The sequence below is a fragment of the Chenopodium quinoa genome, unplaced genomic scaffold (assembly GCF_001683475.1).
Source record: "Chenopodium quinoa cultivar QQ74 unplaced genomic scaffold, ASM168347v1, whole genome shotgun sequence".
NCBI classification, from domain to species: Eukaryota; Viridiplantae; Streptophyta; class Magnoliopsida; order Caryophyllales; family Amaranthaceae; genus Chenopodium; species Chenopodium quinoa.
The window spans coordinates 1,172,572-1,244,660 of record NW_018745311.1 but is presented as its reverse complement, the minus strand read 5'-3'; the positions used below and the strand labels follow the sequence as shown (position 1 = coordinate 1,244,660).

The 72,089-nt window shown below is 39.1% G+C and overlaps 1 protein-coding gene across 1 annotated transcript; it reads right to left on the bottom strand.

The window, feature by feature from the left end:
- Window positions 1-24,945: 24,945 nt before the first annotated feature.
- On the bottom strand, window positions 24,946-35,735 carry LOC110712320 (methionine S-methyltransferase-like). The gene is made up of 12 exons (XM_021890772.1): window positions 35,300-35,735; window positions 33,510-33,703; window positions 33,118-33,324; window positions 32,894-32,989; window positions 31,346-31,534; window positions 31,082-31,270; window positions 30,768-31,004; window positions 30,319-30,453; window positions 29,238-29,555; window positions 28,883-29,062; window positions 26,890-27,861; window positions 24,946-25,396 (listed from the first exon to the last, which is right to left on the bottom strand). Exons 1-12 carry the CDS (start codon window positions 35,526-35,528, stop codon window positions 25,103-25,105), a joined length of 3,240 nt encoding a protein of 1,079 aa, XP_021746464.1. The 5' UTR covers window positions 35,529-35,735; the 3' UTR covers window positions 24,946-25,102.
- Window positions 35,736-72,089: the final 36,354 nt, after the last annotated feature.

Below are 72,089 nucleotides of genomic sequence, written 5' to 3'. Positions count from 1 at the left end.
GATTTTATTTTCGTGCCTCATAATATTTATCCAAATTTCATATGGGTGGATAGATAGTGAAATTATCTTTCCAATGATTTATAATATTAAATCCGAGCTTTAACGAAAAAGATATGAATGAGATATGAAATTCTATCTAAAACTGACACCCTTTCACTATTTTTGCCATATATTTTTATATACAAAATATTTTTATCTGATTTTAATTAGGATGGAAATTAGACTTCAATAGTTTTCCAACGACATATTATACGCCTTATTGGACTTCTGGATCAAAAGATATGATAAAAACAAAAACGCGTGAAATTGATTATTAGCGCCTTACGACAAGCATTAGCGCCTGACGCTAACCTTCAGCGCCTGGCGCTAATGACCAGCGTCTGGCGCTACTCGTGTTTTATTCTTGTCGAAACTCTTATTCGTTTTTTTATCCATCATACTGATTTTCTCTATAAAAGCCTCTTAAAATTCTGTTTTCAATCATCAATTCTCTAATTCTCTCTCTCATCAACTCTCATCAAGAATTTCTTGATTCTCTCTCTCTTTCTAAGCCTAGCCTTTTACAAACACAATTCCTCATACATTAGCACTAGACATACTTAGCCAAGTTCGAAGTTGCCATCGCCCTAGACGAGAAAGGTTTTAATTTCTGAGGGTTTGGTCCCAAATCTTTATTTCAATTATTTAATTTAATTCTTTGATTTTATATTTTAATTGAAGTTACTAACGTGTGTATTTTTTTTATTAGAAAGAGATATGAGGCATCCAAGTAAATTCTTTAACTAATTTATAGATATTATGATATAGAAATCATGTCTAGGTTGTTATTATGATTCCTAGCGTCATGTTAGGGCGTTTTGATTTTCCTAGTATCATGTTTAGGGTAATAACTATAATTTTAATATCAAATATGACAATTGTGATTCTTGCGATGCTTCCTATTTTCTTTCCTAATATTCATGATAGTATCATGTTAGGGCTATATATTTGATCTTTGATATTTAGTGACATGCTAGGGTTTGTTATTAATCTTATTAATATCATGCCTAGGATCTTGCTATTATTATGCTTTAACATGATTATGATTATGATTTTTAATATTATGATTATCATAATTGTTATAATAATTGTTATGATAATTATTATGTTGCTTGATATATATTTTTTGTTATTGCTTGATCACACCTTTTATGCATGTTTAAAGGGAATTTATACTTATAATCACGCTTAATAAGATAATTAATAATCTTGTTTAAGGTTAATATTATTATAATTCAAGTGATCGCCAATAATTAATTTATTTTTGCATTAATATTCAACCAACATAGATAAACATGTTTAGGGTAAACTTATTGAGTGTATGTTAGTCAGAAAGCGCACATGAATACGATCAGAATAAAGTAGAGGCCTATTATTAGGGCAGGTTCAATCTCTTTTAGGTTGGATTTTTACCTTCATCCCCGAACTACCAGTCATGGTTCCAGACCTATCGGAGTTAACGATCTCTTGGATCGTTAAGGGGTGTAACCTTCACCTCGTGAAGGGTTTACAAGTTCCTAAAACTTGTTGGCGACTCTTTTGCTCTATCTTCTTTCCCTTTAGACGCCACCGTACTTTAGTGTATGATCAGAGTGGGGTTCAAGCTAGGGGTAATGCTTGAAATATTCCCTACACGTTGCTGAGGAGCTGGGACGACAAAAATCTCTAAGAAGTGCTGAATAGCAACTCTTTCTCCTAGGTACACCGCCGCCTCATACGTTTCCTTTAAGTAGCAACGCTCAGCCGTGTACTGCGCAACCAGCGAATAATAACCAAGCCTCCCCATGGCCGGTATAGCACGTCAGGCTCCTACAAAGAATACCTATTAGATAAAGCACTACCAAAAGCAATACAAATATGTCAATTATTGAAAAGAACATACCGAGAGGATCAGCTCTCGAACGTGGGCTGTAGTTGCCTGGTTACTGTAGCGACCTCCCAAACAGGCGCCAACGGGGACTCGCGTGGACACGGCCTTGCCGGCGGAAGCGAAGGAAAGTACTCGTAGAACCAAATCTACAGAGGTAACTTTTAAGAGATTAAGTATACCTCTACGATTCGCCAGAAGTTAGACAAAGCGATTTCTCCTGTGTAAAACCGTTGTCGAAAAGAGTCTCGCAATCCTCACAAAAAGTTAGCATAGGCCAAGCTGGCCCAATCATAAGTCCCGATCAGCTGAAGATCGCAGACAGCAGGAATGTAGTAAAGCAGCACCCTACTACCCTTGTCAGGGGAAAACGTCCCTGACAGCAAAATAAGTACAAAGATGCGCACCCGCTGCTCTCGGGGTGTTCGCATCATCCTCAAAATCCATCGCCAGAGTCGACCGGCGAATGCACCTGGAGCTAAATCGTGATGGCTCCACCTCAGCACGGGCCCGAACAACAATCGGACCCCAAGGAAAGTGGAAAGTGTTGGTGGTGTCCCAAAAGAACTCCACTAAAGCGCAAACCACGTGGTGGCTCGCGTCAAATGAGTACATGGCCTGCGTGGCCCGAAACAGGGCAGTCAGCCCACAAGACTCCCAAAGAAGTCGCAGCCCCTCATCGCCGCTTAAATACTTTCCGTACAGCTTGCCCAGGGTGTCATTGCCTGAACCGTGGCAACGCGTCCTACCGTTACTAATCCCACGACGCACCCTATCTTAAATGTGGTGCTCGGGGGCAAAGAACAGTGTCCGCTCGTCCCACTCAGGGAAGGGACCGAGAGAGGTGGACGGGTCGGCGTCCTCCTGAACGAGCTCGTGTTCTCGTCGCGTGTCTCGAGATAGGGAACCGGAACCTCATTGTCTACCCATACTACATTGTGCAAAATTGACAAAAATTAAGGTTCTATAGTACCTAAGGTTCGCCTAGCCGCATGATACTATGTTCTCAAAAAAAAAAAAAAACAGAGTACGTAGTATTAAAATAGAGCACATTTTCAATTCAAGCATATATGACATTTTTCATGCAACCAAACAATGTCTTGCAATATTATGATAATTATTGTGACAAATTGAACAATAATTGCTTGCAAAAACATCAAGAACGAGCCGCATTGTTTTCCCGACCTAAAGAGGTTCAACAATGGTGAACTGTTCGTTTCTTCACCAAATTGAGTCAAACAAGTCTCAAAATACTCCCAAGGCAATATATAAACATAATCAAGCAATTTCGTGGCATAAAATTTGATAAACAAAGAAAATTGAGCAATGTAAGTTTCGAATTTTCAAGAAATTCGTGAATGAACATGTTCGAAATTCGTCAAAATTCGAGTGAGTTTGGAAAAAACTTACATAGATCAGCAAATTAGATGAACAAATCTTTGATTTGCAACAAATTTGAGTGAATTTGGTTGAGAAACGAGCAAGCGAGAACTAGCAATTCGAAGTTTCGCGGCGAACTCAAAGGATAATAAGAGCAATAACAGCAAAATGCATGAGGAAGAAAGGGGATTTATACGAAATTCCTGACTCTAGCGTGTTGGGGTTTGGTGAGTCCAACTCACCGCGGAAACAAACCCAAAACCAAGTCCGCACTCGCAATAAATAAAACCATAAACATAAATAAATTAATCACAAGATTAAGACAAGATAATTACCTTTGGAGCGTGCTTCGCCCAAACAGAAGGGGCTCTTACATCGAAAGCTAGCCTCGAAAATACGACGGCCTCCAACGATAGTCCACCCACAACTTGACCACCGAAAACGGTCCAATGCCTTGGAGTTAGAAAGGCCCGACCAAAACCCGAGTGATTAGTGAATTCAAAGGTTTTCACAATGGTGATGCCTTTTCCAACTCTCACTCAAGCAATTTTCCCAATACCCCAACTTGGGTATTTATAGGAAAAATAAGAGAGTGAAAAGCTCTCCCATCAATGTGGGAGAATTTGATTTTTCCATTTTATTTTAAAGATAAAATAAAATTAATGGTCAAACTAATAATAAATCAACAAGTGGCCATTTGGAGGTTAGGTGAGGACCATTTGGAGGAGGGGGGGACCAAACTTGCTCCCCACTCTCTCCCTCACCTTGCGCCACTTGGAAACTCCCACTTGGGCACCAAGGCACCCAAGTGGGCTTCCAATTTTGCGGCTGCCCTTCTCTCGGCCCAGCCATCCCCGCAACACAAATGCGGGCTACTGCTCGCATTCTCTCGGCCAGCACCCATGCACTTGCGTGCGAGCTGCTTCTGCCGAGAGCTGCTGCTAGCATGCCGCGCACCTAGTGCGGGCTTCTAGCTGCAGCATGCTAGCATGCCACACACTAGGTGCGGGCTGCTAGCTCGGCTTTACCCCCTAGCACTCGGTGTTGCGATGTTAGGGGCATTTTGGTCTTTGTTAGTTTATTATTATTTTCATGTCTCGTCTTTTACCATTTTTCGACTCAACTTCCGACGTTCGGTTTTGACGCTTTAATCTCGAATTCCCGACGTCTAAATATTAATTACTTGGTTGAATTATTAATTAATTCATAATTAATTCGTCGCTTCGGTTCGTTAGTTGCTTGGGTGTGACCTGAAGGGTTCAGTTAAGATTAAGCTGTAATATTAATTATGCATTAATATTATTGATCGGAAGCGGCCTCCACCCAGGCATTCCGATCACTTGACCTTACTGAATATGTTAGCTTTCTAATAATTCTGAACCCACTAACAGAATAGTACACTTGTTCGAAGGACACCATTCCTTTCACAGCGTCGCACGACAGCTCTGTCCCCAAACGACAGAGTGCAGCGTCTAGCGACAGAGAAAAACCGTGGTGCCAGAGACTTTGCAACGGCGACAGAGCGCGAAGCCTCTCAGAATGATTATTTCGACCTCGTGCAACAATTTTGGGTTCCTTGGTACGCCAATTAGCCCTATTAGCAATTTGACATGATTTAGTAATCGGCTCGGTTACAATCGCATTAAGTGATTGACCTGATAAATGATCGTCTCACTTAGCTTAAAGCGCCTAAACATTGGCTCACCGCAAAGGCACCGACATAATGGTTCATAAACAAGCAGAAGGCACCAACATACTGGTTCAAAATTCAAAAAGCATCGACATACTGGTTCACAAGCAGCAAAAGCACCGACGCACTGGCATAGCGGAAGCAAAGTTCAAGCGATCTTTAAAGAATCGACAGGCGTTGGTCTTCGGTGATACTCTTCAGAGTATTATCACAACAAATGAGGATGGCTTCAGGCGAAGAAATCTTCGATCATGTTCCCTGGCTTGCGGAAGATGGTCACAAAGCGGTAGAGGATAGTTTTAGGCAAAGCAATCTTCGATAGTATTCTCTAGCTTGCTGAAGACTATCACATCAGAAATTGGAGGCAGTTAAAGGCGTAGCAGTCTTCAAGCGGTATCCCCTAGCTTAAGGAAGATCGTCAAAGAAGCAAGATGGTGTTCCCTACCTTGTGGAAGGTTGCCACAACAGCAAATGCAACACAACAAATCGGTTACTCAAGAGACGTGAGCTCGACGGTGCAAGATACGCGTTACTTTAACTCTCTTATCTATTTTAACTAACACTAGTTTGCAGGTATTAGCGTTACAAGAGTGATTTACGATCGCAGAACATTCTGAATCATTCTCCGTCCCAATCGATACTTTGACTTTTGTTTTCGAAACTTGTGTTTCTCCAAACTCAGTCAAAGTGGGGGCTTCTGTAGACATCCATTTGTGTCTCCCCAAAATCAAACCCGTCGATGAGTACCATTCACGTCGAATCATAATCGAATGAAGTGAAAGTGTGGAAATTCTGGTGTTGCGGTTAGTTTTTAATTCTTTTCTTTCTCTCCGTTTTTAAAAACCTATTTTATGAAAATAGCCGATCCAGTTCAGTTTGGTCCGTGGAAATTGTCCCATAATAGTTCAGTTGGATTGGGTTCGAAAAGAGTTTTCCAACGATATATTATAGGCCCAATTCCGATGAATAATGAGAAAGTTATGGCCAAATTACTAAACTAGGCCCGGTTTGATTTTTATATGCGGCCCAATGATCTAGAGGAGGGCCTATTATGATTCAATATTCCTAATGCAATTAGGATTGATTATAGTCTTCTAGGAGATTTTTTTGAATCCTAATGTGATTTGCATTAATAATTGAGTTTTACGAGTTTTATTTAGAGTAAAAGAAGTGTTATTAAGGAAATTATAGTTTTACCCTTTGTGCGCCTAAATTTTATCAAAATATGAAAACACTTGGAAAAACTTTCTACATCGCCGCACTACAGGCTGTCGCCTGGCGACAGGCCTGGCGTCGTGGCGACATGTCTGTCGCTTGGCGACAGGGACGTGTTTGGCGACAGCTTCGTGTTTTATTCTTTTCGAAACTCTGATTCTTTTTTATCATATCCAGCTGATTTTCGTTATAAATAGCCTTGTAAAACCTTTGTTTTCAATCACCAACTCTCATCAAAAAATTCTTGATACTCTCTTTCTCTCTTTTCTAAAGTAGCCTTTTACATACAAAATTCCGCATTCACAAGATCTAGACACACCTAGCCAAGTTCGAAGTTGCCTTCGCCCTAGACGTGAAAGGTTATATTTCTGAGGGTTTGGTCCCAAAACTAGTCTAAACTTTCTTAATCAATTATTTAATTTGATTGTCTTGATTTATTATTTTCCTTGAAGTTACTAACGCGTGTATTTTGTTATTTGAAAGAGATACAAGGCATCCAAGTAAGTACTTTAATTTCTTTAATTGATATTATGATACAAAAATCATGCTTAAGTTGTTATTTGGCTTCCTAGTATCATGTTTAGGGTAACAACTAAATTCCTAATATCAAGTATGATTGTTGTGATGCTTATTATTGTCTTTCTTAATAGCATGTTAGTATCATGTTAGGGCTATAGCTTTGATCTTTGATGTTTAGTGACATGCTAGGGTTTGTTATTAATCTTGTTAGTATCATGCCTAGGATCTTGCTATTAATATTATGCTTTAACATGATTATGATTATGATTATTATGATCTTTTGTCGTGCTATCTCGTGCTTTCTTCTCAAATCTTAGTGACAACCTCCATAATCTTAGCGAATGCCATCGAAGACCGCCTATCTCCTGCTATCTTCTCAAATCTTAGTGACAACCTCCACAATCTTAGCGAATGCTGTCGAAGATAACTTATCTTGAAGTCATCCTCAGTTGTTGCGATAATATTCCAAAGGAAACTACCGAAGACCAATGCTTGCTGATCCTTAATGCTGCTTGAATTTTGCTGTTGTAGATACTTGCTGAAATTGTTGTTGTGCCAGTACGACGACGCTTTTTGCTTTTTGTGAACCATTACGTCGGTGCCTGCGATGAGCCAATGCTTTGGCTCTTTAAGCTAAGTGAGACGATCTTTTGTCAGGCCAATCACTTATTGCAATTGTAATCAAGCCGACTACTTAATCATGTCAAATTGCTTATAGGGGCTAACTGGCATACAAGGAACCCGGAAATTTCTGCACTAGGTCCGCATAATCTAATATGGGGGCCACACATTGTGTCGCCGCACCAGCGCTCGCTGGATCTATATGGCGCCATGCTTTTCATCTGTCGCCAGGCGACAGATGTTGTCGCCAAGCGACAGCCTTGTCGTCAAGCGCTGGAGTCGGGTCTTCCCTATTTTACCTTGTTGCTGCTGTTCGTTGCTCGGTTTCGCTTCGAATTTTGAACTTGGTCGTTTCCTTTCAACAAAATCCGCTCAAATCTTTTGTAAATTAAAGCTCTTCATCTCTAATTTACTGATCCAAGTAATTTTTCTTAAACTCCTCTTATCTTGGAGGAATCTCATGTGGTCATATTCGCAATTTTTTGAAAAAATCCGAGAATGTTCTTACTTGTTTGCTCTTTGGAATGTACCTACACTTATATTTTGGACTATAGGACTTTGCTCATCCTTCTTTAGGGTTGACCTAAGACTTAGTGTTGCTTGACTCATTGACTTGACATGACTCAAGGTATAAACTTGACTTAATGATGACTCACTTTGTGTGACTTGTGTGTGCATAGTGTTGACTCAATGTGATAACACGACATGACTCAATGTGTACATGACTCGAAATGAAGAAAAACAAAAAATTTCCGTCATTTTTGTGGAGGGTACCGACTTTCTCCCGAAAAAGAAAGACGCGAAAAAGAATCAAAGTGTTTGAGGGTGCATGTTAAATGAGCTTAATCTGTTAATGTTGTCTCTCATAGTACAAGGATTATAACATCTTATACTATCATAGTTGACTTGATAATGAAAGTATTTAGGTAACTTAGACGCGGTGGCTAAGTACTTCATACTTTGTAATGCAATGATGATTGATGTCGATATGACAAAGCATGTTTCAGCGTTGTGTTAAGATTTCATGACAAAGGGTTCCTAAGAGAAGTATATTTGGTCATGTATCTGTGATGTGTGTGATGGTGACACTAAAGTTAGGTCGCAAGGGCTAAGTTTATGGAAAAATATATTAAAAAGAGTCAAATAGTGGTGACTCTTAGGCTGGGTAGGCTGATGATGTAGGGATCAAGCCCCCAAGTCTAGCTCTAAATGAAAAAGGATGAGCATTGGAGATCCTTTGATATGATCATAGGATGAGCATTGGAGATCCTTTTATTACGGCCGCACCTCGATGTGAGGTTGCCTACGTATCCGTTAGGAATCAGGCCGAACATAGCTCTAGCCAAACCACGCACAAGTGTTTGTATACCTCAAAAAGGTCTTTTTAAGGGTTGTAATGTGGTTAGGCTAAAGGTTGAATAAGAAAGGGATAAAAGCTCAAGACTCTAGATAAGCCCCCAAGGTATGCAACCTTGCTTTTGAATCTTTATATTTTTATGCTTGAGGCTTTCTACTCTTTTTTAGCTTTATCTAATTTTTTTTCTTTTTTCTTTTTTCTTTTTTTTTTGTTTTGCAATTGCATTTTTTTTATTTTGAACCCTTTTTTGATTAGTGTGGGCAATCCCGATCATGCGGTCTATCACTCACTTGGCATTCATGTTTCTCAGGCACGGTGCCGAGCACTCGATAAGAAACGCAATCTGAGACGTGTTCTTATCAAATATATTTTCATATCAAAGACATTGGAACACTTGACCTTTTGTACACTTTTATTATTTTTTTATTGTGTTTTTTTATTTTGGTCTTTTGAAATCACTCAAGCTTTTTAAAATTGCATAAGTTGCGCACTGTCTCATCCCAAGGTTAGGTAGATGTGGGTTGAAGAAAGAAAGGTCTATCGTTAGATGAGGCTCAAAGTGATTTATCAAGAAAGGATTGCATATTTGAAGGGTGAAAGGTAATATGATGTGGCTACAAGGGGTGCCTCAAATCATTGGTATACCTTGTGCTTAGTTTGACATTTTTTTTAATGCGATGTAATGAAATGATCATATGCAAGAAAATAAATGCTCATTTTTATTAAAGGAAAAGAAATAATGATTCTACAAAATAAATCTAAGGAGAATAAAAAGGGGCCTATGCTCGACTTATTGGGGAAGGGATAAATAAGAGAAATAGAAAAGAAGAGGTCACTAAATCTTGTCGTTGAAGCTCGCCTTGTGTTGTTTGCTTTATCATCACTCGCTCTTCTTGCAGCTGGAGGTATGGGAAATTTGTTATTATCGATTAAATGTTGGATAGCCTCTTTTAGCTTCCAACAGCTCTCAGTAGTATGACCCCTACCTTGATGGTACTTGCAATGTGCAATTGGATTCCAACTAGGAAACTCTTTTCAGGTGCGGGATCTTGAATAGGTTCAATGGGAGTAATGAGTCCCTTAATATGGAGTTGATCGAAGGCAGCATCGTAACTTATCCCAATGGGGGTGAAGTCTTTCCTTAGTTGCTTGTTAGATCCTTGGTTATCCATGTCTAAAACTTCACTGAGATCAAAGGTACTAACATTATTACTAGAGTGGGCGTTTTCGTAAGAAAAAGGATTGTCGTTCTTCTTTCCTTTCTAGCCACTGTGGCTATTATTGTTAGTAGCTTTTTTCTTTGCGAGGTCATCTTTGATCTCGATGCCTATGTCATATATGGCCTTGAAAGTATTCAAGTTGTGTTTATATTTTAAGTGCTTTGAATACTTTTCTTGTAAATTTTTTATGAACATCCTTACGGATTCTTTTTTAGTAGGGACTTCGACCATGTTAGCGGAAGCTCCCTCCACTTGTTGAAGAAGGAGGTGAACCGTTCGTTTTCTTTTTGTTTTAGCATCTCAAGTTGTCTATAGTCGGTTTCAATTTGAATATTACACTTATATCTATCAATGAAAGCTTTTTTTATTCCATCCCAGGTAGAGGTCTTCTCTTTATCAAGGGAGAAGAACCAATGTTGATAAATGGTTTCAAGAGATAGCGAGAATAAAGAGTGAAAAATATTCTTATCAATCCCTTTAATGTTCATTACAGTTTCAAAGGACCTTAAATGAAAGTAAGGATTGCCAGTTGGCTTAAACTTAGAGATGTCATTGGCATAAAAAATCCGGGTTGACTTAAAGGAACTATGACGCGATTTTAGACATATTTATTAGCTTAAATTAATTAATTAAGCAAAGTCCTTTAGTCATTAGTTAGTTTATTTAGGCATATTTATAATTACAAGTCAAACCAAAGGGTTAGTTTAATCACATGTAAGTATGCACAAGAAAATAATGCACAAGTAGTCATATAGTCACAATATGATGCAATGAGTTTGCAACCTAACCATGGCTCTAGTTCTCTAAAGTTCGGGATATGGGTTAGTCAAAGAGGGTCCATGGTTATGATTCCGGATGCACTGCGCGGTAGTCTTACCTTTGGAAGGGTTGGCGCATGTGGATGGGACCCCACGAGTTAAACTCGCTTCCATGGTTTGGTGAATTCAACATTCTCGGATGTACCCTTTGTTGCTCAGAGCGTTCAATCAGGTAGATGGAGTAAGAATTCCCAGAGGGTTATGTCCATATGTAGAACACATATGGGTTTCAGAATAGTGGGAAAAACTCAATCAGGAAGTAGAATCGAGCCAATAGTGCTAGAACTGGTCGAAATTAGAACTCATATTTCTAGCTCGGCATTGGAAGAACGCAGTGCCAGCCAATAGGGACTGTCGTCGGGATATAGCCCTGTCACCTGGCGATAGAATTGTCACTCGGCGACAGAGCCATATCTTCGGTGACAGGCTCTGTTTTCTAGACGCCAGTTCCTACATGCCTCAGCAGCTTTCTGTATTCTTAAATTTTCAAGTTTTTCGCAGCATTATTTTGATTCTAGTTGTGAAAGATATTTCTCAAATTTCCTACGTGTGAAAATCCTATGTTTTTTACTCATTACGGATGGTCTTTCCAATTATAACCTTTTATGCATATGACAATAATGTTAATCAAAATTACGCAATTGAAATACTTATTGCTTTTCGAGTCTCATCCACTCATTCTAAATAATTGCCAAAATAAATTTTAGGAATTGAAATAGAAATCCTCCCTAGTGGAGTCGCCAAAAACTATATGGAATATTTCAAGCATTATCCCAAACATGAACCCACTGTGATCATACACTTAAGCATGGTGGCGTCCAAAGGGAAAGAAGCTAGAGCAAAAGAGTCGCCAACAAGTTTTAGGAACTTGTAAACAGTTCACAGGATGAAGGTTACACCCCTTAACGATCCATGAGATTGTTAACTCCAATAGGTCTGGAACCAAGACTGGAAGTTCGGGGATGAAGATATAAATCCAATCTAAAAGAGAAAGAACCTGCCCCAATAATAGGCCTCTACTTTATTCTTCTCATATTCATGTGCGCTTTATGACTAGCATGCAATCAATAGGTTTACCCTAAACCTGTTTAATCTATGTTAATTGAATATTAATGCACAAACAAATCTATTATTGGCGATCACTTGAATTATAATCAAATTAACTCTAAAGAAGATTATTAATCATCTTATTAAGCGTGATTACAAGTACCAATTCCCTTTAAACATGCATAAAAGGCGTGATCAAGCAATAACAATAATAACTAATCAAGCAACATAATAATAATCATAACTATAATAATAATCATAATTCATGAAAATAATCATAATAATTAAAATAATCATGTTAAAGCATAATAATAATAGCAAGATCCTAGGCATGGTACCAACAAGATTAATAACAAACCCTAGCATGTCACTAAGCAATAAAAATCAAATCTTTAACCCTAACATGATACTAACATGAATATTAGGAAAGAAAATAGGAAGCATCATAGGAATCATAATTGATATAAGCAAATCACCCTAAACATAATACTAGGAATCAAAATAACAATCTAAACATGATTTCTATATCATAGTATCAATAAAACAATCAAAGTACTTAATTGGATGTCTCGTACCTCTTTCTAATAAAAAAAATACATACGTTAGTAACTTCAAGGAAAATAATAAAAAAATTAAATTAAATAATTGAAAGAAAGATTTGGGACCAAACCCTCCGAAATACCAAACCTTTCACGTCTAGTGCGATGGCAACTTCGAATTATGCTAGGTGTGTCTAGATCTTGTGAATGCAGAATTTTGTTTGTGAAAAGTTGGTTTAGAAAGAGAGAGAGAGTATCAAGAATTTCTTGATGAGAGTTGGTGAGAATTCGATGGGAATTGATCAGAATTTATGATGAAGGTCTAAGGACACTATTTATAACGAAAACAGTCCGAAATATGATAAAAAAGAATCAGAGTTTGAAGAGGAATAAAACACGCCTCTGTCGCCTTGCGACAAGGCCTGTCGCCGGGCGACATCCTGTAGTGCAGCGCTGCAGGCAGTTTTTTCACACATTTTCATATTTTTGATAAAATAAAGCGTACGAGGTATAAAACTGTAATTTCATTTAAAACACTTCTTTTATTCTAAATAAAACTCATAAAACTCAATTATCAATGCTAATCACATTAGGATTCAAAAGAACCTTCTAGAAGATTTTAGAAAACTATAATCAATCCTAATTTCATTAGGAATGATAAATCATAATAGGCCCTCTTCTAGATCATTGGATCGCATATAAAGATCAAACCGGACCCAGTTTAGTAATTTGGCCATAACTTCCTCTTTATTCATCGGAATTGGGCTTATAAGATATCGTTGGAAAGCTCTTTTCGAACACGATACAACTACACTATTATTGGAGCCTTTCCATGGACCAAAATATACTGGATTGACTATTTTCATAAAATAGGTTTTCAAAACAGAGAGAAGAGAGTTAAAAACTAACTGCAACACTAAACCTTCCACACTTTCACTTCATTCGATTATGATTCGACGTGAAAGGTATTCATCACTGGGTTTGGTTTTGGGGAGACAAATTTGGGTGTCTACATATATATTCTTGTATATGTAGTTACTAGTATTTTTGTTAAATGTTAATTGAAATTACTTGTATGTAAAGTTACTTGTATGTGTTTTTTGTGTTACATGTATATTTATTAGCTTTAATTGGAGTTATTTATATATAGGTTTACTTGTGTATATTTTTTTATTATTAAATTTGTTAACTTGAGTTACTTGTTTGGGTTATTTCTTATGGTATTACTTGTATATTTTGTATTTGAGTTACTTGTATATTGAGTTACATGTATGTTTATTGTTACTTGTATAATAATTAGTGTTCATTGGATTTACTTTTATATGGAGTTACTTGTATATTTATTAATTTATAAATTTCTTAAATTGAGTTACTTGTTTTGGTATTACTTGTATATTATGTTTTTTAATTTTTGTACTACTTTTTTGGGTATTACTTGTAAGTATTGGTACTTGTATATTTTAAAGAGTTTTTGTTTTAAAATTTGAGTATGATTTATTTGTAGGATGTGGAAAAGAATTATATGCTAATGCAGAGGGATATGAAATTAATGTCATATCAATTTGAGCATTACGTTGAATCAATGAAGCTGCAATGGAACACTGTTGAAGTTCGTTCTAAATTTCCTAAAAAGGATAAATCTCCTGTTCTGTCTCAGTTAAATCTGATATATAATGATCAGTCATTCTGGGATCAAATCGACAAGATTGTGCAATAGAATGTTGAAATGAAGAAAGTCGTTGATGAAATGCCATTATTTAACCTGTTTTCTTGCACTGATCCAGAATCAAATGCAAGTTTGTTATCTAGTGAAGAATTTCAGAACATTTTTAAAAATGATGCTGCTCAACAAATTCCTGTCGAGGAGGTTCCTATATTTGATGATTCATTAGGGGATGATCGTGCAAGATCAGTTGTTGAAGATGTTTTGCAATCTATTAGTCTTAATGAGATTACTGGTAATGATGAGCCTACTGATGATGCACAAGGTTAGAATGGAGAAGAAAGAATTTCTGCTGCTTCTGAAGTTCAGAATGAAATCAAAGGAACATTTGTTGATTCTAATGTGCAAGCTAATGTAAATTTGAAGGTTCCTGAATCATCATCTTATGTTGCTTCTGATGTTCCTAAGGTTAATCCTTTGGCTATGGTTCTTTACGGTCCTATTGTTGACAGTCAGGACATTCAGTCATCTAGCCAAGATAAACTTGAATTTGCAACAAGTCAAGATATTTTTCAAAGTCTTGAAACTCTGGCTACACTTTCAACTCAAAATGAAGTTCTTTTGTCAAGCCAGGAGTTTAATCAAAGTGAAATAGTGGGGTCAAGCCATGAATTTAATCCTTCTACTCAGGAGAATATGAAGGATATTTCTGAAGATGTTATCCATCTTTCAACTCAAGAGAACACTCAAGATATAACTGAAATTGCTGGTGCTGGTGATGATGCCCTTCCTCTTTCAACTAAAAAATGGCTTGATGAAATTAGAGAAATACAGAGGAAAGATAATCCTGTTACTTCAAAGAGAGTGTTATCTGATAAATCTACTACTACTTCTGGTGAGGGAGTTGAAGGATCTGATAAGAAAAAGAAGGCTCCTCAAAGAAAGAATCCTCGGAAAAAGGCTTCCACTCAAGCAAAAGGGAAAAAGAGAGAAAGAAAAGAAATTTTGACATCTTTTGTGGCAGGTTGCACTCCTAAAGAGTCAATGAAAATTCTTAGGGAAAAATTTGATGAAGTTGGGATGGCAGATGGTGAGGAGATTAAAACTTCTAATGATACTATTGTACAATCTGCTGAATTAATTAGCTGCGATATTGACTGTGGTGCACATGGTGCTTATAAATTACAGTTAATATCAAAATTTATGAGGCTTAACTGCAAGAGAGTATCAACAATGAGGAGTTTACGGCTGATGGTTGCAGATTACTATTTTATTCAAAATTATTCTGGAGTGTCGATGTCGTAAGTTATTTTTTTTTCTTTTCTTTTTATGTTGTGTTAGTTAAAAATTTTAAATTGTGCACTGTGTGTTACTTATGTTATTAGTGTTACTTGTATAGGGTTACTTATTTTATCAGTGTTACTTGTATAGGGTTACTTGTATTACTTATATTAAGTTACTTTTATTAGGATTAGTTGGGTTATTTGGATTTGGTTAGTTTTGGTTACTTGTATTGTTGGACTGTTGGTTACTAGTTACTTATATAGGGTTACTTATATAGTATTATTTGTATTGTTGCATACTAGTTACTTGTATAGGGTTAGGGTTGCTTTTATAGGGTTACTTGAATAGGATTATTAGTATTGGTGGTTACTTGTATAGGGTTACTTGTATTGTTGGATACTAGTTACTTGTGTAGGGTTAGGATTGCTTGTATAGGGTTACTTCTATAGGGTTACTTCTAAATTAAACTCAGTTAGTTATATCTGTTACTTGTAAATTTTGATTATTTGTGTTACTTTTAAATTTTTATATCTTACTTGTAAGTTATACAATTTTGCTTAAATTATATTTATTTATTTTTATGTGTTACTTGTAAATTTTGATTAGATGTTGTTTTATGGTCTATGGTACTTACTTTTATTCATATTTAAACAGGGAGTTTCTAGTATATTTCAATGAGCTCTACAGTTTACCTAGAGAAGAATTTTTTACATTGTTCCAAAAGGAATTGATTTCAAGTCGAATTTTGGATTGTTTTTTTATCTTGTTGAATTATGTTGAGGTTAAACAAGATAATCAACTACCAAGATTCTTTTTCGGTGGTGAACATATGGTAATTTTTTAATACTTTTTTTTTATAATTTTAAATTTTTTATAGTGTATGTTTTATATCATGTGTTTATATTTACTTTATGTATACAGTTGCCTCTTTTGCGTTGTATATCTAATGGAGAAGGTTGCATATATGAAAATGAAGTTTTTGGAGCATGGGATATGTGGACTGAATCAGTTCAATGTTGTGAATTACTAGATGCAATGTTGGTATGTTTTCGTTTTACTCTTTGGTTACTTGTATTCTGTTATTTGATTTATTTTGTACAAGATGCTTTAGTTGAAATTAAATTATTTTGTGCAGATATTCATACCAATCTATCACGGAGAATCATTATTCTGTTGTAGTGATAAATTTCTACACTAAAACTGTTGACTACTTGGATAATAGAACCTATTCCATGCATGTTGAAATTGAAGAAAAACCCAATTCAAAGAAAGGGAAAGTTGCAACCAAAAGGGGTACTAAAAACTTCAAAATTTCTACAAAATTTGATGAATTTCACACTGAGTATTATACTCTTACTTGGTACTTGGTAAGTTTTAAAATTTTGTTAAATAAGTGAACTTGTATGGTATACTCAATTTCTATAATTACTTGAATTAAGGAATTCTGGAGTTACTTGTACTGATTAATTAGGGAATTTTTTGAAGTATGGTTGATATAGGGTGTACAATGAAAACGATAAATATGGTCTTGGAATAACTGGGGTTACTTGTAATAAAATTATTGGAATTACTTATATTGTGGATTACTGGTATAATATGTAATTAGGATTATTGGAGTATAGTTTATAGTGCAATTACTTACATGATAGTTAAAAATATTTGGAGTTACTTGTATTTTTTTGCTGTTAAATATATACATGTTACTTGTATTTTTAGGACTTTTGGAGTTACCTGTATTTTTTTTTTTTTTTTGTAATTAACAGATCTTAGTTGTATCAGTTGCTTTTATAGTTTATTTAAATTGTAAACCTGTAGTTCCTAATGTTTATTTTGTTCCAAAGGCTTTATATGTCGAAATATTTGGTTTTAAAAGGTCATGATTATGGAGAACTTGTCAAGGATTTCACCATTCAAATGATCCCACTTGATTCTCAAAAGTGCTCTTTTGAAACAAATGATTGTAGAATCTTTTGTTTGTATCATTGTGCCACATTTGAGGGGAAAGCATTTAAATGTAAAAATTTGACTCAGGTATAAAGTTTTTATTTATATTTTTTATATAATTTTATTTGCTACTTTTATGTTTGTTACTTATTACTCTAAATTTGTTTTTTAGGCATTGGAGGGACGTCGTTTTAGAGCAGAAATATGTGCATCTCTGGCTTTATGTAATTTGAATTTAAGACGAGATGATGTTTTAACAAATGTGAATGCTTTTTGTGACAACAACAAAGAGATTTATGCTGAAGTCATACTCAATGAGGAAATATCAAAGACTAACAATATTGCTCAACCAATTAAGAAGGCAAAGAAGGTTAGTCTGTCTTAAAGCAAAAAAAGAGTTTGGTGAAGAAAAAGATGAAGGCTAAAGAAAATACACCTAATAAAGAGAAGGAAAAGAAGCACTTCTAATTGCTGCAACTGTAGCTGCAGAAAAAAAGGCAGAGAAGATTAAGGCCGCTGCAAAACGGTGTTCTAAAAGAAAGAAGTAAGGAGTTTTGTAATAAATTTCAATTAGTTATATTGAAAATTTTTATTTTAATATGTTGAACACTTTATAGGGGCTGTACTTTTTAATAGTATGACAGTCTTTCATTTTTAGTACATTTTGAATCTAAAATTATATATATATATATATATATATATATATATATATATATATATTCCTTGCATGGGTTATTTCATTTAATTTTTGATTACTTCTATTAATTATATGTTATATAAGGAGTTCCATGTAATGGTTAGCTATTTTTATATGTTTAATAGTTGTAAAATTATTCTTATGTTACTTGTATTGCATTACTGGTATAGTTTTACTCAAGTTAATTCTAGTTAGTTACTCTTATTGTTTTACTTATCTACTTGTATTGGTATAATTGCAATACTGATAACTTATATTAAGTTACTTTTATTGAGCTTAGTTGGGTTATTTGGATTTTGTTAGTTTTGGTTACTTGTATTGTTGGTTACTAGTTACTTATATTGTTGAATGCTAGTTACTTGTATAAAATTACTTGTATAGGATTAGGATTACTTATATAGGGTTATTTGTATGTTAGAGTTGCTTGTATAATAGTACTTGTATTGGTGGTTACTTGTAGAGGGTTAGGGTTACTTGTATAGGATTACTTGTACCGGTGGTTACTTGTTTTATTGGATACTAGTTACTTGTAAAAATTAACTTATATAGGATTATTTGTATTATTGGTGGTTACTTGTATAGGATTACTTGTATTGGTGGTCACTTTACTTGTATATGGTCACTTTTCTTGGATATGGTTACTTGTAGAATTACTTGTACTGGTGGTCACTTGTATAGGGTTTTTTGTATAGAGTTACTTGTATAGGGTTACTTGTATAGAGTTAGGGTTACTTGTATAGGTGGTTACTTGTATAGGGTTACTTGTATTGTTGGATACTAGTTACTTATATAGGGTTAGGGTTAATTGTATTGTTGGATACTAGTTACTTATATAGGGTTAGGGTTACTTGTATAGGGTTACTTGTATTTTTATATAAGGTTACCTGTATTTTTTTGTATGGTTACTTGTATTTTTGAATACTAGTTGTTTGTATAGGGTTACTTGTATTTTTTTTATAGGGTTACTTGTATTTTTGAATACTAGTTACTTGTATAGGTATAATAGTTACTTGTATAAGGTTAGGGTTACTTTTATAGGGTTACTTGTATTTTAATATAGGGTTACTTGTATAGGTATACTAGTTACTTGTATAAGGTTAGGGTTACTTGTATTTTTATACAGGGTTACTTGTATTTTTGTATAGGGTTACTTGTATTTTAATATATGGTTACTTGTATTTTTGTATAGGGTTACTTGTATAAGGTTAGGGTTACTTTTATAGGGTTACTTGTATTTTTGTATAGGGTTACTTATATAGGGTTACTTGTATAAGGTTAAGGTTACTTTTATAGGGTTACTTGTATTTTAATATAGGGTTATTTGTATAGGGTTACTTGTATTTTTGTATAGGGTTACTTGTATATGGTTACTAGTATTTTTCAATACTAGTTACTTGTATTGGGTTACTTGTAGATTTACTTGTATTGGTGGTCACTTGTATAGGGTTACTTGTATAGGGTTAGGGTTACTTGTATAAGGTTGGGTTACTTGTAGATTCACTTGTATTGTTGGTCACTTGTATAGGGTTAGGGTTACTTGTATATGGTTGGGTTACTTATAGATTCACTTGTATTGCTGGTCACTTGTGTAGGGTTACTTGTATAGAGTTACTTGTATAGGGTAAGGGTTACCTGTATAGGGTTACTTTTATTTTTGGATACTAGTTACTTGTATTGAGTTACTCGTATAGGGTTAGGGTTACTTGTATAGGGTTACTTGTATAGAGCTACTTTGTATAAGGTTACTTGTATAGGATTACTACTTAAGTGATTACTGTATAGGGTTATTACTTACTGTTTGCTACTTTTATCAGGGTTTACATGTAATGGTTACCTGTAATTAAAATGTAAATAAAAACTTAAACTTACAACATTAGTAAAATATTATAGTCATTAATTCAAAAGTTTATATAATAAAAATAAAAAAAAATAGAAAAACAATCTATAAATTATTACTCTGACATGTAACCCTAAAATAATTTTGGGTTTTGAATTGGAGTTATGGTTCCAAATTCTCTAGCATTTCCTTTAGCTTGCATTGCTCTTGTTTTCTTTGCTTTAGGTTGTTTGCCTTTCTCAAAATTCCCTTTTATTCTTTTGCTTCTGCCTTTTGTGTTTGCTTTTTCTGGATCCATGACTGCAGGGACTTCTTCATTTACCTAATTTGGTGATGTTTCCTGTTGAACACTTGAAGATGGTTGTTGATTACTTGATTCTTCTTCTTGATCAGATAAAGTTTCCTTCTCCTTTCTCTTTTCCAATTCCCTTTTGAATTCATCTGCTTTCTCTTGTATCAATTTGAAATGTGATTCTACCAAGGTGCATGTTTCTTTGTGGTCTTGACATTTTATGAGTAGATTGTAGCTTCTTCTTGCCATTGTGTGACGCCAAGGCATTAATTTGTCTGACTGAGATTCTGCTTCTGTTGCAACTTCATCCTTTTTTTCCAAACATGTTCTTTTGCCATTTTGGTCCATCTTGAAGAAATGTATAAAGTAGGAATCTTTGTCACATTATGATGATGCAAGATCTTTAAACAATTATAACATAGCCAGCCAACTTCTTCAAAATTCTTGCAAGAACATGCTATTTTATTTATGCTTGGTTATATGTAACCTTTTGTCTGCTACTTTCATCATATTCAATATGCACTTGATAAAAGTAAAAGTCTCCTGCAGTAGCATGAAGATAAGTTAGGCAACCAATTGAGTACATGAATTTTGTTTCAAAATATCTGAATATGGTTTGTGTATATATTTCAGAAGCATGTCTAAGTAATCCAATAAAAGGAATACTTGAAGTTGGGTTCGAATTAGAACATTTAAAATCAGCATTTGACTCGATCTTTCTCATATCTTCATTGTTTGATTGAATATTTTGAAGAAATCTGTTAGACTTGTGTTTTTGTTAGCTTTAAATCCAACTGCATTATTTGCACTTTCGCTTCTTTGTGATGATAGCATACCAGCAGAAAAAAAGTCTTTACTTAATGTTGTACAACATTTTTTTCTCAAACCATACAATCTTTTGAACCATTTATTGTTTTCAAGTTTGTATTTGGCAATCATTTCTTCCCAGCATGTCTGTAATAAAGAAGTATGGTTGTACTTATAAATAATAAACAAAATTTACTTCTTAATTTATAATACATGTAATGGCTACTAGTATAAGTTTGCAGGAAATCTTACAAGTAACCATTACATGTAATCATTTGTAACCATTACATGTGAAATCTTACAAGTAACCATTACATGTAATATTTTATTAGGAATATATTTGTATGTATTATGTGTTATTAATACAAGTAACCTCTTTATATAACTTAGTAACACATATATTTGTATGTATTATAGTTATATAAAGAGTTTACTTGTATTAGGAAGTTATAGTGGTTACCTGAAATTCTTCATCTATCACACATCCAGAAAGACATTTGTTAAAAGCATCTTTGAATGAGGTATATCTTTTTAGTGCTCCAAACCTTGATACAACATTTTTTATAAGGTGCCAAATACATAATCTGTGTCTTGAATGAGGAAACACCTATAAGGTTGAAAATATAGATATTATTTCTTAGCTTAATATGCAAGAGTAGTATTTCTTTCATATTCACCGTTACTATAATTATAAACATTTTCAGAGAGTACCTTTTGAATTGCTTTAGACATTGCCAAGTCTTAATCTGTGAATATTGAAGCAGGTCCACTACCACCCATTGACTTTTTAAAAGTGTCTAAAACCCACTCAAATGTTTCTATTTTCTTATCAGCAATAAAAGCACAACCAAACATTACATTCAGCCAATGATTGTTAACACCAACAAGAGGAGCACAAATAATATTATATTTGTTTGTCCTATATGTGGTATCAAATACGACAACATCTCCGTAAATTTAAAAATCTTCCTTCATTTCAGAATCTCTCCAAAAAAAAATTGCATTCAGTTTGTTTTGGTTTTCATCGCCTCCTAACTTAAATCTGAAAAAGAAATTCAGAGGTTACTTGTTTTGTTCACAGTAATTACTTGTATCAAAATGAGGAGTTACCTATATTAAGAGTTACTTATATATTTGGTTATGAAATAGGTTACTAGTAGTGTTTACCTGAAAAAATAGTTTTCATCTTCTACTTGCCTTTTGTATAATCTATCTATAACAGTTTGTGCATCACCTCCTTAAATTTCTTTCATCTTCTTTCTTGAAATATAATTTTAGTGGTCTGTCATACTATGTCCAACAAGCTCTTCCCCGCCAGCTTCATTACTTATTAATCTAAATGCATCTGCAGTTCTTAATCCACTATCTGTCATTAAATCAATGACTTTTGCCTTGTCCTCAGTTATTTTCCTCTCTGATCTATGTAAATGCTGCAAAACACTTCTTGTTAACTCATGGTTATGTGCTATAACATGTTGTTCAACTTCAAACATTCCTTCTTTGTTTTTTTAGCTCTAATAAATGCATTGCAGCCAGTCATGGTAATAGGTACATGATGTGTCCTTTATTTCTTGTTTTCATTTGGCGCAGGGGGTGTTTTTTTAACTTTTGGGACACATCGGAACCCTTCTTTAGAACAAACAAAATCCTTTCTTTTAACTTCTCTGTGTTTTACTTGTGAATATCTTGTTGTATAATGTCTTATACTAAATCCAATAACCATAGAATGAAGCCTATATTGCTCATATATTTCATCCAAAGTTGATGCTGTAAAACCTACTAGACTTCCTGTAAAATCATCTTCATGTAGTTCATGTTGATTTCCACTTTCTTCTGTCAACGACTATTACTTATTTCTGTAGTACTTATATTCATATCTGCAAATCATAAGTTGATATTAGGAGTATTCAATTGGAAGTTGCAACAATACACAGTACTTATAATATGCATGGGGATACTTTAGTTACTTGTATAACCACTTTATTTACCACTTTATTTATGAATTACTTGTAACTTTACTATATTATACATAAAAGTTACTTGTAACACTATAGTACTCCTATTATATTATTCATAAGGGGTTATTTGTATATAATGCATAGACTTACTTGTAACACTACTTATTTATGGGTTACTTGTAATCCCACTATATTTTAAATATAGGTGTTACTTGTAATATTACTTTTTTTTGTGTTACTTGTAACTCTATTATATTATAGATAGAGGTTACATGTAACACTACATTATTTAGGTGTTACTTGTAACACTACTTTATTTAGAGGTTACTTGTATAAATAGAGTTACTTGTAACCTTACAATATTATATATAGAGGTATTTGTATAGATAGAGTTACTTGTAATCTTACAATATTATAGATAGAGTTACTTGTAATACTACTTTCTTTAGTTGTTACTTGTAATGGTACTATATTATAAATAGAGTTACTTGTAGTATTGTAATACTACTTTATTAGGGGTTACTTGTAACCGTATTATATTATAGATACAGTTACTTGTAACACTACTTTATTTAGAGGTTACTTGTATAGATAGAGTTACTTGTAACCTTACAATATTATAGATAGAGTTACTTGTATAGATAGAGTTACTTGTAATCTTACAATTTTATAGATAGAGTTACTTGTAACAATACTTTATTTAGTTGTTACTTGTAACTGTACTATATTATAAATAGAGTTACTTGTAGTCTTGTAATACTACTTTATTTTGGGGTTACATGTAACCGTATTATATTATAGATACATCTACTTGTAACACTACTTTATTTAGAGGTTACTTGTATAGATAGAGTTATTTGTAACCTTACAATATTATAAATAGAGTTAATTGTATAGATAGAGTTACTTGTAATCTTACAATATTATAGATAGAGTTACTTGTAACACTACTTTCTGTAGTTGTTACTTGTAACAATACTATATTATAAATAGAGTTACTCATAATCTTGTAATACTACTTTATTTAGGGGTTACTTGTAACAGTATTATATTATAGATTGAGTTACTTGTAATAATAATTTATTTAGGAGTTACTTGTAACCGTACATTATTATAAATACTGGTTACATGTAACACTACTTTACTTAGGGATTATTGTACAGTTTTTAAAAAAAATTAATAGAGTTACTTTTTTTTATTTTTTTTATTATGGTTACTTATTTAATGAAAAATAAAATGTAGATTTAGAAGTATTAAATTCACAATTTTTACCTTGTATGTTGTTGTTGACATCAAATACCTCAATTTGATTGGATCTATTTTCATCTTCCAGATCCAACACCTGATTACTGGTTTGGATTCCCAGATTCATCAATGAATCTTCAATTCGTTCGATCTCGAATGATTCCCGTGAATCAGGTAAGTTTTCGAGTTCTTATGTCATTCTTATTGATGAATTTCTTGAAGAACAATTGTTTGAGTTTTACCTCGATTTGCGAATAAGTTTCCTTGATTTAATCGCCGCTTTAAATCGCCGCAATTAATGTGTTTTTGTGGGTTTTAGGGTTTAGGGATTCGTTAGTTTTTATACATTTCAGTTTTTCTATTTTTGGTGACAGTGGCCTGCTGCACCAAAAAAGCGTCGTTTCAGTCATTATTAGAATATGATAGAATAAGACCACTACTGGAGGAAAAAAATAGTAAATATTATTAAAAGTTTCCAAAGAAAATAAAAATAAAACAAGTAATGAAATACAATCGTAAAAGAAAAGTTAAAATTAGTAATAAAATATTAAGGGAGTACTCATTTCACCATTTGCTTTCAAGATTAAGAGGAGGGTGCCACAATCTACTTCTGTACTAAACAAGTTTTGTTTATCATACAACAAAACCGCTACTTCAAGGTAAGTAACAATTTGCCTATGTAACTTTTGCCCCGTAATAAACAAATTTACAAAGATAAACTAGTATTTTCTCGTCTATTAAGGTGGCAACATTTTTTTATAGTTAGTAAATAGGATTCAAATCATAGAGTATGCACGTTATGAATAAAATCTACATCAACGGATAGCATATTTAGATATCTGTCTATAAAAACCAGACGCAAAAAAAAAAAAAAAAAAAAAAAAACACATCACGGAAGCCAAAGAATGAAAGTTTAAGCCAGGCCATCGACATATTTTTATTTTTTTGTTCGTCTGCATGGAAATTCTATCAAGAATATGTACCCAAATCTGAGCATGACACCTAAGTCACGCTAATGCACATTTATTTAGGCTAAGAATGAAATTGGGCATAATCTCAGTACTTAAGCGATGAAATCTTTGAATTTTGCGATGCGATCCAGTGCCTGCTCAAATTCATCTTCCTGTAAAGCGATTGTGAAGCGACAATAACCTGGAATCCCAGTCCATGAACCACTATTGATGCATAAGCCAGTGGCCACCAAAATGGCTTCTCGAATAGTAGAGTCTCCTAGTTCGGTCTTTTGACTATCATCATTTTCGAGTTTATCATGCTTCCCAATATAGTTAGATGGCCTCGCGACCATGGAGACACCCCCTTGGGATGGAAGTACTTCCCATCCACAGTTCTGTAATGTCTATGTAAATAAGAAAATGACGATACAAGAAGTTAGTTGTAGAAAATATATATAGGAAGTATAAAATTCTCAAAAGATTATGCAGACAGCAAAATCATAGTGAATGCAGGGAAAAAGTTTGATTAATTTTTTTCATTGAAGAATTGACCAACAAGGGTTAAGAAAACCAGATAAAACATACCTCATTACCCTATATCTCTATTTTTAAATGATTAGCTACAAATTTTCATAACCATCCTCGAAAATACCAGAACCATCAAGTAATTGTCACAGTCTTGTCAATCCAAATCATTACGTCAAAACCCACCAATATTTTTGGGTTATCATACATATAGAAGTCGTCTTTTTAAGTTTTCCCAGAATTCATACAAATATTCCGCACAAAAAAACAAAATACTTAAGAAAATTTAAGATGAAACACTCCTCTTTTCACACTTATCAATGCATATTTTATTGAGATGAATCTAATAAGACTGCACAAACGCGTAATATTCCTTGAATATAAATCACCAACTAATATGAAGAGTGTATATATCAAAGTGCCATATATTTTTTATAAAATAGTATGATCATCTAGTGTAAAAAATATGCAGTCAATTGAAAAAACATATGCATATGCATCGTTCTCATTTTTTTAAAACTAAATGTGCATATATTGTATTTCGAAGTGAACCATCTGTTTTAAATTTTGGAAAAAATATCAAATGTGCAAATTCTGACCCAGCTACCACATGTAGTCCATCAGCTGTGTAACTCTTGCCATATTTAAGCAAATAAAATGAATTGGAAAATTTCTTGGTAATAAGATGATTATTATCAAGAAAATGTATTCTATGCAGATTTCGATTAAAAAAAGCCCCTCCACAAAGATTTAAAAACCAAAACTGTTTGCATTAGCCTTGATTGCTATATTGCCTGGACACAGATTCGGGTGTCGTGTCCAACTTGGTGTGTCTGACACTCCAGATTTATAAATTTACATAAAGACCACTATATATTTGGGTGTGGATGTGAGGTGTAGTGTCGAAGTGTCAAAGGATCCGACACACGACAATCGACGTACAGCAGGCTGTCAAACATAGCTTGACTGTAAAACACGTTGACTACCAACCACTTGAAACAAATTAAATAGCCAAGGCCAAGTATGTGAGGCAGTTGATTGATCCCATCATGATATAAAGCCTACAATTACTGATACAGAGTAGATTTAAGAGGAAATGAAGACAATTATTATACTACCCCTGTTTCATATTATTTGCAACAATTAGACATTTTTCCTCTCTACTTTATGTCAAAATTGTTGCAAATAATATGAAACGGAGGTAGTAATTGAATCCAACAGACACACACATCAGCAGTTAGCATAGTGCATCATCCAAGAAAAAGACTTTAAGAGGATTCAAGAGGTTATGAAAGACAATTATTATAATTGAATAGATGCAGGATGGAAGTTATGAAGACAAAAACAAAACAATAGGTCTTGAGTTAATTACCTCCCTCAAGCGCTGCGACCTCTTTTTCAAAATCCCTTTGTGTTCTGCAACAGATTCAGAAAGGTTACCAGCTTCTTGCTCAGTCTGAGCTAACAACTTCTTCATAGCATATCTAGTAGTACTATGAGGTTTGGTGAGACCGGCAAAACCATTAGTTGTTTCGGTAAGTAAAGATCGATCTACCGCAAGGAAAGCAAAGGTCAGCCCTCCAGTAAGCATCTCAAGTGATAAACTTCCAAGCAAAGACACGCAAAAAGTTGAATTGTGAGAAGAATAGAACTTCGCTAAAGTGGGCTCCAAGTTCCAGGCATCCCAGTTCTTAATATCATATTCTAGCCCTGAGAAAGAGGTATCTATCAGAACCCTTGCACCAAATTTAACACAGACTGATAATATATCTTCCATCTCCTCATTGCTGTAAAGCAACCCAGTTGGATTAATAGTAGGACCAGAAATATAAAGCCATGGCTTTTCAACTGACTCCAGTACCTTGGTCAGTACACTAGCAGTTAATTTAAATCCAACATCAGCTTGTGTGGGAATGTTAACAATGTTTGCTTTCATAAACTTTGCAGCAGCTATGTAGTTCCCATTACAACCAGCAGGAAAACACAATGTGCCACTTTCTTGAATACAGCTAAGTAGCAGCTTGTTAAAAAGACCCAAAGAATAGTCAGAGTACAAGAATTCTGTGCTGTTGTTTGTTGGAAAACCATATCTGGTCTTAATAAATTGCCTGATTCCATTGGTTACATCTGTCTCAGATTCTGAGAGATTCTGCCTGGCAAAACTTTCAAAAATAGCAGCCTTTACTGGTGAGGGCATTGACAGAAAGCTTTGATCTACGTCCATGTGAATCAAGGAATACTTTTTGTCATCTTCACTTATTGACAGCTCAGAATTGTTGAAGACTGATACAGCAGAGCTTGCAAACCCAATCAATTTAGTGGTACTCTTCTTATCAAATTCTCGCTGAAACACATACATCAAACTTACATATTAAGTACACACATCCAGTGAACCTACATCTTAGTATAGAATTATGTTAATTATCACAGGTCCAGCTTGACATAACCAATAACATACCTCTGTTTATTTTTAAATGCAATGTTTCATTTTACACTACTTACACTCCTTACTTTTCTTTTTTTCTTTTTTTATTTTTGGTGTGTGTGAAGGGGGGGATTTATGATTTAAGGAAAAATCAGTCATGTGAGATCTTGTTAGATTCATCTCAATTTATACTTGCAAAATATCAATTAATTTATAGTTTTTACTTATTGGTAATTCAAATTTATGGCGAATTGAATTATGCATTAGCAAGGGTGTAAATAGAAGTGTTGCATCTAAAAAAAATAAAGTGTTGTTTTTTGTTGAGCCAGAAATAAGGTCAATCTGATAGTACTAGACTGTCAGGAGGTTCTTCCTTACATAAAACTGGAAACTAGAAAAAGTAGTTTTCAATTTTCTGTTGTCAGTTTTCTAAATAATCATGACTTCAATAAGTCAGACTAACATTCGATTCTTTTTACTTTCTCCGGTCCCCTAAAATTGCAACATGGGTGGGGGGACAAGGATTTCAAGAAGAGGAGAGAGATAGAGAGGAACAAAGATATAGATTTATGCGATGAGGAGAGAGAAGGAAAGAAAACATGTGCAAATAGGGAAATGTTGTAATATTAGTGAAACTTCCTAAAATGGTAGTTGTTGCAATATTTGTGGAACAGAGAAAGTATGAGATATATCATAGGACTTTTAAAAATAAAAAACCAAAGAACTAAAACCTACAGTGCTACTGAAAGGGGTCTCAATGTCAAATTTTTAGTTTTAGGTAGGTGACCACAGGCTACAATGGTTTACTTTCAGGCTGGGCCTAGTCAGTCTTCATACAGGTTCAAACTCTTCAAGTTAGTTCAATAAAATGGTGGTGTGGTTTGGACTGGACAAAAAACATTTTAGACTTGAAAGAGACTAAATGGCAAGAGTGACAAACCATAGCAGGTGGATGTCGATCAGCTAGCTGAAAGGAAAGCAGCTCGTTGAAAAGACAGCCGTAGTAGTTTTGACTAATCAATGAAGTATTTCCTTCAAGAAGTTCAACTGTTCTTGCCAGAGCCCGAAAAATGGCTTCATCTTCTGAAATCACAAATGCTACCTCAAGATCTTTATAAACCTGGAGAAGTATTAAGTATGAGGTACTGGGTTCAAAAGAATTACTCAAACTCAAACTCAAATGACAAAACAAAATATATATGTGAAAATCTTATCCAATAAATTGATGTAGATAGGTTAGATTTGAAAAATAATTGGTACCCAATCTGGCATTCCATATTGAGAGTAACAAATACCTGATTCTTCAGAAGACCACATACAATCGCAACATGTGATGGAAGAGAGTTTCCTGCAAGATACTTTAGGACCCCGTTGGAACTTGGAAGGCTTGACAGCTCAAAGTGGTCAGATATGTCTAAGAAAAGACGCGATCCAATTTCTCTAGTAACATTCAACAGATTCTCAAAGGCTGCACTAGTAACAGCCTCAAAACTAGCAATGCCAGTAACCACAACCTGAGGTTTCAGCTTCTTAATCAGCTCGACCATTAAGTCAGACTGACGTGGAGCCTCTATAACTGTGACCATATCTGAAGTCTCACTACAATCTCTCTTCTGCAACGTAGAAACAACATGGTTCGGAATTTGTCACAATTTTTTCAAGGAATTTCCAATATGCTGCTAGGAAATATTAATTTATCATTACATCAGACTGAGATACAAACAACTCAAACCAAACTACTTTAATCAAAGCAAAACATATGAGCAAACGAAACGACAGTGAAACTTGCAAATATCACCGATTAGTAAAATTTATTAAAGAAAAATTATTAATGTTTATTGTCTAATAATAAATTGAACTCTATTCACACCGAAATGCTGGATAGGCTGATGAAGCATAGAACATCAAAGTCAAAGATAACATCACAAACCCCACAATTACCCAAGAGAGAACACACACCCGAGGAAAGAAACCAGAGATAGCTTTATTAAGGAACTTGAAAGACATGACTCAATTTCAAAATGTTCATGAAAAAAATATTGAAGAGCCATACAATTGGTCAGATCTGGTAATTTATTACATCACTAGCTCACCCTTGTGAACATTGTGTCTCACCTCACTCTGTTGATGACTGTCTCAATCATTCTGAAATTATATGAAGCAGCCATTGGAGAGTACAACTAGTTTGTATACTAGAAAATAAATAAAAAGTGAGCCCTTTAACTATCCTCCTCATGAGTTACGCCTCTTTCCGGCTCCCCACCACCCAAATAAAGAGGGAAAAGGAAACAAAGAACAGACCCTATCAATATACAAAAGCATTTGCAGAATAACATATCAAATGTCACCAGAAGTGTCATCAGAAATAGGCTATACCTCAATTGCCAATGATGTCATCCATTGCCTAGGAAGGTCTCTAGTCAGATGCTCATCGACAATGGCAAGGTTGGGCGAGAACAATCGTAAAGCATTCTCAATTGCTGCAGTCCTTGAAGGAAACACAACTACATTCTGAGAATTTAGAGGAAAGAACACAATTAGCATCGACAATCGAAATTCCAATCCACAAGAAGACAAGAAAGCTCAAGGTAACTCCTGACTTCAACAATAATAGGAGGATAATGTATGCACAACTGAAGCTATTATCTTAATTTAGCTACCAGCAATATGATGCAACAAAGATTATTAAATTCTTTTGATCAGAAATCCCATTCTAGAAAGACACAAGTCAATACGTTATTAGGTACATCAAACATTTCCTATGGATTTACAGGAAAACAAAGAGGTACGGTATAAACAGATGCCCCAAGTCCATCCACTATTACCTTGGAAGTAAGTGGAACATGATGGTATGTTTTGATAAACCCTGCTACAAGGTCTCGAAATCGTTTACTGCCTGCTGGTGACTCAAAAGGAAGGTAGGAATGTTCTTTAAGAACACTTGCAAGATATGACAGGAATGGAATCTTCTCATCAGCCACAGCATCATCGTCAAAGGATAAATCCAAAGAATTATTGATTTCTTTAAAGCCGTCTCTCAAAAAATCAAAAATCGTTTTAACCTGTCCCACAAAATTGCATGTGTCATACTTGCATATTTCATCATCTTGCATGAAAAACAAGGGAGAAAGAGTTTCACCTGATTAGGTTGACGAAGTTGACAGCTGTAAACAGAAATAGAATGAGAGATACAACCACCGGCCTTCCCATATGCCCAAGCTGTTCGAGCACAAAGAGGTCGATCTCCTGTACGTCCCATGAAGAATTCAAAACGGTGTGGGCTGTTTTTTTCAATCTCAACTAACGCTGAAATATCTGTGTCAGCAGCCTGTAACGCAACAGTTCGTCAAATCCACGGTTCAAGAAATTAAAATAAAATTTACAATGATTCAGTTTAACTAGCCTGAATAACTTTTGTTTGCCAGATCTTATTAACACGGAAGCCACGCCGTTCAAATAAACGTCTGCAAACAGCTTGTCCTGGACGGCCTCCCATATTAAAGATCATAATCCCAGTGGGTTTAATGACTGAAATTCCCTCTTCAATTGCCCTAGCTATCAAACCTAAGCCAAATTGATCTTCAACAAAACCCTACAATCAGAAATCAGAACAGAGAAAAAAAGAGAGAAAATTAAGTCAACATACCATCTGAAGAATCATTTTCCAAGTATTCAAAGGAAATACACTATCAGAAATCTGTTGAAAAATGTTGCTAGTAAAAGGAAAAAAATGGAAAAACAAATGTAGATTTGAAAATGTCACCTAGAAACCAACTATATATTTGACAACCAACTATATATTTGACATCATCACCATGGATTATAACTAGATAATTCTACAAAAATATGCAACCCTGAAGATCACTTTCATTTTGATTTAGTCGAATCAAACCTTTAGTCTAAACCTAGATCCTGTTGCCCCAGTGTACAATCATTTCAAAACAAAGAATGCAACAAATTGGGTAATGATACAGACTTTGGCCCTGTTTGGTAATTAGTTGGAAGCTGATTGTATTAGCTGGTTACAATAGCTGGTTTGACTAGCTGGTTATAGTAGCTGGATTGACTAGCTGGTTATGATTAGCTGATTGTATAAAATGTTTGGTAAATAGCTGTTAATTGTTAGCTGTTTTAGTGTATTTAAGAAACAAAAAGCTAATTGTACAACAAGCTAATTATAAAAAGCTCTTATAATGAGTTTTTTCTAAAAGAGCTTTTTGGGCCTGTATACCAAACACCCAAATTAGCTTTTTTAAATGGTCAAACATCTAATTGGACAAAATAAGCTAAAAGCTCTTTAAAAAGCTTTTTACCAAACACACCCTTTATCAATGGAGGAAAATGTATACATAGGGGAGGTTTTTTTTTTAATTATTTTTTTTAATTTTTTATTTTAATACTTGACATAAGTTCTGATTTTGTTACACAAATCATTATGGGACTAAGGTTTGTTGTAGTTGTTATTGAGGGAAAGTATCTCAAAAAAATAAGTAGCAAGTGTATATTTAAAGCTGTGAGAAAGATTTTGGAAAAGTGAAAATTTCTTTCAAAATTCTGTCAACCAAAATGGAGAAACTGTAACTTCACACAAAAATTTCTCTCCAGTTACAACTTTGTAAACCATCCATTCATATATTACCACTACAATTCACTATCACTTAAGTATTAGCATTTAGCACATCACCACAGAGGGCCGATTCATTAATAATCAATGTGGATAACATATGTATATTCTTTGACTGAGGAACCAGTAAATATAATGATATCCCATGCAGGTTGACAAGAGAAGAAGAATGTGCCCAGAATGTCCTGATTCCATAATTGAGTGTGCTGCAGCACTTTGTTTGACTAACTTGTCTAGTTTCTTTAGCACAAGCATGCATTAGAAAGTAAACCTACACAGCTTAAACCCCTAGGATGACATGGCAATATAATGATCAAAGTTTTTAACCTGCAGTGCACAATAGTTGCTGAGCGAGTAGAGGAACTCTTCACTTGCATTCTCTGTGATCATCTTAGTCATTGCATCTGGATTAGGATTAAGGATCTGCAGGCCGATACCATCATTGAATCAAAATTAAATCATGAAATCCAGAACCATATAATGTATAAATTGAGACACATTGATTTATTAGGAATTCAAGGCCAAAAAAATCAAATTTTAATCTACTTTACCTGTGGTATGCAGCCAACAATCCTTTCAAGCATTATGTTATGGTCCTTACAATAAGCTAGAAGGTCAGATTCATGAAATTCTACTCTATCCAATAGAGTCTTCTTCTCTCCATCATATATAGGTTTACCATTCTCATCCAAAGCATTTAAGTATAGGTTAATCCATGAAACCTTTACAGCTCTGGGATTTATATCAAGGCCATACACCTGTTAGCAATTGACTTAAGAACTCAGTTCAACTTATACAGATTAAAGTTAATGTGAATAATTTTTCCATTAATCTATCAAAGCCATAAAATTGCTGAAATTCCAGAATTTTTTACATGAAGAAAACAATTTGCGTTCATTGGTAAAGATAAATTAATAAATGATGCTAGGAAAGTGTATTGAACCTTTGAAGGAGACCACTTTTCAGCAATAGCAATAGTTATCCATCCATTCCCACAGCCAAGCTCAGCAACTACCTTGTCCTTATAGATGGATTCTGGATGCCTATTCAACCCTTCATAAAACGTGAAAGACCAATCTTCTGGCATAAAAATGCTAGGAATTACCAGCATTGTCAACTTTTTTCTTTGCGGGAAGCCTGAAAATCCCCCATAAGTGGCTTAGTCAACAAAACAATGTTGAAGATCAAATACACAAAATGATGAATAATACAGTAGTAATTGTCAGATGAATACATGACAGATATATATATTATTGGTTCACAAGAATAGACAGAAAACCTGAGATAGGAAGGAAATTATAACGGAAGAAAAAAAAAATACAAGAGAACCTTAGGGTTTGTTTGTTTGTTTCAACTTATTTTATCTTATTTAAGAAATATAAGTTAAGACAAATAAGTTAGACATAATAAGTTCAGACAAATAAGTTAGACATAAATACTTCAGACACGATTTCAGGTTCAGACAAATTAAATATAACGAAGTTGATACAAAATAATATAAGTTCAAAACTAAAACAATATACTATAAGTTCACAGATAATTCAGATTAAATAACATTTCAGTCAAATGAACCAAACATAGCCTTAGGGTCTGTTCTCATAGCCTGAACTCAGCCGAAATGAACTGAACAGAGCTAAACAGAACAGAATTGAACTGAAATGAATATTTTATAAGAGAAGAAAATTAGGAGCTGAGCTGAAATGAGCTGAACTTAAACGTATGAGAACAGGCCCTAAGTACGGTGTATTAGTTAGCTAGAATCGCTTCTCTTCGACATCAATGGAGCATTATATCTAGGCTTTTCATTTCACACATCAGAAGTTCCAATTTGTCATGTCCCAATAGCACTCTATTTTAGTTCTTTATCTTAATTATAAGTATACATAGACACATAGTACGAAGTTCAAACATCAATGTCAGATTTATTCCTGTTATCAATTGGCAGTACGTACAACAATATTAGTCCATCTCTATGGCCTTTGGCATTCTTAGAGGCTTAATTTATGAGTTTATGACCTTACTTTTCGGTCATCACACTCAGAAAAATAATATTTAGAAACCTCAATTATATTACAAAAATTATAGGAATCATTTACAAGAAAGAAATAAAAATATAACTTCAAAAAAAGTTCTCACACCTCAGACACAAAACACTTTAGCTTTTCAAGAAGAATATTTTGAAAAGCTATATGCAAATAATACTTTAGCGTAATTAATCCGCAAATGGTATGACATCATCCTCCATTGTAAGTTTGTAACTTTGTAAGAAATAAAGCGATACAGAATTCAACTTTTTATGATTACACTAACAAAAGTATACTCTATACTCCGTACATTATAGTATATTATACATGAAAATATACATAATCTAAAATGTGTATTTTTTTTTATTTTTTTTATTTCAGTAAAATCAAAGTGTCATTTCTCACTTCTATTTCGCAAAATTGATCCGAATTCGTCCCGCACATTCATCCATCCGTTTGTTCATTCAATCAATTTATTTAAAATATTTACCTGAATCAGCATCAAATTGTTCTGAATTTCATTCATAATAATAATTCGATCTATGTACAACATTTTGCAAATTTCCATAACATATTCACTGTGAATTTAATCAATCTATCCAAATAATTGAATATAATTCCTAAACATTTTAAAATTCATATAGTTCCCAGCACAAAATCAACAAAACTCACAAAAAAATCAAAAATTAAAAATAAAAATAAAAAGAACCTGAAGAATGCTCCAATTGAATGTCATTGATTTTGAAATGATAAGTAGCGAAGAAATCATCAGAAGAAACAGCAGCAGAATCAAAATGCTTCTGAAGCATAGACATAAAAATTCTAGCATCAACTCTAGTTTTAGGATTCTCAAGCTTTTCAAGCACTGATCGAAGAGCACTGTAAGCTGCATCACCAGATTGTCTGCATTTGTTCAAGAACTCCTCAACAGTTTCCATGGCTTTCTCTCTCTAAAATTTGTTGAGGTTTTCTCTCTCTTCTGAATTTGTGAATTGTGATTACGCTTTTCCAGAATAACAGCACCTACCACCGCTTACTGTAACACTTCCAATGAAATGAAAGGGTATAGTGGAAAAAGTAAAAGCAGATATTTGTTTGTTTATAGTATTTTCGGATTTTGAGATACGGCCCGAATGTTTGTTTGGTTTTTTTTTTTTAAATTTGCAAATTGCATCTATTTAAAATTTTGTATTTTGCAAATTTAGTCATTTAAATTTTTTTTTTGCAAATTGTAGCCCAAAAGTTCGTATAAATTGTAAATTGCAGTCCGATTCAATTTTTTTATCGGTTTACATGTTGAAAAATCTTCAGTTAAGGTTTTAGGGGTCATTTTAGCCCTGTAGGGCCCGAATTGAGCTCGGAATTAGCAAAAAAATAACGTATGTGTCTCATATTTACAGTTTCCCACAAATTGATACATTTTTGTTACGCAAAACGAGATACTTACGTTATTTTTTTGCTGATTCCGAGTTCAATTTGGGCCCCTATGGGCTAAAATGACTCCTAAAACCTTAACCAAAGATTTTTCAACATGTAAACCGATGGGAAAATTAAATCGGGCTGCAATTTACAATTTATACGAACTTTTGGGCTGTAATTTGCAAAATACGAACTTTTAATGGCTGCAATTTGCAAATTTTCCTTTTTTTTATTGTGCTATTATTGGGTCAATATTTATACTAGTATTATATATTTATATATATGGTGTTTTGCATTCAAAGAAATATATATATTGTTTCGGGGTTTTCTGATGTCCTGCGGGAGAGTTACAATTCCGAGACTGGAACCGGACGCCTGTACCTGCAAAATAACGGAGACTCCTGAGAGCTCCGCCTCCAACGGTCAAGTTAGTACCTGATTAAGGAGTAATTAATACGGAAATTAAAGTAATAAGATCTCTCTAGGTGAGAGTGCTTAGTGTTGGTAATCTGCGTCGTTAGCGAGATTAGCCGGTTGTTGGTGTTCCGTAATATCTCTGTTCTTCTCTGCTTGATTTCTTGATTTCTCGATTACCTAACTAATGAGGATTAATTAAGTATTTATAGCCTTGAGAAGCGTGCCACTCTCTAGGTTTAAGGTAAACCTAGGGCTGATCGGGCCTCTAGACTGGATTAGGCCTTGATGGCCGGTTTTCCCATTTGGCATGGGTGGACACGTGGCGTGCCTTGATTGGTCCGTAGAGGACGTATCTGTGATTGACACGTGGCAGGCTCCTGTTGGCCTTCGTGAAGGACACGTGGCGGAACCTGGTTGGTCCACTTGTCAGACGGTGATTGGTGGATAAAAATCCCCTAATCATTTGCCCCTCACAGGTGGCACGTGACTGGTCACGTGTCGCCTGTGACAGGTGTCGCACGGTGACAGGCGACGGCCTGTTACAGGTGTCACCTTGCAAACGGCCGAGAGATTTTCCCGCCCAAATTTTGAATTTGGAAGCGACCTTTCGCCTTCTCACCTTGCCTATATAAGGAAGTGCTGACTTCGGTCATTTTCACATTTGAGAACTTTGCGAGAACATTCGGACCCCTGAACTTGCTCTGACATTTCGGACCTTTTCTGCCTACCGCCTGTTCTGACAAGCCGACTGCACCGGACTTCCAGGACTTCATCAACCGTCACTCGTTCAGGTAACTCAGTTCTCTTACTCTTAATTATCTTTTTATTTTTTGAAATGGCACCACGGAAGCACACGACACGACCTAAGTTAGTGATCAGCCGGTCACCGGGGACGGCTGAATCTAGGACTAGGAGTGCCGCCTGCCCTTTTCTGGACCCATCTTTGCCCTTTATACAAAGTCCGACTGTATCTGTGTCTATGCAGAACGTGATGGCCAGAACGAAACAGACTGCTATGATATCAAACTCAGACGGCTCCTCCCAAAGGGTGCTCCTTAGTGAAACATCTGACCAGGCGCCAGATGTAGAATTGAAACGAGGCGACTGCCAAGCCGACAGTTCTGAGAGAGGGGCCAAGGTGGTCCCTTCCCATCTTACCGTTGACATGTCTAATTTTCCTCCTGCCCCTTCTAAGGGAGAGGAGGCGGGCCCCTCTGGGAGAGGGGAGGAGTCGTCCTCTTCGGACTCGTCAGAGGACGAGTCCGAGTCCAGCTCTTCTGGCCACAGTTCTCCAGGCTCAGAAGAAAGACATAGCCGCCTACAAGAGGCGAGACTTTCTCATGCAGTTGAGAAGGGGGACAATTGGGCGGAGCCGTCCGCCTCTTACAGAGAGGAAAACGCCCCCTACTACTGCATGGTACCCCGGGGCCGGATCGCAACCATGCAAGACAACGTGGCGAGCTTTATTGCTAACCACAGAATGGGCCCGGAATTTTTACTGTTCGTGCCGGATCCAGAAGACACTGTCGTCTGGCCGGCTGGTACCAGCTATGATGACGGCTGCTTTGGCTGCTATGTGGCGGCCATCAAAGCTGGACTGCGCTTCCCATTACATCCGGCTGTTCAGCGGATTTTAGATGGGTATGATTTGGGGTTATGGCAGTTAGCCCCCAACTCTTGGGTAAACGTACTCGGCTACGTGGCCGGGTGCGAAATGTACGGGGTGGAGCCAAGCTTTGAGGCTTTCGCCCACATGAACTATCTCAGCCGGACCCCTAAGTCGGGAGGTACCGGCTGGTACCAATTAACAAGCCATAGGGGTTACCTCATGACGAGAGGTAAGGCGAACAAATGGAAGGATTGGCGGAACACCTTCCTTATCATTGAGGGTTCAGACACGGAGCTGAACCAACGTTTTAACAAGTGGAATAGGGATCCGCCTCTTCTCGCAGGCGGCCGAAGCATGCCGCCTGTTCCCCCAAAGGCTAAAAAAGAGATCCTAGACAAAGGACTCTTCAAAGTAGAGACTAGGGTGAACCCTACGTCAGGGGTACGAGAGCAAGTACCCCTAAACTGCGTCCCGAGCTTCAAGTGGCTCTATGACGAGTACTTTTTGGCCGCCTGTGGCCTCAGCAGTCGGTGCTCTAGAGGTAGCCGGCCTGACAAATACTCTGTTTTTTCACGCCTTGTTTACTTGAGATTTTTACTAACTTTGCTGTTTATTTCTTGCAGCTGACGCCATGAGTAAAATAACAGCATCCAAGACTGCGGCGGCCATGTTGCGGGCCTCGCTCATGCAACAGTCTTATGCCGACTCCCCCAACAAGGGGGCACCCTTGGTAAGCTTCGAAAACTCTTCCTCTTTTAGTTGTCTTATGCATATACTAACTCTTTTTGTTTTCAGTCTGGCACTCCAAGGGCTTCTTCCTCGCAACAGCCGGACCCCAAGGCCCGGAGGACGACTGTTGCAAGCTCTCCTGGGTCTTCCAGGAAAACAGTGGCGGCTGAGAAGCAGCCGGCCACTTCTTCTAAAACCCCGGCGGGGCCGCCTAGAAGTATGGACAATCACTTGTAAAAACTCACACTTGCTTCCTTCTTGACTAGGTCTAACTTGTTTTTTCATTTCGCTTAATGCAGCCGGCCCTCAGGGGCTTGACTTGGTTGAGGTAGCCAAGTCCATGGTTAAAGTAGTTCCTCCATCTGAAAGGGAGGCGGTCAGGGGTGCCGGCACCCTTGACCTTGATGGGATTTCAGGGGTCCTTGCTGAGGTATACTTAGCATATTTTTGAGTTTTCGAGTTCCAGGACGCCTGTTATCTTTTTTGTTTAGAAGCTGACGCCTGTTTTTTTTTTGTACTTAGGCCCTGCTCCGAGTCAACAGCCTTCGCAAGCCGATTGATCGGAAAAAACAAAGAGGTAAAGGCCGCAAAAGCTATGGCCGCCTCCAGCTGTGATAAGGCAATGTTTCAAATTGCCCAAAATGAAGTACTGACCATTGATCTTCTTTATTATCAGGCGCAGGCTACCGCCGCTGTTCGGGCTCAGTTAGAGGCGGCCCAAAAGAAGGTTGACGAGCTGGAGGCGACCGTCACAAACCTTAAGGCCGAGCTGAAACCTCTTCGCCAAAAAATGCACTCTTACGAAGCCATGGAGAAATCTTTGGCCAACGTAAAAGAACGCCTGGTGAACTTAGAGAAGAGTCTCACCCAAGAGCTCTCGGAAAAGGCCGAGCAAGAGAAGAAAGAGCTCGTCCGGGAGATGGTGGAAGACTCCGCTCAAATCCAGCGCATGACCTGGGAACGACTGTTCCCCAGTGCCGACTTTGCTTCATGGGAAAGAACGTACCGCCAGTGTTCGGAAACATATAATCAACAGATCCTGGCGGCTGCTGAAGAAGAGGCATTGGAAGGTGCGTTGGAGGAGGAAGAGCCGGTTGTGGCGCTTGTGCCACTTGGGGGTAAGGCATCAAAAGAGGGTGCAGCTAAAGCCGAGTCCAGCAAGAAGAGTGCTGACCAGGCGGCAGCTGCTGATACTGAACTGCCCCCTTCTTAAGCTTTAAGTATTTTTTCCACGGCCTGCTTGCCGTTTGCTTTGTAATTACCCGGCCAGGGGGCCGGGGTTTTGAATATTCTGCTGGTCTTTAATGACCGGCTTATTTTTAATCAAATTTTTGTTTTGGTTCAAATTTGTCTAAGTATTCCATATCTAATATCCCTTTGTTCACTAGACCGACTGTTGTGTATGGCCGAACGTTAAGACAGGTACAAATAGTAAGTATGCCGCCTATGCCCCTGGACGACTGGTGGTCTGTTTCCAGGGTAGATGATCAGTCGGCCATTTATTCAATCGGTATTCGAACTATTTATTCAATTGGTCTGACCAAGTAAATAGTATTTCCTAGTTGCCAAGGAATTAAGTAGGATAACAAGCGGCGGGTGCCGGTTGTTTCCCTTTATTGCCAATGTTGGCTTTTAACTCGTAATTTGTTAACCTAGCAAGAGTATTGGTTGAGAGCCCTTGTTTATTAAAAACAGGTGGACGACTCATACCTTTTAGGCTCCATACTAAGTTTGAGTGACTATTAACCTAGGAGTTACTTAGTCTTCGTCACAATCTAGATTGAGTAGTAGAGGTACCAGGCGGCGTGGGCCGGCTAGACCCCTTGATTCGCCATTGTTTGTTGGCTATTAACTCAATAGGTTACCTAGTAGGAATAGGGGTTTGAGTGCCCTTGTTTGTTTGAAACAGGCGGACGACTCAAACTTTTTAGGTTTTATACCAAATTTGAAGGAGTGACTATGAGTTAACGTTGGAGTTACTCAGTCGCCGTCACTTTTGTTTGAGAAGTAGAGGTGCCAGGCGGCGTAGGCCGGCTAGACCCCTTGATTCGCCAATTTTTGTTGGCTATTAACTCAATAGGTACCCCCTTCATTTATCCCAAGTAATACAGGCGGTCATCTGACTCAGATGTCAACTGCTACCACTGGTTTGGTTAGTGATAGAGTTATCCTTGTCTCAAAAACGGCTACGTGGTTGCCCTTGGGGACAGTCGTATAGGTGCCGTGTAATTAGTTTATAGAACAATGTTCCACCCAAAAGGGAGCTGCTCTCTGCGACGAATTTCATCCGGAGGGATGCCGTCGGACGCCTGCTATGATGTTGGGACAGGTCGTATTAGTTTTGTAGATTTGATCAGTTGGCTTGACGCCTGGTCTGATCATTCGGCCGGTGGCCTTGGTAAGTTCTTGGTGAACGTAGGTGCTAAGTAAAAGAAGGGTAGCCGCCTGTTAGGCACAGGGTCGGACAGGCCCTAATCTTTTTAGCTAAGTGAGTAAAATGCTCAATGGAGAATAGCCGACTGTAAAGGAACAGACGGCATGCCCCTCTGAAGAGAGTGAAAAACTCAATGGAGAGTAGCCGACTGTATAGGTACAGACGGTATGCCCCTCATAATACAAAATTAAATAGTAAGTGCAAACTTTATTAAGTAGCTCTTTACTTTACATCTCTCAGAAGAAATATTTTTTAAGGTTATCTACATTCCAAGTTCGAGGCAACGGTTGTCCGTCTGGTGTTTCCAGACGGTAGGTACCGTCCCTGACTTCCTCATAGATTCGGTAGGGTCCTTCCCAGTTGGGAGTTAGTTTGCCAGACTCATTAGCCCTACCTACTGCTTCCATTTTTCTAAGTACAAAGTCCCCTACTTTGAGTGGACGCCTGTGTACTTTTTTGTTGTATGATCTAGTCATTCTCAGGCGATAGATCTCATGGCGCAAAACAGCATTGCCCCTCTTTTCAGGAAATGAGTCTAATGCCAGGCGCATGGCTTCCCAGTTTGCCTCTTCGTCATATAGCATTACTCGAAGAGTCGGCTCGTAGTGTTCTATTGGAAGAACAGCTTCCGCAACATAAGTTAGGAGGAATGGAGTTTCTCTAGTCGCCCCTTTTTCAGTCGTCCTAATGGCCCAGAGAACATGTGGTAATTCATCCGCCCATAGGCCGCCTGCTCGTTCAATCTTTTTCTTGAGACCGTCTGAGATGATTTTATTAAAGGCTTCTACCTGGCCGTTTGCTTGTGGACGGCCGACAGATGCAAAGTAGTGGGCAATTCCTTGGTCTCCCAACCAGCTTTTGAGAACAGGCGTCTCAAATTGGGGACCATTATCAAAAACCATAGACATGGGAACCCCGAACCGAGTGATGACGTTTTTCCAAATGAATGAAATTACATCTTTCGTCTTGATTCCCTTTACAGCCTCCGCCTCTACCCATTTAGTGAAGTAGTCAACGGCAACAAGTATATACCTTCTGCCGCCTGTAGCAGGCATATATGGACCCAGAATGTCCATGCCCCACTTAGCAAACGGTAGTGGGCTGTGAATGGTAGTGAGGTCAGTAGCCGGACGGTGAATTAATTTGCCAAACCTTTGGCACTTGTCACATTTTTTCACCATCTCCATTGCATCTGCTTCCAAAGTAGGCCAAAAGTAGCCCTGCCGCCTTGCCCTTTGAGCAAGCATCCTACCACCTATATGGGAAGCACAGAAACCAGAGTGAAGATCATCTAGTATCTCTCGTCCCTTTTCAGGAGTAACACACTTTAAGAAGGGTTGAAGGTACCCCCTCTTGTGAAGTTCTCCCTGTATCATTTCAAAACAGGAGGCTCGTTTTTTCAGTGTTGCCGCTTGTTGAGGATCATCCGGCAGTGTACCGTTTGTCAGATATGCCCTGATTGAATCCATCAAGGTTGAGCTTCTGTCTAGGATTCCAATAGGGTTTTCCTCGATGCTTCTCTTCTCCATTACTTCCCAAAAAACAGTTCGAGGAGTATCGGAGGAGGCGGATGATGCTAATTTTGACAGTGCATCTGCCTGGTTGTTTTCTGATCTCGGCACTTGGATCAGATGGAAATCCTCAAGGGAGCCGACTGCTTGTCGGACCGCCTGTAAATACTTGATCATGGCCGGATGGGTTGCTTCGTATTCACCATTGTACTGACTCACTATCAATTGTGAATCAGAACAGGCGTCTATTTTTCTTGCCCCTGCCGCCTTACACATGCGGATCCCGGCTAGTAAAGCTTCATATTCTGCCTCATTGTTTGAAGCCTGAAAACTGAAGCGTAGAGCATACTCGAACCTGTCGCCCTCTAGAGATTGACATACGACGCCTGCTCCACAACCATTTGAAGTAGAGCTTCCGTCCACATATACCTTCCAGACTTGGTCTGGAACTTGAGAGTCAGGAGGACGAGTCATCTCTACAATAAAGTCAGCAAAGGCTTGCCCCTTCACTGCTTTTCTAGGCTCGAAAGTAACTTCAAGGCTCTGTATTTCTATGGCCCATTTGATCATTCGTCCTGACGACTCCATGATGGTAAGGGGCCGCTTGATTGGTTGGTCGGTATACACGACGACTGCATGTGCCAAAAAGTAGGGCTTCAATTTTTTAACAGCCATGAAGAGTGCAAGACCAAACTTCTCCACTAGGGGATACCTCAACTCGGCATTTTTCAGTACGTGACTGACAAAGTAGACCGGGAGCTGACAGCCGTCCCTTTCAGCAAGGAGCACAGCGCTTAACGCATGATCAGAGACGGCCAGGTACATGTAGAGATCTTCTTTGGGCAAAGGGCTGACCAGCCTCGGCAAGGAATGCAAGTGAACCTTTAATTTCTAGAAGGCGGCCTCAGCATCCGGCCCCCATTCAAACCTTGCCTTTTTCTTAATTGCCTGGAAAAAGTATAGGCATTTGTCGCCTGATCGGCTTAGGAATCTCCCCAAGGCCGCCAGACAACCTGTTAACTTCTGAACCTCACGGACGGTACAAGGCGACTGCATGTCAATGACCGCCTGTACCTTCTCAGGGTTCGCCTCTATTCCTCTCTGATTGATAAGGAATCCGAGAAATTTCCCAGACTCAACTCCAAATACACATTTCTTGGGATTGAGCATGACATGGTGCCGCCTGAGTGTGGCGAAAGTTTCTCGGAGGTCCGTCAGATGATCTTTCTGAAGTTTAGTCTTGACAATCATATCATCAATATATGCCTCGACGTTTCTCCCAATCTGATCAAAGAACACTGTGTTTATCATTCGTTGGAAGGTAGCCGGGGCATTCTTAAGACCAAACGGCATGACCGTGTAACAGTATAATCCCTGATCAGTGACGAAGGCCGTCTTCTCCTGATCTTTCTTCCATAAAGGAATTTGATGGAAACCAGAATAGGCGTCCATAAAACTCATCAAGGCATGGCCGGCTGTTGAGTCGACCAGGTTATCAATTTTAGGCAGAGGGTAACTGTCTTTGGGGCACGCCTTGTTTAAGTCTGTGTAGTCTACACACATTCGCCAGGTGCCATTCGGCTTTTTAACAAGCACCACATTTGCAACCTAGTCTGGGAAGTAACATTGCCGAATGAACCCTGCATCAAGTAATTTTTTGACTTTGGCGGCTGCCGCCTGACTTCTTTCTTCACCATGGTTCCGCTTCTTTTGCCGTACCGGCTTCTTTTTCGGATCCACAGCGAGTTTATGTACTGCTAGATCAGGACTAATGCCTGGCATTTCATGGACTTCAAATGCAAAGATGTCTTTGTATTCTTTCAACAGGTTGTGAAAGTCGTCACCAAGGTTTCTTAGAGCAGTCGTCCCAACTTTGACTGTTCGGTCAGGACATGAGTCGTCTAATATCAGGTCCGCATGCTCACCAGCCGGCTGAGGGCGGAACTCATCCGGCCGCTCCTCTGCCAATGATTGCTATTTTCTTGCTTTTCTTGCGGACTCTGTCTGGGACGCCTTTCTCTTTTTGTCGCCTATTTCTTGAACAGGCGCACTCTCCTTGACATTGTCAAGGTCTGTTTTTTCTCCACTTGACCCAGTGGCCATAACAGTGGACTTGACATCCGAGAGATAGCACTCTCGGGCCATCCTCTGATCTCCCCTTAGGGAGCCGACTGTTCCATTATCCCTCTCAAACTTAAGCAGCATAAGAGACGGGATTATAACAGCCTTGGAATTATTCAGGGTTGGTCGACCCAGAATCATGTTGTAGGCCGAGAGTTCCTCTACTACTAGGAACCGGACTACCATGTGTTGTCCTTCCCCTTTTTCGCCCAGGCGAATGGGTAAATCTACTCGTCCCAGTGGGTGGACGACTCCTCCTCCAAACCCTATTAAAGGGTGGGAGGCCGGATGTATGCAGTCCGTCTGATATTTCAGTTTTGACAGACATTTGCTGCTGATGAGATCTGAGGAGCTCCCGGTATCTATGAGGATTCGGCCAACTCTTTGGTTGGCCACTTTACATTCAATAACGAGAGGGTCGTCATGCGGCCCCCTTACCCCTCCTAGATCCTCTTCAGTGATGACAATCTCAGGAAATGTATATTTGGACGGCCGTTCTTGGTGAACGGAATTTACATCTAACCGCCTTATATTATCTTTGTTGCCCCTAATAGTGGGGCCGCCTCCTGAGAAGCCGCCTGCAATGGTGTAGACGACTGCATCATCTGTATCGGAACTGTCGGCCTGTTGATTCTTTTTGGCCGACTGCTTTTTTGAGGAAGTGTTCCCCGTAGATTTCTTGACATAAGTGTCAAGATCACCTTGATCAGCCAAGCGGTCTAGGTACCGCATGAGACTGATGCAGTCGTTGGTGTGATGACCAACGTCATCATGATAAGCACAGATTTTATCTTGGTTCCGGTTGTTTGGAGAACCCTTCATGGGGAGCGGCTTCTCAATTGAGAACCGTCCCTTTATTTCTTTTAGGATAAACTTGTTATCCTTGTTAAACACATACTTTGGGGAGTATGGTTTGAATTCTTTTTTCTTTTTCTGAGCCGGCTGTTCAGAGGAATCAGCCGCCCATACCTCTTTTCTTTTCTCATCTTTGTTGGACGACTGTTTCTGTCGTCCCTCTCTTTTGTCGAACCTCTTCCCGCCCGACTGTTTTATCGTACACAGATCAGTCGCCTGTATATAGGCTTCTGCTTCAATCAAGGCCTCTTGAAGAGTCGCCACCCTTTTTCGAACTAAATCAAATTTGAAGGTAGACCCGTCTTTGAGACCTCTAAAAAAGTCAGTATAAGCTACCTCATCCGGTAACCCTTGAATCTGTATTCTCATCAGGTTGAACCGCCTGATGTAAGAACGAAGCCCCTCCTTCTCGCTCTGCTGAATTGTTCCCAAATCAAGGGTCGTTTTCTTCGCAGGGATGTTCATAGCGAAGTTGGAGGCAAATAAGTAAGCAAGCGTCCTGAAGCTGTTTACACAACCAGTCGGCAGGTTGCCGAACCATTGCTGTGCAATTCCCTTGAGAGTCGCTGGGAAACACTTGCACCAAGTGGGATCATCCAACCCTTGAAGGTACATCAGGTTGGTGAATGCCATCAGATGGTCTTCTGGGTTAGTAGTGCCATCATAGGCGCCTACTAGAACATTTTTTACTTTGGCCGGCTGAGCGGCTTCAGTAATTTCCTTGGAGAAGGCCGACGGCTGTTCACCAAGTCTAAGCAGCCGTAGCTGCCAGTCCATAGGTTGGACGTTTTTTGCTGCAGGTCCACCAAATGGAGGTGGCTGCATAAAATACTGTTGTTGCGGCACAAATGGTAAGTTTGGTACCGCCTGGGCACTATGAAAGCCGGACTGACGGGAGGTGCCGCCTGACTGACTCTCATGGTACGATTGAGTATGCCTCATCGAGGCATTTCGCAAACTGTCTTGAAAATTTGAAGTAGAAGCCGACTCTGATAATCGGTCACTCTTCTTCTGCTCTAGCAGGAGCCGAGCATCTGTGAACGTTTGCTTTGACCCGTCCGCCTGAATATGACGAACCGGTTTCCTATTTCCCGTAGGATAACGGAGTTTTGTGAAATCAAGAGCAGGTGGCTCCCGCTTCTTGGATTTAGGATGAGGAGTCGCCTCTCGCCCTTGAACTGGCTTCCTCTTCAGTGAAGTGGAAGGTTTCTTGGCCGACTGCTCTTTGACTGAAGCAGGCGGTTTTTTGTTGATCAACTCTTGAATCTCTCCCTTGAAGTCCCTCATGAAGGTCATGAGTTCGTTCCTTGTGATGGGAGCAGACCCATCAGTCGGCTGTTGCCGAGCAAGCGGTGCGCCTGCTGGCTCGCTTCCTGTTTGAAGATGCTCCCGTTCCCTCCTTTCGGTATGACGGGTACGTCGGGCCCTTAGGGTCCCGTCTGGAGCTGTATGAGTTTCAACTTCAAATTCACTTTCGGTATCATGGTCCGACTGAACTTGAGGGTCGTCTAGGGGACGCCTCTCTTCTGGAGTCGGTACAGACTTGGATGCCATCTCTGAAGTACTCTCCCCACAGACGGCGCCAAATGTTTCGGGGTTTTCTGATGTCCTGCGGGAGAGTTACAATTCCGAGACTGGAACCGGACGCCTGTACCTGCAAAATAACGGAGACTCCTGAGAGCTCCGCCTCCAACGGTCAAGTTAGTACCTGATTAAGGAGTAATTAATACGGAAATTAAAGTAATAAGATCTCTCTAGGTGAGAGTGCTTAGTGTTGGTAATCTGCGTCGTTAGCGAGATTAGCCGGTTGTTGGTGTTCCGTAATATCTCTGTTCTTCTCTGCTTGATTTCTTGATTTCTCGATTACCTAACTAATGAGGATTAATTAAGTATTTATAGCCTTGAGAAGCGTGCCACTCTCTAGGTTTAAGGTAAACCTAGGGCTGATCGGGCCTCTAGACTAGATTGGGCCTTGATGGCCGGTTTTCCCATTTGGCATGGGTGGACACGTGGCGTGCCTTGATTGGTCCGTAGAGGACGTATCTGTGATTGACACGTGGCAGGCTCCTGTTGGCCTTCGTGAAGGACACGTGGCGGAACCTGGTTGGTCCACTTGTCAGACGGTGATTGGTGGATAAAAATCCCCTAATCATATATATATATATATATATATATATATATATATATATATATATATATATATATATATATGGTGTTTTTATCGTTGTTTAGGGGTTGAATTATTTTTAAATATTGGCCAATTGGACTTATAGGTGACCAAATGATTCAAGACTCCACATTTGAGAATTCTAAGGTGATCAAATAGTTTTTTTATCACCTTAAAATATATGTAGCCCTGGCAAATGGGTCATTCGGGTCGAGTATGGGTCGGGTCATTTCAGGTCAGGTTAAGTTTGGGTCAAAAGGTTATCGGGTCAAGTTCGGGTCGGGTCGGGTCATTTCGGGTTGAATTCGGGTCGACTAATAATCGGGTCGGGTCGGGTATCGGGTCAACACTTCGGGTCAAGTTTGGGTCGAGTTAGTTTGGGTCGGGTCAATTTTCGGGTCGGGTTAGTTTGGGTCGAGTCAATTTTCAGGTCCAATTTTCGGGTCAACTTCGAGTGGAGTCATATTCGGGTGGTTCATTGGGTTAAATTCAACTCTGTATATATATTTATTTGGAAAAATGGAAATTAAAAATCCAACCTTTGCACTTTTTCCTCCTAAAAATCCAACCTTCATTTTATTCCACAAAAATCCAACCTTTATGCCCCCCCTTCATCTAAAGGTCCATTACCTGTTGATGACCGATTTTTTAAGTTAGATGCCACGTGTCAGTTATTAATAGGTCGATTATAATTTTAATTATTAAAAAAACCAGCCCACCCTATCCCCACCGGCCACTAGAATACCCACCCTCTTCCTCTAAATTATCCAGCAGCCCCAAAAATTTCTGGCAGCCACCTCTTCCCCTCCTCCATCTCACCAGCCTCCATGATTTTTTTTTTCAATTTTCTCCATCCTCCATTCCTCACCACCTCCCTTTCCAACCATCCTCCCCTTACCCTCCCTTTCCGTCCACAACCTAGCTCGCACCACCGCCCAACTCTATTTCCACCCTCAAAACCGCACCTGCTCCAATCCTCCAACCCACAAATACGCCAGCCACCAAGAAATAAGCCCAGCCAACAAATCCGATCCAAACTCAAACCCCACAAACCGCCCATCCCCATAACCGCCCAACCACCAATTTAAACCGCCCAGCCACAAAAATACCTGCCCACAAAACAACCTTTGGGATTTGAAACCGACCGTACCACCCAAAAATCGTAGCCGAAAAACGTCGCAATATCACGAATTTGGATGCGGTAGTACGTAGAGGAAAGAGGAAATCACTAGGGGTTGGATATCAGTGCGGCAAGAGGGTGGCAATTGGGGTTTCGGGGCAGCAGGTGGGTGGGTCTTGTGGTTTCAAGGGGGAAGCAGGTGGGTGGGTTGGTTGTTTTCGTTTTTGTGGAGAGAGGAGAGAGAAAGAGGAGGAGTGAGAAGGGAAAGTGAGAAAATTAAAAAAAAAAATAACCTGTTAAACAGGTTAAAGGTCAAATGGATCTGTTGGAGAAGGGGGAGTATGAAGGTTGGATTTTTGTGGAATAAATTGAAGGTTGGATTTTTAGGAAGAAAAAGTGCAAAGGTTGGATTTTTAATTTCCATTTTTCCTATTTATTTTATTTTTTTTTGTTGAAAAACTCATTATATTTATTAAGGCTATTCTTTTCATGGATTATAGTAATTGTTTGACTTTTATTAAACTTTTTTTTTTGTGTGTGTGTGTGTGTGTGTGTGTGTTTAGACTGAGAATCCCTTTTAGGATCCCCTGAAACTAAGAGGGATGCTCTAACTAATTGAGTTATACCTTACTCTCTTATAGATCATAGTTTTAATACGTACTCTTATTATCATTGTCATTGTTGTAATAATTTCTTTGAATTATTCTTATACTTTCTCTGTCCCAAATTACTCTTAACGATTTGACATTTTGCACTATTCACACCTCTCACTTTGACCATCTTTTTTAGCTATTATATGAAAGTCAATGTAGTCATGTAAGATGTTGTTGGGTCTATTTTAATGTATAATTTCCTAATATAAACTTTTTATAACTTATATAATTATTTACTAAAAGAAGTTAAAGGTCAGGTCATTTTCGAGTCGGGTCAACTTCGAGTCGGATCGTTTCGGGTCCCGGGCCAACTTCGGGTCGGGTCATCTCGGGTCGGGTCGTTTTGGGTTGGGTCATTTCGGGTTTCGGGTCAAGGTCGGGTCAGTTCCACTTCGGGTCGGGTATGGATCAGGTCGGGTTAATTCGGATTTTGGGTCAATTTCGGGTCACTGGTTTCGAGTCGATTTCGGGTCATGGGTTGGATCATCGGGTCTGGATCGGATTGCCAAGTCTAGATATATGACATGACTTAATATAAGCCACACATTTTAAAAAGTGGGTTTATCCTTTTTTTTTCAAAAATCATTTAAATCATTTTAGAAATTTATAAATTAATTTTTCCAATTTAGAAAAATCAGAAAATGGATTGGTTAAAAATTGTTAAATATTAAGTAAGTAAATTAAGGTGAGTAATACTAATTATTCTCTCTCTTAGAGTTTGATTAACACCATTTCTCTCTCCTCTGAATCTGTCTTCACGGTCACCGGAATCTTGTATCGAGCTACTAACTGCTTCCTGGAATCGGTCGTGCTGAACATCACCATAGCCTTTATAAACGGAGAACATGGAGTACATACTCATGGAGTCACCGACGGATTTCTAGAATATCTCTTTTTAGGGTTTGTTCTACCCCTCTCTCTTCTGTCGATCACCGGGGTCCGTTATCTGAAGACGGCAGACATAAACATCGTATTATTGCAGAACATCACCATAGCCTTTATAAACTAAGTGATTGGTGTTTAGGGTAAAAATACCCTAGACACTTGGACCAATAAGAGGAGGCCAAGTGTCGAGTTCAGGATGGCCCACGTGGCTTAATATCCTCTTGACACATGACCCCCTTGGATACATCTCTGAAATGGCGGCCTTCAAGGGCCCAAATCCCAAGAAGCGCCGTAAAACGGCGCAGCCCACTAAAATATAGGTCAAGTGACCTAGATGGGGGCACATTCTCCAATGACCCTATAAATAGGGAGATATTTCTCCATTTTGGGGACACATTCAATCATTTATTACACCTACATTCTCTCACATCAGAGAAAGACCTGAGCTTGGAATCCAAGCAGATCCCCACCTAAATTTCCGCATTCTTTACTCTCTTTCAAGTTAATAACGTGATCGTTAGAGGCGGAGCTCCAACCACCCAGAGTCTCCGTTGTTTTGCAGGTACAACTCAGCCGGATCAGACTTCGTGACGTAACTCTCCCGAGGGACAAAAACACCCAAAACATTTGGCGCCGTCTGTGGGGAGAGTACCTCGCAGATGGTTCAAGAGTTTGTACCACCTCCTAACCGTCTGGGCGATGACCCGAAAGTTTTCACAGACTAAGAGGATGAAGATCCTCAGGTCGAAACTGATCGCGGGTTGAAGTAGGTCGTTGGGACTACTAACCCTAACCAAATTAGAAATTTATAATACCTAAACTTACACTAAACTAGTTAGTGGCAAGTAAAGGGTCGAACCCAAAAGGACTAAGTGTATCAATTTGTGCTAACTAGACTAGTAGGAAAGCTTGTGAGATAGAGAGAGGTTCAACTAAACACAACTAAGAACAAAGTGGAATCCAATCACATCAATACATTCAATAACATCATACAATTAGATGAAAATGACCTTGATTAGGAACAATCAACACATTTAACTCACTCTCGCACAATTAAGCATGTTAATTATCCTACTAAACTAATTCACTCTCGTGCAACTAGGCTAGCAAAGGTATGGAATAATTTAGGGCTCTCAACCAACTCACTCTCGCACAATTGATTGAAAGCACAATTAAAAGCATAGAATCGATTAGCTAGAAAGATTCTAATCCATAAAAGCATCATCCGTACACAATAATCAAGAAACAATTTCATACTAATCACAATCAATCATTCAATTCATTAATATAACCTTCATCCAATTCCCTAGAACAAGACCTAAGCTAACATAATGAAGAAAGACATAGAAAACAAGGTAAAATAAGAATAAAAACAAGATTAAATAAACAAACTAATTAATCTACTCAAATCAACAAACAAAAAGCAAAAAAACTAAGAATTAAGCAAAGAAATAAAGATGACAGAAATTTAGAAAATGCTCATTGAATGGATGAGAAGAAGTTCCACAAAGTTGCTTCTTCAACCTCTCAAAAACTCCATGGAAATCCAAGCTTTCTCTCTTTACACTACTCCTAAACTAACCCTAAGAGAGATAAAATAATGGCTAAACTAATCTAAACTATCTAAAATAAAATGTTGATTCAAATTTTTTTGAAAATAACCCAAAGAGGATATTTATAATACAAGCTAAAATAATATAAAAGAAATTGAAAAGAAATAAAACTAAACTAAAACAATTAAAATACTAAACTAAAAATCAAAAAAACAAAACAACCATAAAATAAAATAAAAGGAAATGAAAAGGAAAAAGAAAAACCCCAAAACCCCACTAAAATTCCCACCCAAACCACGAAACATCAGACTACCAATTTCCCCTTCACTTTTGGATTTGGCTGCTCCAATTTAAACACCATCAGCCATCATCCCAAACAACCATTATCACCGTTCATCAGCATCATCATCATCATCATCTAGCATCCAAAATTGTGGCCGTCCGATCTTCATTAAAATCACGTGAAAAGCTCGTGATTGACCCACATTTGCGCGCCCGCACAGAAGACGCACAACAAGTCGCGCAAAGCTACTGTATCATTCTATTTTGGACTCTAATTGTGTGCGCCTTCTGACAGGGCTGTGCGCCCTCATTTGAGGCTTGAAATGGTGAGTTTGGGTGTTGTGAGTTGCGTGGCTATTAGGTGAGTAATTTGGTGGTGATTTGGGTGGTTGTGGTTGATTGGAGGTGGTAATTGTTGTTGCAGGTTGTGGTGGGCTTATAGGTGGTGTTGGTGGTTTAATTGGTGTTGCGGGGGTCGAATTAAAGGTGGTACTTGCTGGCGATTTTGGTGGCTGGTGGAAGGTGCGGTTATTGTTGTTGTTGCGTGAGGTGTGGGTGTGAGAAGGAGGAGCAGGGGCTGCTGGTGCAAATTGGGGGAAAGCAGTGGTGGAGCTGGTGGTTTGGGTTGCTGAAGGTGGTGGTGTGCGGCTGTTGCTTGAGGGAGCAGGGGTTGCTGGGTGTTGGTGTATTGGAGGTGATGTGCTGGTGGTTGTAGTTGTGGTGGCTGTTGATGGTGAGTGTGAATTGGAGTCGAATTGAGGTGTGGGATTGCGTGGTGGTTGATTGGTGGTCAGGGAGCAAGGGAAATGGAGGTGAGCTGCAATTGGTGGAGCAGGGGAGCTTAGTGGATGACGGTGGAGGTTGGTAGGTGGTTGCTTGGTGAATGATGTTTGGCTTGTAGGCGTCTCTCGAAGCGCACCTACGTTAAAGCATGTTGTGAATATGCTTGGCACTCTTAGGAAGTGGGAATTGACATAATACGATTAGGGACAAATAAAGTAGGGAGCCGCCAACAAGTTTTTAAGGAACTTGTAAACCGTTCACGGATCATTTAAGGCAACCACGAATAAAGGGACAACGATAGGCAACAACGATTGACCCGTGAAGGTTACACCCCATTCATAATCCATGAGATTACTAACTCCATATGGTTTGGAACCACGAAAGGAGGATCGGGGATGATGGTACGAAGTGAGTCATGGAGTCACATTCGCCCGTATTGGCCTCTACTCGATTCTTATAGTGAAAAGTGATTCTTGCGATCTCAAAGACATACAAAAAAAATATTCAATTTGCTCCAAACTATTATTTAACTAAATTGGTTGAATATTAATGCACACATTATTCTAAAATATTGGTGATCACTTGAATTAATTAACAAGATTAAAAAGGATCCTAAATCGGTTGTCCAAATTATCTTATTAGGCGTGATTTTCAATTACATATTCCCTTTAACATGCAATATGGTGATCATAAAATATAATAGAATATACATTAACATTGGAAGCAATTTAATCACAATTCCAACAACATAAAATCGTTAAAAAAAATAATAGAAATAAAAGGAACATGATCCTTACTTTGATTCTGTTTGTTTGCAACTACAAAATAATAATAAACGAGTTAGTAACTTCAAGGAAATAATAAAACAATAATTAAATTAAATCAAATAAAGTAGAGTTGATTTGGGGCCAAACCCTCAAACAGTTCTACCTTTCACGCCTTGGCTTAAGGATGGAACCACGAGTAAAGTATGGACTCCTTTGAGCACTTGAAGAAGGAATTTTGAAGTGAAAAGGGGTAGGCTAGTGTTTAGGCTAAAGCATAGAGGAGAGAAAAATAAATCAGAGAATTACTCGGTGCCCCATACATCAGAAATGAGGGGGTATTTATAGGGAAAATGTGCTGAGGGAGCACACGGAACCCTAAAATGATAAAAACCCTAAAAAAGTATCCCGTGACACTGCAAACTGTACCGTGACACGAGAAGTCCCACCGTCAGACGGCACACTTTCCCGTGTCACTGTACATTTTTAGTGTGACGCGGGAAATTTTCAGAAAACGGGATAGAAAACGCGTCAAGGGTTTACGCGGAAAAGACGCGGAATGTCCCGTGTCACGGCAGACTTCCCGTGTCACGGGAAATCCCACCGTCAGACGGGAAGGATTCCCGTGATACGGTGGGTACCTTCCGTGGCGCGGGAATTTCCAGCCTGTTTTTCCGTCTAAATACATTTTTAACCCTAATTTCATTCGGCATTTTAAGTGCCGATTGATAATTTCGGGCCTTTTCTGACTTATTATTATTTGGGCTAAAATAAGAAAATAATTAAATAAAAATAAATAACAGTTTGGGCCAAAAACAATAAAATAAAATTAAAACCATGCTTTTACCAAACATCAAGACCAATCCATGGACTGTTCAAAAATATGAATTTAATCAAATACACGTATATTGAACCTCGAACCTTGGACCTCCGAGCACAATCCTACACAAACCAAGAAAACCGAGAGAAAAAGGGACAAAAACCAAAATAAAATAAAATAAAATAAAACAAGATAAATAAAGTAAAATAAAATGCTAAAACTAAAGAAAAATAAAATAAAATGAAATAAAATAAAATAAAATAAAACAAACTAAAAACTAAAAGAAAATAAATAAAATGAGAGAAGCGGGAAATTATTAACTAAAACTACAAAAATAAACTAAAAACTTTTAAAAATGCAAAAATACTCAAAATAAAGATAAAAGACGAGAATAAGAAAATAATAGAAATAAAGGACAAAATGGGCTAAATTATTGGAAAATAAGTCGGAAAACGACTCAATAAACACCTTAAAAGTGACATAAAAGTCACTTATCAAACTCCCCCAAGCTAACCTTTTGCTCGTCCTCGAGCAAATTAACATGAAACACAGAAGAAGGAGAATGATTTATTCAAGCAAAACTAAGACACTAAAGGAGACAAGAATGTACACTAACTCACTTTCGTAGGAATCACGGTCAATTTTAGCGACAAAAGACAAGCCCTTTAAACCCCTAGATCGCCCAAGAGGACGAGTGTGCTCTCGTGAGGGTTTCCTAAGAGCTTAACCCACAACTCTAAACAAAAACCAAGGCAAGGCAATAAAAAGAAAAGAAAAAGAAACATAAAAAGAGAAAGAAAACACAAAGTTCATATTTGGACAAGAGATAGGAACAAGCACCAATGAATGCAAACCTTTCTAAATAGACAAATGTATGCACGTTCCAAGATGTCAATGGTTGATTGAAACATAACATATGCTAAGCATAGAGAACTAATGGGGACACAATCCACCCTAGCCCTAACCAATCGGGCCGTGTTCTCTCCACTAGCTTCAAATCAACCCTTAAGCTAGCTTCTCATGATTTCACGAAGGAACCGGAAAAAAGATAAAGAAATGAAAAACTTTGAGAAGGTAATCCCGAAATCTCAACTATACATACTCTCTCCATAGGTTTGAAGTCTATCTCCCTCCACCGTTCTTTGACCTAACCCCACTAAAGTCTAAGGGTCTTTTATTGGGTTGTAACGTAAGGCTAAGGGTTAAGGCGGGGTAAAAATTTGAAAATTTTGGTGATATTTCCTAAGTGAAGCAAAAGAGTGGCCTACTCTCAAAAACAAACTCAAGAAGTCACAAAATATCAAACAAAAATACCAATAATTCCATCTCCCCCAAGCTTATTCAACACTAACACAATATATACCAAAAACGAAGTAACGCTCCCCCCCCCAAGCTTGAACGAAGCATTGTCCTCAATGCTTAAACTAGGGAAGAAACCGAAACCAAGCTAAAATGTTTTTGTGTTTTTTGTTTCTTTTTCATTTTTTTATCTCTTATTTGATGTCCTTGCCTTTTTTTTAATAACTATGGACGACTTTTTCTTGAAACTTCCTTTGATTTTCTTGAATTTCATCTTTCTTCTCAAACTTTTTTGCATTTTCTTTTCAAGCTCAATTTTCAATACCTTACTTAAACCATTTCACAAAGTTTTCTTGCTCATGATCAACACTCTCAAAACTCAAACCTCACATGCCAATGCTTCACTAACTAAAAGGGTTGGTAAATATGGGCCATTGGGTTTGTAATGTGGTTAAGACAAGAAAGGAAAATTTAGGCTCAAATTGGTTAGCAATTAGGTTAATGCAAAATAGAAAATCAAATTTGTAACAAAATAAAAAGAAGATAAAGAAAAATGAGAAAAGGTGCCCTTTTCCTCCCCTAGAGTGGCTCGGTCACGATCTTGGGAGCTAGAGGTCAAAACAAGGATTAAGACATGCATAGTTAAGGATCCTAAATAGCCGCTCAACAAGGTGATGAAGGCTAGAACAAATGAAGCTCACAAGGGATTATAACCAAACAAATACCAACCAAGGGTTTCAAATCCGCTATAGAGAGCAACTCCATCTTACCACATTCCCGTGAACTAAGGCTTCATGGACCCCTAAAAGTTCTTAACCCGACTACCTTAGCATATAGTATCCTAGAGTCAACCAATGACACTCTCAAACCGTGCATACATTTACCACTTAGGAAGAAAAACATTCAAGGATTCAAGTCCCAAAACAAAATGTCCAAAATAAGAACAAACAAAACACATTTTGCCAAAATTACCTTGAAAGTAAACAAAAATCTTTTTGGATTTTTTAAAATTAAAGAAAAGACATGGAAATGCATATACTCAAGTGCATGGCATAAATGAATCAACATCCCACCAAACATGATAGAATACCCTCCCCCCAAGCTTGAGTGAGACAATATACTCAAATATAAACAAAATAATCCATGGGAGGGGAAAAGAAAGAAATCAATCCAACAAACCAACACAAGTCCAACGAGTCACCAACCATTAGAGAAAGAGCTAGGAAAGATATTACCAGATATTGGTGGGTGTAATTACCCGCAAATGAACCAATTTAACCTTTCAAAGCCGATTTCCTCTTGAATTGAATCTCGATTTCCATGTGCTAGCAAAAATAGGTATTAAACTTCCTTAATTCTTGATCCAAACCAATGCATAAGTGTATATCAAGTTATGTACCTATCAAGGGGCACACAAACATTTCCATGAGAGAAAATCTAATCTAAAAAGAAAAGAAAATGAAAGCAATAAAAACCTTGGGTTACTTCCCGAGAAAGGCTTGTTTAACGTCCAAGCGAGACCGCTCTAGTAAATAAAATTGCAATGAACGCAAGAGCTTATCAAATGCACTACTACACATTTCATATGATAACAAGTAGGCAAATGACGGGAGGAGGACGTGTAACAAGATTATTGCACGTAAGTGAGGAGGAAGATGCCAAAAGAAAGAAGAAAAATCAAAAGAAAAATCAAGAAAATAAGAAGAGAAAGAAGAAGAAAAATAAGGAAAAGAATAAAATGGCAAAACCTCCTCAAAATATTTTTGGGTGGCACAATCACCCATTTCCTCAATAATAGGGGGATGAAAAGGAAGAGTCTTATCAAACAAGGGAGGGTCCTCAATAGGCTCTTTGACAAAAGAAGGGAGGAACATGGGATAGTAGGAGATGTGGTCAAATTTCCTTGAGAAAGGGACATGAGGAAGGGGAGGAGAAACAATGGTCTCACAAAGCCTCACATCACCAATGAGGGCATGAAAATCAATCATAGAATCCTCAAAAGAACACTCATGACTCACATCTCCCTCAAACAAAAACTCTCCAATAGAAACAACCTCATCCTCCTCTCTATCACAAAGATGAACAACAACTCCCTCAAGATCCTCAAAGCCTATAATCTCTAAACCATGCATGAAAGGATAAAGGTTTCTCTCAAACTCATCCCTTTCCCATGAAGCATTGCCAATGAACTCTCTCAAAAGGCTATAGTGATTTGTTACACCCTCAATGAACATACTAGCCATAACCTCAAATGAGTCTAAAGACTCATGGATAGAAGGGTCACAAACATGCAAGGTGGACTCATCAAGATGGGGAAGGGGGTTGGAATCCTCAAAATTGACATTTTCTTCATTCACAACTCTTCTACCATCACTCAAGGGACTCTCAATCTCTCTTGATTTCTCAAACTCACCATCATCATCCTCATGAACTCCCTCATTCAAACATGAAGATGGCTCACTCACATCCTTACCAAGGGAAGCTCTCAAAGGGGGTGAATAAGGGGAAGGATGGCAATCAAGCTCAAATGGGGAATGAAAAGGATAAAAATCCTCAAAAATCCTCTCATCACAAGAAAATCTCCCCTCACCTTCACACCCTTGGCCCACATCATTCTCAAAAACACTCTCACACTCCAAATATGGTGCCTCACATCCATTTACATCAATCAAAGCACTCATCACTTGGGCAAGCCTCACTTCTCTCAATTTTTGTTCCTCTTGAAGCTCTTGGAGTTGTTGGGTGAGATATTGCATTTGAGAAAGAATTTGGGCATCAATGTTATTGGGTTGAGGTTCATGATCAAAGTCAAATTGCACATCATCAAAATTAGAACAAACCTCATCAAAATGAGCATAAGGAGGAAAGGTGTCAATTTGCATACTTGGATTATCACAAGGCACATAAGAAGTATCAAGAGAATTCATGCAAAAATTAAAAGAATCTTGGCCTTTAGAATCAAAGCAAGAAACATGCAATTCTCTATCTAAAGAGTCCCTAGCAAGCCATGTGAAGAAATCCCAAGCATCATGCATAGACAAATGACAAAATTTACCATTATTCATGTCCTCAACCATTCCCCTAGTATACTCATTCATGCCCCAATAAGCTATACCACAAGCATCACTAAGAGAACACCCATGGTAACTAAGAAAACCATCTAGTCTTTCAAAGTAAGCATAGAAGGGTTCACCATCAAATTGAGGAAAACATAAGCATGCCATTTTTATACAAAGAACAAAGAAAAGCAAACAAAATCAAATAATATACAAGAACCTAGCTAATCTAATCAACACAAACTAATGAACGCCTTAGTCCCCGGCAACGGCGCCAAAATTTGATCGCGGGTTGAAGTAGGTCGTTGGGACTACTAACCCTAACCAAATTAGAAATTTATAATACCTAAACTTACACTAAACTAGTTAGTGGCAAGTAAAGGGTCAAACCCAAAAGGACTAAGTGTATCAATTTGTGCTAACTAGACTAGTAGGAAAGCTTGTGAGATAGAGAGAGGTTCAACTAAACACAACTAAGAACAAATAACTAAAACTAGGGAAAGTGGAATCCAATCACATCAATACATTCAATAACATCATACAATTAGATGAAAATGACCTTGATTAGGAACAATCAACACATTTAACTCACTCTCACACAATTAAGCATGTTAATTATCCTACTAAACTAATTCACTCTCGTGCAACTAGCCTAGCAAAGGTATGGAAGAATTTAGGGCTCTCAACCAACTCACTCTCGCACAATTGATTGAAAGCACAATTAAAAGCATAGAATCGATTAGCTAGAAAGATTCTAATCCATAAAAGCATCATCCGTACACAATAATCAAGAAACAATTTCATACTAATCACAATCAATCATTCAATTCATTAATATAACCTTCATCCAATTCCCTAGAACAAGACCTAAGCTAACATAATGAAGAAAGACATAAAAAACAAGGTAAAATAAGAATAAAAACAAGATTAAATAAACAAACTAATTAATCTACTCAAATCAACAAACAAAAAGCAAAAAAACTAAGAATTAAGAAAATAAATAAAGATGAGAGAAAGTTAGAAAATGCTCATTGAATAGATGAGAAGAAGTTCCACAAAGTTGCTTCTTCAACCTCTCAAAAACTCCATGGAAATACAAGCTTTCTCTCTCTACACTACTCCTAAACTAACCCTAAGAGAGAGAAAATAATGGCTAAACTAATCTAAACTATCTAAAATAAAATGTTGATTCAAAGTTTTTTGAAAATAACCCAAAGAGGGTATTTATAATACAAGCTAAAATAATATAAAAGAAATTAAAAAGAAATAAAACTAAACTAAAACAATTAAATACTAAACTAAAAACCAAAAAAAAAAAAAACAACCATAAAATAAAATAAAAGGAAATGAAAAGGAAAAAGAAAAACCCCAAAACCCCACTAAAATTCCCACCCAAACCACGAAACATCAGACTACTAATTTCCCCTTCACTTTCGAATTTGGCTGCTCCAATTTAAACACCATCAGCCATCATCCCAAACAACCATTATCAACATTCATCAGCATCATCATCATCTAGCATCCAAAATCGTGGTCGTCCGATCTTCATTAAAATCACGTGAAAAGCTCGTGATTGACCCACATTTGCGCGCCCACACAGAAGACGCACAACAAGTCGCGCAAAGCTACTGTATCATTCTATTTTGGACTCCAATTGTGTGCGCCTTCTGACAGGGCTATGCGCCCGCGTTTGAGGCTTGAGATGGTGAGTTTGGGTGTTGTGAGTTGCGTGGCTATTAGGTGAGTAATTTGGTGGTGATTTGGGTGGTTGTGGTTGGTTGGAGGCGGTAATTGTTGTTGCGGGTTGTGGTGGGCTGATAGGTGGTGTTGGTGGTTTAATTGGTGTTGCGGGGGACAAATTAAAGGTGGTACTTGCTGGCGATTTTGGTGGCTGGTGGAAGGTGCGGTTATTGTTGTTGTTGCGTGAGGTATGGGTGTTAGAAGGAGGAGCAGGGGCTGCTGGTGCGAATTGGGGGAAAGCAGTGGTGGAGTTGGTGGTTTGGGTGGCTGAAGGTGGTGGTGTGCGACTGTTGCTTGAGGGAGCAGGGGTTGCTGGGTGTTGGTGTATTGGAGGTGAGGTGCTGGTGGTTGTAGTTGCGGTGGTTGTTGATGGTGAGTGTAAATTGGAGTCAAATTGAGGTGTGGGATTGCGTGGTGGTTGATTGGTGGTCAAGGAGCAAGGGAAATGGAGGTGAGCTGCAATTGGTGGAGTAGGGGTGCTTAGTGGCTGACGGTGGAGGTTGGTAGGCGGTTGCTTGGTGAATGATGTTTGGCTTGAATTCGAGACTCCATTTATGACTCAAAACTTGAGACACATATATTGAACCTCGAACCTTGGACCTCCAAGCACAATCCTACACAAACCAAGAAAACCGAGAGAAAAAGGGACAAAAACTAAAATAAAATAAAATAAAATAAAACAAGATAAATAAAGTAAAATAAAATGCTATAACTAAAGAAATAATAAAATAAAATGAAATAAAATAAAATAAAATAAAACAAACTAAAAACTAAAAGAAAATAAATAAAATGAGAGAAGCGGGAAATTATTAACTAAAACTACAAAAATAAACTAAAAACTAATAAAAATGCAAAAATACTCAAAATAAAGATAAAAGACGAGAATAAGCAAATAATAGAAATAAAGGACAAAATGGGCTAAATTATTGGAAAATAAGCCGGAAAACGACTCAATAAACACCCTAAAAGTGACATAAAAGTCTCTTATCAGAAACTTATACAGCCAATGATGGCTCTCAAATAACCAAGCGCATCCGGCCTAGAGACATTCTGGAGCGGGGTGCCACCCGGGTACAAATCGACCCCCTGGGCAGCCGGAAGGGGAAACCCACACGGCAGCTGGATCAGCTCCTGTCACCAGAGACGAACTCATGAGGTTCATGATAAGTATCAAGGGTAAAATCAAAGAACTGATCACTAAGAGCTGGGCTGGCCCAAGCAGGGGTCAGTCGGCTAAGAAGACTCCTTTGGAAAAGGGGAAGTCAGTTAGAGATCGGTAGCCAACTCCTCATCCAAAGGAGAAGGCAGCCGGGACCATTGATTGGTCCAAAATTCTTCTTCCTAAGAGGAATACCAACAACACCCGATGGACTCAACAGCCGGTGGGAAGCAAAAAATCAACTCTTGATGCCCGGGAGATAATCAACCGGAAGAGAAATCAACAGTTGTCTGAATCGGCTTCTACGTCGAATTTTCCAGACAGCTTCGACAACACTTCTGCAGGGAATGCACTTTCCTTGCATGAGAGTCAGACATGCGGTGATACTGTCTACTTTGGCCCTCAGATGATCGGGACTGCACCGTATGTACCTTCTCAGGTCTACGACCAATATCCACCTTACTATATGCAGCTGGCCTTCTTCGGAGGTCAGGCGGCATATAACAATGTCCAGCCACTGGACTGGCAGCTCCGTCTGCTCCGCCTGGGTGAACAACCTTATGTGTTCACCCGGGAGATAACCGAGGCGGCACAGCCGGCCAAGGTTAAAAATGTGTTGGTAGGTACCTATGATGGTACCACCAACCCGGAATATCACCTCATGGCATACACCAACCTCATGTACTTACAAGGGTTGGATGATGCCGCTTGGTGTCGATGCTTCCCGGCTACGTTGAAGGGCATTGCCCAACAATGGTTTGGCAACTTGCCAGCAGGGTCCATTGATAGTTTCAGGAAGCTTGCCTTCCTGTTTGCTTCTAACTTCTCAATGAACATCCCTGCTAAGAAAACAAGTCTTGACTTGAGCATCATTAAGTAGGGGGGAGAGAGAAGGGTTGTGCTCCTATGTCAGGCGGTTCAATCTGATTAGAATTCAGATCCAAGGACTGTCTGATAAGATAGCTTTTACAGAATTTTTCAAGGGTCTGAGAGACGGGTCGACTTTTAAGTTCGACCTAGTCAGAAAAGGGGCTTTTACTTTACAGGCGGCCCTGAGGGAGGCGGAAAGCTACATTCAAGCAACCGACCTCTGCTCGCCTGGTAATCAGTCGGACTCAAAGAAGTCTGAGAAGCTGAAAGACAGCCGGCCTGCTCAGCCGACCAAAAAGAAAGAAGAGAGCAAGAAAAGAAAAGAAATCTGGGCGGTTAGTGAATCTGACCAGCCGTCCCAGAAGAAGAAGCAAGAATTTTAACCGTACGTTCCTAAGTACGAGTTTAACAAGGATTGCAACTCCATCCTCATGGAAATTAAGGACCGGCTGTTCCTAGAGAAGCCGAATCCAATGAAAATTTCCATTCAATCAAGGAACAAAAATAAATTCTGCCAATACCATGAGGAAGTTGGCCATGACACCAACGACTACTTCAGCCTTCAACGGGCGTTGGACCGTCTGGCTGACAAGGGGATGTTAAAGTCCTACATTTCTAAGTCTAAAGGGACTAATAAGAAGAACCCAGGGAAGTCATCTAAGACACCCCAGCCTGCTAGTAGTTCGGACACTGACAAGGAGCCGGTCTACACAATAGCAAGCGAGTTCTCATGCGGTGGCCCAACCATCCGAGGCACCAAGATCCATCTTCGAAAGATGGGTAAAGACGATGATGAGCAGGCGTTTGCTAGCTCCTCCTTCCCAGACATCCTGATCACTGAGAAGGACAGGGGCAGCGTCCGCCGTCCGCATGATGGCCCGGTTGTCATTGAATGTAAGGTTGCCAACCAGCTGGTTGGACGGATCCTTATTGACATCGGCAGCTCATCAGACATCATCAGCCTCCGGTGCCTGCAAAAGCTGAAATACAATGTCAGTAGCATGCATCCGGTTACCCACCCCTTGGTTGGTTTTGGGGGTGGAATGGTTTACCCAGTCGGAAGGGTTGATTTACCAATCCGGCTGGGTGAGAAAGGAAAAGGGCGACACCTGGTCGTCAAATTCTTGGTCGTTGAGGAGTTAACTACCTACAACATTATTTTGGGCCGGCCAACCCTCAACGAAGCCAAGGCTGTAATCATCCCTTCCCTCATGCTCATCAAGTATGAGAGGGATGACGGCTCTGTTGGTTCCTTGAATGGGGATTAGAAGACGGCCCGGGAGTGCTATCTCTCAGCCGCAAAGATATTGTGGCCCCAGATGGCCAGGAACCAATAGAACTTGACAATGTCAAGGATGCCGACCAAGTACCAGCCCCACCAGCAGCCGGAAAGAAAAGAAAGGCACCTCTGCTGGTGAAGGTGAAGAAAGAGAAAAAATAGCAATCACTGACCGGTGAACGGTCAGATGAGCTCCGTCCCCAACCGGCTAGAGAACATGTTGATATACCTCTGGACGACAGCCGTCCAGAGCGTATTGTAAAGGTTTGGACGGTTGCTTATGCTAAATTGGGTGCAGACTTGCACCTTCTGCTAAAAGAATTCAAAGACATTTTTGCCTTTGAAGTGGAAAAGATGCCAAGCCTCAGCCCGGATCTTGCTGTCCACAAACTTGCCGTGGATCCTAAAAAGAATCCCATCTAGCAAAAGAAAAGAAATCGCGGCGAGGAAAAAAGTCAGGCGGCAGCTGCCGAAGTTAAAAAGCTGTTGGACGCTGGGTTCATTCGGCCATGTAATTTCCCCGACTGGGTGGCGAATGTAGTGCTTGTGAAGAAGCCGAATGGTACCTGGCGTATGTGTGTTGATTACACAGACCTCAACAAGGCATGTCCCAAGGATAGTTATCCGCTTCCTAAGATCGACAGTCTAGTCGATTCGACAGCCGGGCATGCCTTGATGAGTTTCATGGATGCCTACTCCGGCTTCCATCAAATACCCCTGTGGAAGAAAGATCAAGAGAAGACGGCTTCGTCACTGATCAGGGGTTATTTTGTTACACTATGATGCCGTTTGGATTGAAAAATGCGCCGGCTACATTCCAACGGATGAGTAATACGGTCTTCATTAATCAAATTGGGAGGAATGTGGAGGCGTACATAGATGACATGATAGTCAAATCCAAGCAGCAGGCGGATCACCTTGCTGATCTCCGAGAAACCTTCATCACACTCAAGCGACATAAGGTTATGTTAAATCCTAAGAAATACGTCTTTGGTGTTGAGTCTGGGAAGTTTCTCGGATTCCTAATTGATCAAAGGGGGATAGAGGCTAACCCCGAGAAGATACAGGCGGTAATTGTCATGAAGTCACCCCGCACTGTCAAGGAAGCACAGAGGTTAACCGGTTGCCTAGCGGCATTGGGGAGGTTCCTCAGCCGGTCGGGTGACAAATGCCTTTACTTCTTCCAAGCAATCAGGAAGAAGACCAGATTTTAATGGGGGGATGATGCCGAGGCGGCCTTTCAACGGCTGAAAGAACACTTGCACTCTTTGCCGAGGCTTGTTAGCCCACATCCTAAAGAAGTGTTATACATATACCTAGCCGTTTCAGATCATGCCCTCAGTGCTGTTCTCCTTGCTGAGAGAGACGGCGTTCAGCTCCCAGTCTATTTCATTAGCCATGTTCTAAAAAATGCTGAGCCCCGGTATCCCATGGTTGAAAAATTTGGCCTTGCTCTGTATATGGCTTTCAAGAAATTGAAGCCGTATTTTCTGGCCCATCCGGTTGTAATTTACACCGACCAGCCCCTCAAGCGGCCAATGTCTACCTTGGAATCATCCGGCAGAATATTGAAATGGGCTATTGAAATGCAATGTCTTGAAATCACTTTTGAACCTTGAAAGGCAGTGAAAGGTTAGGCGTTTGCCGACTTCATTGTTGAGATGACATGACCGGTGCAACCGGATAACATTGACCAGGTTTGGAAAGTGTATGTAGACGGGAGCTCAACGAAGAACGGCTGCGGTGTAGGAATTATATATGAGTTCCCTGAGGGGGACAGATTTGAATATGCACTGCGGTTTAAGTTTCAAGCCTCAATTAACGAGGCGGAGTATGAAGCCCTGCTGGCTGGAATCCGCATGTGTAAGGCAGCAGGGGCAACTTAAATTGACACCTACTCTGATTCACAGTTGGTCGTTAGCCAGTATGAGGGAAAATATGAGGCAACTCATTCGGCTATGATCAAATACCTTCAGGTAGTCAAAGAAGAGGCTGGGGAACTTGAGGAATTCCGTCTGAATCAAGTGCCCAGGTCGGATAACAATCAGGCGGATGCGTTATCCAAATTGGCTTCATCCGCCTTCTGTGATACGCCTTGGTCGGTCTTTTAAGAAGTTCTTGAAAAGAGGAGCATATATGAAGAGCCCATTGGAATTCTGGACCAAAGCTCTACTTGGATAGATGGAATCCGGGCATATTTAGCAGACGACACACTTCCTGATTCACCACAGGAAGGAGCCGTCATAAAGAAGCGAGCAACAAACTTCTAGTTGAGAAACGGAGAGCTCTTCAAGGCGGGTTTCCTTAAACCTCTATTGAAGTGTGTTATCCCAGAAAAGGGGAAATAAGTTCTCGAAGAATTGCATGCTAGGTACTGCGCCTCTCATATAGGCGGCAGGTCCCTAGCCGTCAGAGCCAGGCGGCATTACTTTTGGCCTACTCTTGAAGTAGATGCTAAAGAGTTGGTGAAGAGATGTGACAAATTCCAAAGGTTTGGCAAACTTATTCACCGCCCGGCTACTGACCTGACGGCAATCCACAGCCCAGTCCCGTTTGCTAAATGGGGCATGGATATCTTGGGTCCTTATACGCCTGCTCCAGGCAGAAAGCGTTACATTTTGGTGGCTATGGATTATTTCACCAAATGGGTAGAAGATGAGCCGGTTAAGAACATCAAGACAAAGGATGTCATCTCTTTCATCTGGAAGAACATCATCACCCGGTTTGGGGTACCTATGTCTATGGTGTTTGATAATGGTCCTCAGTTCGAAACTCCTCATCTCAAGACTTAGTTGGGAGATCAGGGTATCTCACATTGTTTTGCATCAGTCGGCCGACCCCAAGCAAACGGCCAAGTTGAAGCCTTCAACAAACTTATCTCAGACGACATAAAAAAGAAAATTGAAAGAGCCGGTGGCTTATGGGCAGAATAGCTAATTCATGTCCTATGGGCCATCCGGACTACTGCCAAAGGGGCAACCGGAGAAACCCCATTTCTTATGGTATACGGTGCTGAAGCCGTCTTGCCCATTGAACACTACGAGCCGACTCTCAGAGTCATGCTCTATGATGATGAGGCAAATTGGGAGGCCATGCGGCTGGCATTGGACTCCCTCCCGGAACGCAGGGGCAACGCTGCCCTGCACCATGAGATATACCGTCTGAGAATGACCAGAGCCTACAACAAGAAAGTGCACAAGCGCCCTTTAAAAGTGGACGACTTTGTGTTACGAAAAATGGAGGCAACCGGTAGGGCCAATGAGGCTGGGAAGCTAACCCCTAATTGGGAAGGCCCCTACCGGATTTATGAAGAAGTCAGGGATGACACCTACCGTCTTGAAACCCCAGACACCCGGCCTCTTCCTAGAACTTGGAATGTAGATAACTTAAAAAAGTACTACTTCTGAGAAATGTAAATGTTTGTAAACAGTGAGTCAATTAATGAGAATTCAAACTTTGTTTGCAGAATTGGTTTGCCATTTTTATTGGTTGTCCGCCTGGGTAATACTCAGACGGACTCTTTATTTAACTAACTAAGTTTGATACTTAGTATGATACAATGCTATAATTGTTTGTCCGCTTAGGTAATACTCAGACGGACTCTTTGTTTAACTAACTAAGTTTGATACTTAGTGTAATTTAATGCTATAATTGCTTGCCCGCCTGAGTAAAACTCAGACGGACTCTTGGTTTAAATAACTAAGTTTGATACTTAGTGTAATTTAATAATTGCTTGTCCGCCTGGGTAATACTCATACGGACTATTCGGTCAACCAACTAAGTGTAAATTCAATATTGCAATAACGCTCGGCCAATGGTCCGATTAAAAACTAAGCACAAAAACGCTTAGCGGCTATAAAACCGGTCTCAAACAAGACCAAAGGCCAAAATGGCCGGATGGTTGCTTATTTTATAAAATCGCCTGTCCCAACATGGACAAAGGCGTCCAGTGACACCCCTCCGGGTGCATCGTTAAAGAGAACAGACTATTTGTCGGTTCTATGTACCTATGCAGACGACAAAAATTGAACGACCGGATTGGTCAACTCATAGCCGTCTAACCAGAATAATCTATGAAGAACGATTAAGTTACCGAATACCGGATGCCCTGAGGCATCAGTCGGTCATCGGCTGAAGTTCTCACTTAGGTTATTTATTCCAAAGTTGGACTCACTCTCCCTATTGGGGAAAAAGATTTTGTGTAATGGCTGTGTGATAACTCTTGACGGAATATAACCGCCTAGGTAAGAAGCTCAAAGCATCCGCTTTAATGGCCGGCTGTGCACTTGGTTTGGGGCAATCACCATTGTGATTGATTGGCCTAAAAACACTTCATACTTCTCCTAGTATCAAGTGTTTTCAAGCCAATCAATCAATTTGAAATAAATCCAACCACACAGCCGCCCAGGGGCAAGAGCACCCGAATTGCAAATTGCCGCATGCTTTTTTAAGTTAGGCAAAATATTAAAGAATTGCAAACATACGCAAATTCAAATTGAAAAATTCAAACACAAACATATATAAACACCGACTGAGTCGGAATACTTCATTAATATTAATAAATGGCACAAAGGCTTGAACAAGTGTTAGCCGGAATCACATCCGGTGAAGAAACCAAAAATTAATTGTTAACCCAACCCCATGGTTGGTAAAGATACAATTTTACACGGCATACAAGACGACAAAGAAACAAAATGGCATACTGCCGCAGAAAGTGGGAGGCCCGCCTAAGGCTAAGGTGGATTCTGCTGCTCCGGCTGATCCTGCCTTGGTTGGCCTTCATCTTGATCATCCGCCGCCGGCTCCTCATTATCAGAGACTTCATATCCCTGCTCTGCAGCCCTATCTTTGAAGCGAGGCGGAGGAGCCTCACCCAGTATTTGGGCATCATACACCTTAGTGGCGTAATCATAACTGAGCTTATAGACCTCGAAGTCTATATCTGGGTAGAGGAGGCTCTAAGTGATCTTCAGCCGGGCAATATTATCATGCTCATTCTCCTCCATTAGCCGCTTTTGCTCTTGGGCGAGCTCGTCCGACTGCTTGTTTCGCAAAGTGACAAGCTCAACCCCTAGGCAGGAAACGTCTGCTCGGAGTTGAGTGTTTTCTTGATCAGCATCCTCTAATGCCTTGAGCTCAAATTTGGCATCCTTCAGTTTTCTCAAGGTCAACAGCCCGGCTGTTGGCTTCATCGTTCGCAGCCGTCAAGCTCTGGATCAGCTCCTCCTGTTACAACTCTATTGCTTTAATCTTTAAATCACACATATAATTAGCATATTCAGCAGAGTTGAGGTTTTCAAGGGCCCTCCGTTTGGCGTCATTTACCTCTTCTTGCTTCCGCCTGAAAGGGCCACGGAGCCCGTCCACCCTTCAGTATTACCTGAGAGAAGAGCAGCTGGATTATGAGTTACTTAGTAAAATCAAAGGAAAAGATATCAGGGTTGTGGGATTCCTTACTCAGCCAGCTGGCCCATTATCCGGTCAAAGTCCACAACCTGCAGATCAGGTATGGAGTTCTTCTCTGACCGGGTGAGGGCCTCACCATTCGTTTTGCAAAGCCCACAAGATCCGGCTCGTCGGATGTCAGATCTGCATCAAAAGTAGTACTCTGTGAGAAAGAAGCATCATAGTTGGCACTCATCCGTTGTCAGCTGCTGACTGAACCCCCAGAGGGATCAACCTTAGTCTTGACTCTCATGAAGTCAAGTGGCCAAGGTATTCTAATCCTTTCCTTACCTTGTGTGTTCGGATGGGGCTTAGGCGTCTGCTCCTCCCCAGGTGTTGCCGCACCGGCTGCAACATTAGGTGGCTTGCCACCCTTCGATGCCGTAGAGGCATCCGACGCTTTCTGCTGAGAGCGTTCTGAGCTTTCACTCAAAATCTTCATCGCAGCAGGATATTTGCCTCCGGTCGTAGGACGATCGGATTTGGCAGAAGAATGTGTCTGGGGAGGGGGATCCTTCCTGGCGGCCTTCGCAGCCGGAGCTTTCTCCAGATCATCTCCTTGCCTTTTGAGAAGCTTGGAGAAGGATCGTGGAATTCGCTTTGTAGAGTCCTGAGAAAGGAACAAGGGTCAGTATACCTAACCGGCAAATTGCCTTAGTAAAAAAAATGTATATATACACATATAAAGTCAGGCGATCTTACCCCGCCTATCTTAGACTCTTTAGCATCGACGGCTACTTTCTTGGCAATTGCAGCCTCTTTGCGCAGCAGAGCCGCCGACTTAGCCGGAGTCTTCGATGGGTCAACCATCTTCAAGGCGTCGGCTGCATGAAGAGAACTCAAGGTTAGAAGAAATTGTGGCAAGTTTGCAATAAAAATAAAAATAACAAACACTCCGGATGTAAGGTAATCTACCCTTGGGAAACATGGTACTCAGCCCGCAGGCGGACAAGAAGCACTTGTCCTTGAAGAAGTCCGGATGGGGGATCCAATTTTTGGGAATTTTAATGTGAGTCCCATCCACCATGGGCTCGGTTGTTGTTTTAAAAAATCCCAGCTCTATTATTTGCTCCCGGGCCTTAGTTGATAGCGCCGGGAGAGGGCACTTCTTGCCTAGAAGAGCCGGCTCAGTGTTGTACAGGCGCAGTGTCCGGTTATGCCTCAAAGTTGGGGAAGAAATCAAGTAAAACTTGTCCTTACACCCGGACCATTTGGACACTTTGTCCAAAGTCATCAAATATTGGGGCAAGGTAGTTAGAGTATACCATGCCCCATGGCCGCCTGGGGCCTTGCTAAAATAATGCATGTGAGCGAAGGTGGAAAAGCTTGGATTTATATTCTGGAGCTCGCAGGCGGCGGTGTAACTTAGAATGTTCACCCATGAATTGGGGGTGAGCTTCCAAACCCCTACATCGTACCCCTTTAGGATTTTCCTAATCCCGGGGTAGAGGGGGAACCGGAGGCCGGCTTCGATGACCGCCTCGTAGCAGACGAAGTAATGGTCAACATTATCAATATCGTCGCTCCAGGCCATTACAGCGTCAGCCGGTGGAACGATGATGTCCCAGCCCCTTCCAAAGGGTTGCTTTTCTTTAAAAGCCCTGAAGCCGCTCTTGAGTAGGGCAATGTTACCCGGCAGCATCCTAGTCCTTTTGGGGTTGGGTAGGTTGGCGACCTTAGGCGGCAGCTGATAGACAACCGCAAAATTATCTCGGTCAGAGCCTGAAGATTCGGCCCATGACCCTTCGCCGGCCTCAGCATCGCCGACTTCATTAGAGGAGGCGGCTCCCTCGCCGTCTACCTCTTGTACCCCCGAGCTCCCGGAAGTAGAGGGAGCCTTTTCATTAGAACCACTCTTCTCCAAATTCTATGTTCCCCGTCTGGGATAACCTCATCGGCTGGCACTTCTATAGTGCGCCGGCTCCTAGACCTTCTGGCCGTCTGTTTCGTTCTAGCCATCGTGTCCTGTACAGACACAGAGAGGGAGGAATTCAGAGATGAGCATATCGCTTTCGACAGTCCAGAAAATGCACCCCTGTTCTAGACTCAGCCGTTCCGGGGGACCGGCTGAGTGTCCTAGGCAGTGCCGAGTGAGTGGATTGAGAACTCATTTTTACTTTCTAGAATTATGTATACAGGCGGAGAAAAAATTGTATACAAGTTGAAAAGGAGAAAAGTCAAAATGGTACATGCAGTTACCTTACTTTAACTTTGAAAAATCTGAAAACCGCTACAACCGGTGCACCGGGTGTTGAACTTCTAGCACACGGAAACTTGAAACTGCTGTGATGCAGACGGAGGCAGAGAATCTCTCTCTAAGAAGCTCTCTCTTTCTCTCTCTAAAAAGTCAAATGAACGTAAGGTGAGAGAAAGGGGGGGGGGGGGTAAACTTCTATTTATAGAAGGTGAAAACGAGGGGAAAATTTTTGTTTGAAATTCAAATTTTACTACCCGTTACTGTTCACCTTTGATAGGTGGACACGTGTCACAGGCCTCACGTGATATGCACGTGAGCCCTATGAGGGGAAA

Excerpts from the sequence above, each read along its gene's own strand:
- LOC110712320 (XM_021890772.1), bottom strand. The coding sequence starts at position 35,528 with ATGGAAACTGTTGAGGAGTTCTTGAACAAATGCAGACAATCTGGTGAT. Across the intron at positions 33,704-35,299 it reads TCAATTGGAGCATTCTTCAG|GCTTCCCGCAAAGAAAAAAG; the intron begins GTTCTTTTTATT and ends GGGGATTTTCAG. Across the intron at positions 30,454-30,767 it reads ATGTTCCACTTACTTCCAAG|AATGTAGTTGTGTTTCCTTC; the intron begins GTAATAGTGGAT and ends CTAAATTCTCAG.